The 70,664-nt window shown below is 45.3% G+C and overlaps 3 protein-coding genes and 1 pseudogene across 20 annotated transcripts in view; 3 read left to right on the top strand and 1 right to left on the bottom strand.

The window, feature by feature from the left end:
* The window catches only part of SSX4 (SSX family member 4), a 10,296-nt gene extending 717 nt beyond the window's left edge, over window positions 1–9,579 (top strand). The window contains exons 2-8 of the mRNA XM_043896572.1: window positions 3,472–3,593; window positions 4,025–4,139; window positions 4,492–4,587; window positions 6,066–6,115; window positions 7,788–7,926; window positions 8,843–8,944; window positions 9,404–9,579. Coding sequence (XP_043752507.1) covers window positions 3,528–3,593; window positions 4,025–4,139; window positions 4,492–4,587; window positions 6,066–6,115; window positions 7,788–7,926; window positions 8,843–8,940 — 564 coding nt within the window. The 5' untranslated portion in view covers window positions 3,472–3,527 and the 3' untranslated portion in view covers window positions 8,941–8,944; window positions 9,404–9,579. The remainder of the gene's footprint in view (window positions 1–3,471; window positions 3,594–4,024; window positions 4,140–4,491; window positions 4,588–6,065; window positions 6,116–7,787; window positions 7,927–8,842; window positions 8,945–9,403) is intronic.
* Window positions 9,580–35,492: 25,913 nt separating this feature from the next.
* Window positions 35,493–44,696, bottom strand: SLC38A5 (solute carrier family 38 member 5). Of its 11 annotated transcripts, XM_043897143.1 has the most exons (17): window positions 43,525–43,634; window positions 43,128–43,181; window positions 42,971–43,040; window positions 42,495–42,613; window positions 42,329–42,402; window positions 41,613–41,705; window positions 41,408–41,486; window positions 39,516–39,598; window positions 39,160–39,218; window positions 38,921–39,058; window positions 38,632–38,711; window positions 37,880–37,980; window positions 37,514–37,629; window positions 36,571–36,715; window positions 36,374–36,477; window positions 35,766–35,900; window positions 35,493–35,692 (listed from the first exon to the last, which is right to left on the bottom strand). In XM_043897143.1, exons 1-16 carry the CDS (start codon window positions 43,545–43,547, stop codon window positions 35,799–35,801), a joined length of 1,440 nt encoding a protein of 479 aa, XP_043753078.1. In that variant the 5' UTR covers window positions 43,548–43,634; the 3' UTR covers window positions 35,493–35,692; window positions 35,766–35,798. The 11 variants fall into 11 exon arrangements, 9 of the variants coding, with proteins under 9 accessions (XP_043753078.1, XP_043753081.1, XP_043753082.1 ...); XR_006339989.1 differs by lacking the exon at window positions 36,571–36,715; XM_043897146.1 differs by lacking the exon at window positions 43,525–43,634 and adding an exon at window positions 44,591–44,696 and having other exon boundaries at window positions 35,493–35,900.
* A 6,301-nt stretch (window positions 44,697–50,997) lies between these two features.
* Window positions 50,998–64,369, top strand: FTSJ1 (FtsJ RNA 2'-O-methyltransferase 1). Of its 8 annotated transcripts, none has more exons than XR_006339907.1 (14): window positions 50,998–51,279; window positions 53,195–53,359; window positions 53,635–53,704; window positions 53,803–53,893; window positions 54,236–54,314; window positions 55,718–55,770; window positions 55,856–55,909; window positions 55,996–56,098; window positions 56,201–56,284; window positions 56,962–57,065; window positions 57,155–57,352; window positions 57,555–57,596; window positions 61,968–62,012; window positions 64,011–64,369. XR_006339907.1 is itself a non-coding variant. In XM_043896431.1 (13 exons), the coding sequence occupies exons 1-12, from the start codon at window positions 51,147–51,149 to the stop codon at window positions 57,585–57,587; spliced, it is 1,167 nt and encodes a 388-aa protein (XP_043752366.1). In that variant the 5' UTR covers window positions 50,998–51,146; the 3' UTR covers window positions 57,588–57,596; window positions 64,011–64,369. The 8 variants fall into 8 exon arrangements, 6 of the variants coding, with proteins under 6 accessions (XP_043752366.1, XP_043752364.1, XP_043752367.1 ...); XR_006339906.1 differs by having other exon boundaries at window positions 64,000–64,369; XM_043896431.1 differs by lacking the exon at window positions 61,968–62,012.
* LOC122690922 lies at window positions 58,700–58,791 on the top strand (annotated as a pseudogene).
* Window positions 64,370–70,664: the final 6,295 nt, after the last annotated feature.

Here is a 70,664-nt window from a genome sequence, read left to right as displayed (position 1 = left end):
TTTATAATATATTAATTTCACACATACAACAAATTGATTCAATGTATTTATAGATTATACTTCCTTTAATGTTACTACAAAATAATGATACTTTTTGTATTGTACAATATGTCCTTATTGCTTATTTGCATGCTTATTTCTTTGTTGGTTTCTTAAGTAATAACATACGGTGTTTGTCTTCTTCTGTCTGATTTATTTCACTAGCATAATATACTCCAAGTCCATTCATGTTACAAATGACAAAATTTTATTCTTTTTGTGACTGAGTAGTATTCCCTTGTGTGTCACTCACACACACACACATATGCATATATATATATATATATATATACATACAGACACACATACATACACCAAAGCTTCATCCGTTATCTGTTTATAGATACTTAAGTTGCTTTCTATATCTTGGCTAGTATAAATAATGCTGCTGTGCATATTAGGCTGTGTGTATCTTTTCAAATTAATTCTTTTGTTTTGTTTTGGTTATATACCCAGGAATGGAATTACTGGGTCTATTGTAGTTCTATTTTTAGTTTTTTGATGTACCTTCACACTGTTTTCCACAGTGGCTAAACCAATTTACATTCCCACCAACAATATATGAAAGTACCCTTTTTCCACATCCTCCCCCAATGTTTGTTGTTTGTGGTCTTTTTGATGATAGCCATTCTGGGAGGTGTGAGGTGATATCTCATAGTGTTGGGTTTTTTTAATATTTATTTATTTGGCTGCACTGGGTCTTAGTTGTGGTACATGGGATCTTCAGTCTTCAATGCTGCATGCAGAATATTTAGTTAAGGCATGCAAAATCTTTTTAGTTGCCATATGTGTACTCTTAGTTGTGGCATGTAAATTCTTAGTTGAGGCATGTGAACTCTTAGTTGCAGCATGGGGGTCTAGTTCCCTGACTAGGGACTAAACCCAGGGCCCCTGCATTGGGTGCATGGAGTCTTAGCTGCTGAACCACCAGGGAAGTCCCTCTCATTGTGGTTTTGATTTACATTTCTATGATGATTAGCAATATTGGGCATCTTTTCATTGACTTGGCTGTTTGCATGTCTTCTTCAGAAAAATGCCTATTCAGTTATTCTGCCCATTTTTAAATAGGGCTCTTTGGTTTTTTAATATTTTTATAAGCTATTTATATAATTTAGAAATTAACCCTTTATCAGTCATATCATTTGCAAATATTTCTCTCTTTCAGTAGGTTGTCTTTTTGTTTTGTCAGTGGTTTCCTTTGCTGTGCAAAAGATTTTAAGTTTAATTAGGTACCATTTTTTCTTTTTGTTTAGTTTGCTTTAAGAGACAGGTATAAAAAATATTGCTACAATATATGTCAAAGAGTGTTCTGTCTGTGTTTTCTTCTAGGAGTTTTATGGTCTTATATTTAGGTCTTTAATCCATTTTGAGTTTATTTTTTATATGGTGTAAGAAAATGTTCTAATTTCATTATTTACATGCAGCTGTCCAGTATTCCTAGCACCACTTATTAAAGAGAATTACCTTTTCTCCCTTGTATATTTTTTTCTCCTTTGTCACAGATTAATTGACCATATGCGCATGGGTTTGTTTCTGGACTTTATAATCTTTTTCATCTACCTATGTGTCTGGTTTTGTGCCATTTGTTTTGATATTGTTTTTTTTTCATTTATTTTTATTAGTTGGAGGCTAATTACTTTACAGTGTTGTAGTGGTTTTGCCATACATTAACATAAATCAGCCATGGGTTTACATATATGCAAGACAGAAAAAGAGACACAGATGTGTAGAACAGACTTTTGGGCTCTATGGGAGAAGGCGAGGGTGGGATGATCTGAGAGAATAGCATCGAAACATGTATATTATCAAGTGTGATATTGTTTTGATTACTGTAGCTTTGTAGTATAGTCTGAAGACACCTTCAGCTACTAGTTTGTGAGTGTGATACCTCCAGCTCTGTTCTTGTTTCTCAAGATTATTTTGGCTATCTGGAGTCTTTTGGGTTTCCACACAAAATTTATTTATTTCTTTTCCCAATTATTTTTATTAGTTGGAGGCTAATTACTTTACAATATTGTAGTGGTTTTTGCCATACATTGACATGAATCAGCCATGGAGTTACATGTATTCCCCATCCCGATCCCCCCTCCCACCTCCCTCCCCATCCCATCCCTCTGGGTCATCCCAGTGCACCAGCCCCGAGCGCTTGTCTGATGCATCCAACCTGGACTGGCCATCTGTTTCACACTTGATAATATACACGTTTCGATGCTGTTCTCTCAGATCATCCCACCCTCGCCTTCTCCCACAGAGTCCAAAAGTCTGTTCTGTACATCTGTGTCTCTTTTTCTGTCTTGCATATAGGGTTATCGTTACCATCTTTCTAAATTCCATATATATGTGTTAGTATACTGTATTGGTGTTTTTCTTTCTGGCTTACTTCACTCTGTATAATGGGTTCCAGTTTCATCCATCTCATTAGAACTGATTCAAATGAATTCTTTTTAATGGCTGAGTAATATTCCATGGTGTATATGTACCCCAGCTTCCTTATCCATTCGTCTGCTGATGGGCATCTAGGTTGCTTCCATGTCCTGGCTATTATAAACAGTGCTGTGATGAACATTGGGGTGCACGTGTCTCTTTCAGATCTGGTTTCCTCGGTGTGTATGCCCAGAAGTGGTACTGCTGGGTCATATGGCAGTTCTATTTCCAGTTTTTTAAGGAATCTCCACACTGTTCTCCATAGTGGCTGTACTAGTTTGCATTCCCACCAACAGTGTAAGAAGGTTCCCTTTTCTCCACATCCTCTCCAGCATTTATTGCTTGTAGACTTTTGGATAGCAGCCATTCTGACTGGCGGGGTTTCCACACAAAATTTAAAATTATTTTTTCTAGTTCTGTGAAAAATGCCATCTCTAGGTAATCTTTTATGATCCTTTGTATTTATGTGGTGTTGGTTGTAACTTCTCCGTCTTCATTTCTGATTTTATTTATTTGGGCCTAGTAATACACTTTAAATTCACTCATATTAGTGATCTTCATTTCTTTTCAACAGAGCGAAATCCCACATCCCTCTCCCTGAAAACTGAAACCTTTCAATCAGAGACACCATATGATCTCTGGAACTTACCTCCCCTGTCCTCCTTTGCCTCAAAACAGCCCCCCTCAATAATACTATACATTGACTTCACTACTTCCCCAACAAGTTTCTTATATCTTTCCTTCAAAATAAGCCAAACCAGGCAAGCTACTAACAACAGTAACCAACCTCCCTCAAAGACTCAGTGCTGCTTTGATCATGCACACAGAAAACATGTCATCCTTAATCACTACTTCTCTCAGAGACCTCCAGCTCCCTGTTCTCATCTGATTTCCCCACCCTCATGTCCTTCCTCAGGGACAGATAAGCCAAGGATGGAGAAAAGTAGAACCTTAATTACAGGTGACTAACTGAGTGTGCAGTTCCTTCAACACTTTCTCCCCCGATAGAACCTTTGGCCTTGTGGCTGGAGAGACCCAGGCTGTGTTCCTTCTAGATAAGCGCCATGAACAGAGGCAGCTTCTCCGAAAACTCCAGGGAAGATAGGCAGAAATTAGAGAAGGAATCCAAGGTGAGTTGATCTGGAGAGGGCAGAGGAGTGGCCCAGGGGACAATGTATGGTGACTAGATTTCTGGGCATTGGGGGTTGGGAGAGGGTCAGAGGCACTGGGAACAAGGAGCAGCATGTCAGGAGGAGATCCTGAGCTTCTGACCCTCACTCTGTCCTTGCCTGGTATCCTTGGGGCACTGGATTGGATGGCTCTCAGTCTATTCTGGAAGGTGAGAGAAGAGCATGTCACCAGCATTAAGCACCTACTACATGCCAGACAAGAGCCTAGGCAATGTTACCCATTTTCTCTGTTAGCCATGACTAGAGAGGGATTATTAGCTCCATTTTATAGATCTAACATGGAGGCCCTGCAGCCAAGGAAGAGCTCCTGGCTGAAAGTCAGACATGTTTAGCTGAGTCATTGCTGGGATTTATTTTTCTTTCTATTTTAGAATTTCAAGATTATTTCCAAATACTTCTCTAAGGAAGAGTGGGCACGTCTGGGATACTCGGAGAAAATCAGCTATGTGTATATGAAGAGAAACTATGAAACCATGACTCGTCTAGGTAATAGGATGTTCTGGGTCCAGACAAGGCTGGGAATAAATGACAATTCCTCTTTACAAGCCATGGTTTATTCTTCTTAGGCTATGCCAAGTGTCCCACATTTGTTCTTTTCTGTGGGAAGAAATCCCAGGGCAGTTTTCAAGCCTTCTGCACTTTCAAATCCTGTGCAGGGCTGTGGGCTGAGAGTGGCCACAGAGATGCTCAGACCTGAATTCCATGCATTTCTCTCTCACTGGCCGTGGTTCAGATTCCCCCTGCCCAGCTGATGAACTTTACTGTTGGTGCTGTGAGCCAGCATTTCCCCCTCCTCTCAGGTTGTCTGTTAAGAAACAAATATTTTGCATTATTCTAGGTCTCAAGGGTACTCTACCAGCTTTCATGCATCCTAAAAAGGGAGCCACAGAATCCAAGCATTGTGATTCTAAAATTAAGAACCCCAAGGAAAAGGGTAAGTGACAGGAAAGAGTCTCCTGAAGCCCATTTATGCTGGGTTCCAGATGGGGAAAGATTCTCAGGACTTTGTTCCCTCAAAAGCATCATGGTTGAGTGAAAAAAAAATTGAATGCAGAAGGTTAAGCACAGTCAGAGGCCATTCATATATAACCCTAAAACATGCAAAACAAGAATATATATATTTTTTTATGGATAGAAAGTATTTGGTAAATGTATAAAAACGAGAATGATAATAAAACCCATCAAACTCTGGAATGAAGAAGTGGAAAAGGAAGGAGGGTAGGGATCAGTGAGGGCCACACAGATGGCTTTAGCTGTGACTTGTTTATAGTGTTTTGTTATATTTTGAATAAAGAGCTCAGAGCAATCTGAAGTAGTTGTGAGATAATATTGAAATCCAGCTAGACCCAATGGTAGATGCGTGTTTCAAATAGTATTGTCCATAATTTTATGCATGTTTGAAACATTTCTTTTTAAAAGAGTTAGTTCTTGCTAAGCACCATTAATGAATCACAGGATGATTAAGAAAAATTTAAAGTGTAAATCCACTCAAAACTTCCAAAATAATAGTGCATAGGTACTGGATAACTATCTTAAGAAAATGATTAACATATTATGTAATGACATATGGCTGTTTGCTTGTGTTTTATCAAAACCAAATAGTTGTCTCACTCCTAATCAAACCTGGTTCTATGTGGTGAGTTTGGAAGAGAGTTTAAGAGAGTAATCTTCCACACATTGACCTTTTCTACTGGTCAATGAGCAGAGGCAATGTAAGGTTTAAAAAGTGACAGATTCTAGAAATCTTTGTACATCTGAGCAGTGTATGTACTCACTTAAAAAGGGGATGGGATGTGTTCATTTGCTCTTTTGCTCTGACAGCACAGTTGTGAGAAGACAGGGTAAAAATGTTCAAAATGTCTCCAGCAGTCCTTTGTTTGAATCTAGTTTAACAGACCAGATTCCACAAGCTCCCAGAATTACTGTAAGAGGGCTAAAAAGCCAGTGCTTGAGTATCTACAAAGTTTTTGATATTAAAGAGGTATCTTTATACTGGAAACATTCCATAACCACTGGACTAAGTCATCCATGGTTCATTTCACATTTAACAGTTTCATTAAGGTGTAATTGATGCACTATGAAATTCACCATTTTAAGTATAGAGTGATTTTTGGCTAAAGACCAATCAATTTACTTCTTTGGGGAAAAAAGTAAGAAATGTATAATATGATAGGATAAGGCAATGATGGGGTTTAGTTTGCATTTTATAAACCATCAGAAGAAAAATTCTGAATTGATGCTACAAATAAATACCAAAACCGTTGTTATTCAAAGGCTAGTCTCAGAGTAACTCCTTGATGAGTGGACTCGTCACCCTCTGCTGCAGAAATCCCTGATACCACAGGAGTCTCTGCAACTTGAGAATGTTTACCAACAACAAAAACAAATTTCTGACTTGTCACCTCCTTTTAGATGAATCTCCTCAAGGGACTTCCAACATGCAATTGAGAAAACGCCAGAAGGTGAGTGCCTCCCAGATCCAAAGAACCAGAGACTGTTTATCTCTCTGTAGATGTGAATATTGGGATAAAATTGGGAAAATAGCCTGGCCCTCACTGCCTCCCTTTCCTGACCTCTTTATCACAATTCCTGATGTAGTACCAAGAGCTAAATAATAATTAACAACAATTGTGATAGCTGTTACTTCTTTTGATTTCATAGTGATGACATACTATTTTAGGCAGTTCACATGGATTAGTGTATTTAGCCCTTAAAACTTCTATAATGTTACTGCTATTATTATCCCCAAATAATAATGAGGGTATTATTAGTATTATTAAATACTGATGCTCATAATAATGCAGATACTGTGGTATAGAGATGTTAAATAATCTGCTTGAGACCACAGTGGCCGTTCCCTTCTCCAGAGGATCTTACTAACCCAGGGATCAAACCTGGGTCTCCTGCATTGCAGGCAGATTCTTTACCATCTAAGCCACCAGGGGAGCCCAACAGTGGCAGTGGTAGTAGTCTAATCCAAAGCCCCAAACCATTTCCAAATTCATAAGCTTTTTCACATGTTTCTGAAGCTCAGGCATTTCCCCTAAACTTTGCAGATGCTGCTGACACTTCTGTTTAGACACCCACTCTCACAACAGGGCCCCTTTCGTGTTGCTTGGGAATCACTTGAGCTGTCAGCCCCTCTCCTGTGAGCTCCTTAGGGACCTTGTCTGCCCCTGAGGCATCTCTGAAGCCCCAGTTCCAGCCCAGGAAGACCCCTAGAGGTTTACTGCATAAGTTCTTCCACAATTGCAGATTAAACTATAGTTTAGAGGGTAAAGAGATCTGGTGGTTGGGTTACCAGTACCAGTGTGGACACGGTTGAAGAGAGAATTCAAAGAGGGATCATAAAAGTGTTTGTTTTTATTATTGTCACATTTAAACAGCATTTATAGCCTTAGAAGTTTCTTTCACTTAGCTTGTTTTACAGTTGTTCACTGATACATAAATAAGGGAGCTGATTATATAGTTATCGTTCACAGTTTTATAAACAAGAGCTGAATGAAGGTTAGCTTTAAGATCATTGGTCAGTGACACACCCTGACACAAGTAGAATTGGTACAGGAACCACCTCACCTAATTCCACGTGAAATGTTCTTGCCAAGGTAGGACAGGATGTCACATCTGGCATCACTTTCTTGGCTGTCTGCGTGAATTTATGTGAACCATTCTCTCTTCTCCTTTCCCTATATTCATCTCTCCCACACCATTTGCCAGCAGTGTTTTGTCCCCTCTGTACATTGTTCCCGCAGCTGTCAACTAGCTTATCTTCAATCCCTTAGATTTTATAGAAGCCCCTCCTCATTTTCACAGACCTCATGGACTGTTAGAATGCTCTACTTTCCCATACCTTTCATGTACCACACTCCTGCTCACATGGAGATTTCTTTTGGTGAGGGTGTCAGTCTGGAAAAAGCGTGAAAACAAGCATTCTAATCCTGGAAACACCTTTCATTTAGACCATTCCATTTCCTTCTAACTTCCTAGATTATTTGTAATTTAGGTACAGGTAATATAATGATCCCCCAGACTTGTTGAGAACGTTAATTAAGGTACTGCACAAGAAAACAGTTTGTAAGCTCTAAAGCACTTGAGAAATGGATACTGATTGTATGCGACTTTCACATTAAAAAGGTGGAGTCCAAGAAGCCTGTAAAGGAAAAAAAACGTTCGGAGTTAGAACCAGGAACATCAGGCCCAGAGCAGGCTCAGAGACAGATGTGCCCCTGGGACAAAGCAAGTACCTCTTCTCAGCAGAGTGAGAAAACATCAGGTAAGAGAAACAACTTTTCTTACTTGTTTGGGAACAACTCCTCTGTCTTCCCTGGTCATGTTCAAGTGAATGGGTTAGTCATGGGAGATGGATCCTGGACAGGCCTAGGGCCAGGCTGGGCTGAGAGCTTGCTCAGCTCCAGCTGAAACTTTTGAGCTGACTTCCAGGGTCATCACTGCTGGGGCCTGGATTTGATCCCTGATCAAGGAACTAAGATCCCACAAACCACTTGGCATGGCCAAATTTTTTTTTAAAAGCTAACTTACAGAATCACAGATCTGAGTTGTTGTCAATATGAAAGCCATGTAACTGGAAGAAGCCTTTCAAATTCTCTGAGCTCCAGATTCCTAGTCCATAAAATGGAAATAAAGAATCAGAGTTTGCAGGCTCTTCAAAGGTGTTCAATTCAAGGGACTTTGCTGGCAGTCCAGTGGTTAAGACTGCGCTTACTCTGCAGGGAGCATGGGTTCAATCCCTGGTGGGGGAACTCAGGTCATTCCATCTGTGATAACTTGGGAACACATCTTACTCAGAGTTTTATCCCCACCCTCAGCTCAATGCCTGACACACAGTATGCCCTTAACATATCTGCTGAGTGAAAGAAGGTCGGAATAAATGTGGTAAGTAATCTAAACTTTTGGACACTAAACTAATCTAAAGTAATCTAAACTATTGGGACACTAAACCTGACGATGAAAGGAGCCAGAAGCTAAAACTCTTAACTGCCGTTTGGTGTGTATTTGGTGTGTTTTGGTGTGGATTTAACCTCTCAGCCTCTTCGAGCCAGAAAGTGTGCAAAACAGACTATGTAGAAGTCCTGTGGCCACTTGGGAGGGAGAAGGCATCTCCTTATCTGACAAGACAGGACCCGACACTCCCTAACCCACCCAACCCCCATTTACCAACTCTTCTCCAGGATCCAAGAGAAAGAAGGTTAATGTTTGGGCCCACAGACTGCGAGAAAGAAAACCAGTGGCCTATGAAGAGATCAGTGATCCCGAGGAAGATGACTAACTCTGTAAGTGACCTTTCTCTCCATCCCCACATCCCTGCAAAAGGCACTGTTCTCATATGGTAGTTGTATCCCATCTTGTCAGTTTTTGCTTTCTCCCAGTCCCTTGGGGGTGCAGCTCTGAGGCTAAATGAGAAGGATTCCCATGCTTTTTCTACTTCCTGCTCTGTATATCCAGAGATCTTCCCTCCCCAGGATGCTGTGGGCTCCCAAACCCCAGGTCAGCTTCTAGCATGTAGGCCACACCTTCCTCTAGCCAAAAAACTCACTGGACAGTTGACAGAGTCACTGCAGCCAGAACAGAAGGTTGGTCTTAAGGAGCAGTAAGAGGTGCACATAGACCACAAGGCAGGATGGAATCGGAGTGCACAGGGGCCATGCAGTTCAAAATGAGGAGCTGAATAGTAATTTATCAGTCAGTGGGAACTCGTTGTCACTTATTTTCCTTCTCTTTCCTTGCCTCAGCCTCAGAGATGTGACAAGTGCCCATGATAAGAAGCAGAACTTGGTGGCTATTCGTGAACATGGGCATGGCTTTGAATTCCTAGCATGTGAAAGAAGGAGTTCACAACAGTTAAACAGGATTTTTCTTACTGTGTGCCAACCGTTGTTAGTTATTAAAGTTGTGTTAATGAGCAAGACATATACCTAATGTGTGTTTCTGTCTATGTATCCATGCCTCTAGGGCTTCCCAGGTGGTGCTAGTGGTAAAGAACCTGCCTGCCAAATGAGACGCAGGTTTGATCCCTTGGTCAGGGCAATCCCCTGGAGGAGGGCATTGGCGACCCACTCCAGTATTCTTGCCTAGAGAATCTTATGGACAGAGGAGTCTGGCAGGCTACAGTTCATAGGATCACACAAAGTTGGACACGACTGAAGTGACTTAGCATGCACACACATCCACGCCTCTACCTTAAAAATAAACAAATATTGTCATATATCCTTTGTACAGAACAGCACTAACCTCCCCCTCTCCAGATGTAACTACTGAGGGCAGTTCTGTGTGTTTTATTGCAGACATTTTTTTCTGTATTTACACACACACATAGGGTACCAATATGAGCATCTCTCACCTGCTTTTCCCCATTAGCAGCATGTCCTGAACAAGTCTGTCTCACTCTGTTTCCTGTTCAGCAGGTGCTCCAAACCCCCATTATTCATTCACTCAGCATCAGTCACTGACAATAAATGTTTACAAGTTTTTCCCAGTTGTTTGCTCTTCCCACTCTTGTGCACACAGCACTGTGCACCTGTATCAGTGTTTCTTTAGCACATGTTCCTAGAAATGGAATTGTTGTGTCATAGTGTTCATTCATCCAACACCTAATGAGTCTGTACTGTGTACTGAGCGCCATACTAGGTCCTGGAGAGACATCAGGGAACAAGATAAACAACAGTTCCTGCCCACGTGAAGGTGCCAGTCTAGCGGGGGTTGTTGCTAGTTTTTATTTTGATGAATGCTGTACCTGCTCTGTACTGGAGCGGGATTCTGCAGGTGGTTGGACACCTTGGCTGTTGCTCTCTCTAAGATCTTCAGGCTCATGGGGCTGGGACAGTTCATTTGAAAGTGTGTGGGAGGAGACAGAGATGAAACTGTCAATTGGGGAACGTGGAGGAATAGGGAAGAAGAGGTCCAGTGTCAGGCCCATGGTGAATAGTAATGGAAGAGTTCACTTAGTCATGATTCAAGGGAGCAAAAGATGGAAAAGTCCACTGGACAGAGGCAGGAAATTGCCCAACTCAGGTCCAAGGGCTTGGGAGCTGGGATGGGGGTCAAGTGTTAAGAATGGGACAGTCCTCTCCAAGATGGACCATTGCAGGCCACAGAGCTGGAACAGTCAGTTCTGGGGAAGGGAAGAGAAGAGTCTATTTTAGAACAAATCATTATGTGTGTTGGGGGACATTAAAGCTACCAACAGAAATCCAAGGTGACTTGCATGGGACATCAAACACCAGCCCCAGATGGCGGCAGTGTTGCACCATTTTGACCATCCACTGCCCATCACCTTGGCCTCCTGGCTCTCATCCAGCCTTGGAAGGTCTCCACTCTTCTGCTGAAGCTGCCATCTCCCCTACCCCTGCCTTCATCCCACCTCTGGACTCGTCCCTCTCACCCCAACAGATTTGGATCAAAGATGGGAGAAACCATAAATCAGCAGAGGATGGGCTCCTGGACTCTGACTGGTCCCTGTAACTCCAGGTTGGAGCCATGGTTTCTGGGCCAGAATTGGGTCTACCCTCTCCTACAAAACTGTATGACAGCTGCAGGGTCACAGGATTGCTGTCCACACAGCAGCCCTGGGGCTAGGCCTGGGTCTGGTCTCCTAAAGACCTTGGGGGTGGGGGTCCCTGCCTAAAAGGAGCTTGTCCTAGGAGACTGAGGAGCTCTAGACCTGAGAGGTGGCATAGACCATGACAGACAGGTAGGAAAGGAAGCATAGCTGGGGGTATGGACAGACGTGGACACCCACATAAACCCTCTCTGACCAGCATGTTCTGAGACACACTCTTCCTCACAGGGGTGACCCTCCTAGCAGTGGCTGCATGGCTAGGGCCTCCAGGTTTACCTGAGTCCCCACTTACTCCTCCAGGAATAATAATGTCTTGTCATTCAAGGTCATACCTTTGTGTGAGAGAAGTCCCAGGCCCAGGAGTCTGCATCCCAGGCCAGGAACAATGTCTGCAAGAAGGAAAGAGGTGTGATCCCTTGGGGTCTTCCCCTCTCAGCTCACCTTCCATAATAACCATCAGAAGTGCAATTAACATTCATCTTAGGCTTGCGAAGTGCCTTGGGTGATACTAAGCATCTTGTATGGATTTTCCCACAATCAACCTCCACAATCAATCTCCACAATCAACCTCTGTGCACAGACAGACATTATCATCATTATGATATTGTAGATGTTACATATAGCTAGAGAGAGAGGTAGTGAGAGACAGAAACACCAACAGACCTCCAGCTTCATGCCAGAGTTCCTCCAGCTGGCACGTGCAGGGAGAGCTGAGCTTGTAACTCACTGTGACTTCAGAGACACTAAGGAAGATAGGTACATATTTGGGGGATGGAGAGACTTGAATGAGCTCTGAGTTCTGCCTCAAATCTAGGGTAGAGGATGTGGAGTCGTTTTTCCAAGACAAGGAACCCTAGAGACAGAGCATGCCTAGAGGGAGAGGCAGACCTGGTGCTAGTAGGGGCAGGGAAGGACAGAGATACACAGGTGGGTGGGAGAGGGTCTGGCAGAGAGGCAAGGGAGACCCAGGGCAAAGTGTGGGTTATCACAGCCTTGAGGGGTCAGGTGGTTAGGGGCAGAGGTCCCCTAGAACTGTCAGCACACCCTTCCTGATGCTGCAGGGAAACGTGGGTGCTGCCCAGGTCAGTGAGGTCACTCTACCTGTGCCTCAGGTAAACTTGCTAGCGTCTAATTTGATGAATGCTGTACCCCAGCCCCCAGTCCTGGAGCAGGATTCTGCAGGTGATTGGATACCTTGGCCTTTGCTGTAAGAAGAAATAAATTCTATTTTACCCTAGTTTCATTCTTCATTACTCAAATTTAATAATCTGCTAATGAACATCATGTACCTTATTGTCCATGCAAATACAGAAGAGGACATCCAAAAGAGATACAGAAAGATTTGATTTTCCTTTCTCCTGAAGAAGATTGGATGAACCAGCTGAATTTCCCAGCAGAGGAGACAGGTGCAGGGAAGTGTGGCTTGAAAGTACTCTGGAGTCATGATGAGCATTTTCCCTTAGGTTCCCTGGGTAGATATAGCTCCTTCCCTCCCTCCTTTTCCTCCTTCTCTTCCTCCTCCCCCCTCCTCCTCCTTTTGACAGATCCAATTTTTGAGATGCAGGGAGACTATGGTTTTGCCTGATGCCAGAGGTCAGCCTGTATGTGGCCCCAAGTGCACCCCAAATCAAGCCTGGGGTCCAATGTGGGTGCATGTGCTCTTCTGATGAGCATCCAAAATGACTTTCTGTTGTTTTTTTTTTTTTTTACTTCCAGTCTTTCTTGTTTCTCTTTCAATAATTTTTAAGATTCTTTATAAAGCAAAATTCTGGGAATTCCCTGGCAGTCCAGTGGTTAGGACTCTGCTTTCACTGCCACGGTCCTGAGTTCAGTCCCTAGTCAGGGAACTAAGATCCCACAAGTCACAGAGTGGGCAAAAACAATGAATCCTATTCTTAGTAAAGAATTGGGAAAACACAAGGACATGTGAAAGAGAACAGTACATCCATCACAAGAAAACAGTTCTGAGCTTTATTCACCAAGACCCACAGTAAAGAACACATTTTACAAGTGACTTTAAAGCAAATGCTTCACAGAACAACACTGACCCTTATATGTGTGATATTCAACAATATTTTCTATTCTGTTTGTGATGTGCTATGTTATTTCATTCTAATTCACTTAAAATGTGCAATTCTTTTCAGAATTCTTAAAATAGTCTATTGGCCATGAATCACAACCTGCAGTTTGGAAAGTCCTTCTCCAGGGTCCCAGTGTGTGTCCAACAGGTGACTTGCTGCTTTGAGTCCTGCAGGGAAGGTTCAAGGAAACCTCATGATGCCCCTCTGAGCCAGGGTCCCCTGGAAGGTGTAACCTAGAGGCTTCCTGCTCCCAGGCTTGGCCCAGGCTTGACCTGGGTAGGGGTGGGCCATCCCAGATGTCTGGGGAAAACACTCATGTTTCTTTTTCACTCTCACGCTACTACCACACTCACAACACTTCTGGGATGTGTGGGTTTTTTCCCTCACACCAAAGAAATTCTCAGCGTCATCAGCTGGGTGTCCTACAATTCCATTCAATCTTTTTTTTTTTCTCCATTCAATCTTGACACTAACGGGAGTCTGTGCAGACAAGTTAAGAGCTCAGTCCCACAATATTGTCCCTTCCACCTCAGATGCCAGTTCATAGTCCCAAGTTGTCACCTGTACTTCTGACCAACCAGCTGTAAATCAGAGGTTCCCATGACCCCCTTCTCAAATTCGGTCATTTGCTATAATAGGTCACAGAACTCAGGGAAGCACTTACCTACATTTACTGGTTTATTATATAATAAAGGACATGATAAAGGATACAGATGAACAGCCAGATGTAGAGAAACCTGGGGTAAGTTTTGGAAGAATTCGAGGCACAACAGCTTGTGTCTCTGTGGCATTGGGGTGCCCACTCTCTCAGGATGGATGTGTTCACCCACATGGAAGCTCCCGGAACTCCACGCTATTGGAATTTTATGGAGGCTTCCTCATGTAGGCATGATCAAATATTAACTCCATTTCCAGCCCTCTCCCTTCTCTGGAGGATGGGGGTTGGGGCTGAAAATTCCAAGCTTGTAATCATAGCTTGGTCTTTCTGGTGACAAGGACCCTATTCAGAGTTGCCTCATTAGAACAAAAGATGCTGTTAGTGCTCTTATCACGTAGGGAGTTACACTGGTTTTGGAGCTCTGTTCCAGGAACCAAGGGAAGAGGCCAATATAAATTTTTTCTATTTCACAACAGGTGGAGAGAGATGCCAGCTCAGGCTCTCTCCTTTTGGTGGAGAGAGATGCCAGCTCAGGGTAGATTGGGTTATAAAGAAATGACAATCAGAGTTTATTTCTCACTGATGCTGCATGCCCACTGCAGATAGACTGGGGCTCTTCTGCACATTATCAACACCTTCATGCTAGATCTCAAGGACACAGAGTAGCCCCATGGGTGGCCCAGCAGAGAGAAAAGAATGACTAAGCATGAACCAGTTCATCAAATGGCCAACTCTGACCCTCAAAGGGGTGAAAGTGTGCAGTCCCATGGAAGCAGAGGATATTTGTGAACATTCTAAAGTCAACCACAAGGAGGGTATGACATCATAAAAGAGAGTATGGTGCGGGAGAACTGCCTAACCCAGTGGTTCTCAATGGGAGAGGGCAGGTGTGGATCTTGTTCCCCTAGGGGACACTCAGCAATGTCTGGAAACATTTTTGGCTGTCATGACTTGATAGGGAGATAGGCTACTGGCATCTAGTGGATAGAGATCAAGGATGCTGCTAAACAACTTACAATGCAGAGAACAGTGCCCCCCCCAAGAAAAATAATCCAACCCCCCGCCCCAGGTGCCAAGGTTGAAACCCCTAGCTAAAGGAATGTTGTTTAAATGGAGAGATTTCAGGCATTAGACAAAGGCAATCTCTCAGCGAGGGTAGGCAAATAGTACAATTTTTCTCACTCAATTTATCATGAGGCACCTATTAAGCCTTGACTGTGTACAAAACTCTATAAGAAAGGCTGACAAGGTGACAGATGGGTGCCTGTCATCCTCTTAAGGGAGAAAGTTGATGATGAATGAGTCCTCTTGTTCCCACTGCTCTGAGGGCCACCTCAGCTTAATGTCAAGGGTATTTGTGTGTGGTTCTGTTTCTCAGCTTTCTTTTCTCTCCCAGGATCAATCTGCTAATCCCTGTGCCAGCACCATCCCATGTCAGGGACCATAGCTCCACAGTAGGATTGACTGTTCAGAAGGCAAGTCCTTCCTTTTTGTACTTCTTTAGGTCCTTTGAACTCCTGGGTACATTTTAGAATCTACTGGTCAAGTTCCATGATTGAAAAAAAAGGGTCCCTGTTGGGATTCTGACCGGAATTTCAATTAATTCATAGATCAATTTGGGGGTTAATGACATCTTTATGCAGTTGAGTCTTCCTATCTGAGAACCTGGGCTTTGTCTCCATTTTTAAGGTCTTTCTTTAGTCTTCTATAAAGTTTTATAATTTATTGTATCCACATTTTGCCCATTTTTGTTAGCTTTATTTCCTATTATAGTATCTCTCAAAAGAGCCTACATGGTTGGTAGGGGGCCTGAGACTCAGGGGAGTGGCCAGACCCTGCTGTCCAGTTCACATCTAAAGGAACTGCTAAAGGGGACAGATTTACTCTTCCATTAGAGACAGAGGGCTTGGGGTGCACTGGTAGGGGTAGACACCATTTACATTGAAAATCAGCCAACCAACTACACTGTAGAAGAAATTATATAGGAACCATGGTAAACATATTTCTACTTTCGATGGAAGGTACTGGGTGGGGGACAAAGGCAGAAAGGAGACTGGGAGACAATGAGAAAAATATACTGTCTTCATAATATTGCTTTGGATTGAGTCCAGTTCACTTTATTCTCTTGGTTTAGTAAATTGATTAATTCTCCTTTAGGGAGACACATGTTCTTGTAGGAACGGTTTTTGAACCCTTGGCATAGGACAATGTTGCTTTGAACAACGTTTTATGTGTTTTACAGTTTTATCTGCACGTGGTATTTACAAAATGCATGGATTGAGGTATCACCCATTCAGACTGTCCATAAGTGGGTAGGACACCTGAGGATCCTGTTCACTTTGGGGTGATTGGCCATGGAGCACACAGACTGGAAGTGATCCCCTCTCTACAAATGTGTTTCTCTCTTTCATTATTACTGTGGAGTCTGAAGGTGCCTCAGTCTCTAATTTGCTTTCTTCTCAGAATTCCCCACACCTAACCTCAGGCCCTTCTCAGGTAGCAAGTAAGGAGTTCACCATCATTAGAAGTCAGTAGAGTGCTGTCCACCCATGTAAGGGTGTTGATGACCCAACTAGACCTGTAGTTCTGGGGAGAGTTCTTGCTCTTTCTATGTATTTACCCTCCACCTGGGGTTTCTCTGGATATACTCTTACTTTCTTAGTTGTTTCCACCTGCTCCTTTGGGCTTCTGGTTCTTTTCACACTTGTAAACCTTATCTGCACTGCTTTCTTTTTTAAGAAAGCCTTCACAATTCCCAGTTCCTGGATGGCACCCTTTCTTCTTTTCCAGGAATTAATGAAACCTTTCCATCATTTCAGTGGTGCAGTGGGGAGGTAGACAAGTTTGTTCAAACAGCCATCTTCAGATAGTCTTTAAGGGTGTTTTTAAAGTTCCTAGAGAAAAAGTTGTTTTCATTTTATTATATTATGTTCAGAGAAAGTCCCTTGGATTCTACATTTTTCCAGGGGTGATGGCAGTGGTGGTGGAATGTATCAAGATTGTATTTGTGGCCTGTTATGAGTATTATGGGCTTCCCAAGTGGCACTAGTGGTAAAGAACCCCCCTGCCAATGCAGGAGACATAAGAGACTCGGGTTCGATCCCTGAGTTGGGAAGATCCCCTGGAGGAGGGCATGGCAACCCACTCCAGTATTCTTGCCTGGAGACTCCCATGGACAGAGGAGCCTGGTGGGCTACAGTCCATAGGGTCACAAAGAGTCGGACATGACTGAAGTGATTTGGCACACATAGATGCATGGGTATTATAAGAAAGTTGGGCAGATTTTTCACATTCTTTAAAAAGCAATTCTTAGAGTTTAACCTTAACGGCAAAAGTGATTGATACCAGTCAATATGTGAGGTGTTGGAGTGGAGTGTACAGTTCAGTTCAGTCGCTCAGTCATGTCCGACTCTTTGTGACCCCATGGACTGCAGCACGCCAGGCCTCCCTGTCCATCACCCACTCCCAGAGTTTACTCAGACTCATGTCCATTGAGTCAGTGATGCCATCCAACCATCTCATCCTCTGGTGTCCTCTTCTCTTCCTGCCTTCAATCTTTCCCAGCATCAGGGTCTTTTCCAAGGAGTCAGTTCTTCACATCAGGTGGCCAAAATATTGGAGTTTCAGCTTCAGCATCAGTCCTTCCAATGAACACTCAGGACTGATTTCCTTTAGGTTTGATCTCCTTGCAGTCCCAAGGACTTTCAAGAGTCTTCTCCAACACCACAGTTCAAAAACTGTGTACAAACGAACCTTTGAATTAACTTAACCTGATTATTCTAAGGCCGACTTCTGCTGTTTCTCCCTGTTGATTCTAAGTTTGGAGTTTTTCAAAGGCTTCATTACAAAGAATGGCTCTTGCCTCTGGTAATCAGAGTTGTGATCTCATCTCCTCGGATGTCTGTGTAAGTCTGATCCCACCTCTTTCTATCTCCCAGGAATGCCTCAGTATTTCTAGTGCCAACCAGCACTGTTTCTTATTTTCCTGGACTTGAGAAAGGAGCAGAGACTCCACAAGAGACTGACCCAGACTTGCCGTTACTGTACAGGAGTCTCCAGTGGAGGTGTGGGTCGGCGGTGGCCTGCTGCAGGGTTGGAGGCACTGAGTGTAGCAGTGCGTGCATGGGGCTTTTTGAAAGAGGTCACCATTATCGTCATTACCTCCACCATAGTTTAGCCCCAGGTAAGTAGCAGTGAGGAGATACCCCATGTCCAAGGTCAGATAAGCCCCAGAAAGATGGTATGCACAGGAGCGGCAGCTGTGCGGCAGCTGGAGCAGCTGTGAGGAGATATCCCACGTCCAAGGGCAAAGGAGAAGCCCCAGCAAGATGGTAAAAGGGGCGAATTCGCATTTAGAATCAAACCCCATACCTGCCAGAGATGCTCAGAGGGCTCAAACAAACCTTGTGCGCACCAGGACCCAGAGACCCCACAGAGACTGAGACAGAACTGTGTTTGAGCATCTCCTGTGGAGATATGGGTCAGCAGTGGACTGCTGCAGGGGCAGAGGCTCTGAGTGCAGCTGACTTGGGTATGGCATAAGCCCTCTTGGAGGAGGTCAGCATTAACCCCACCATAGAGCAGCCAGAAATTACACAAGACTGGGAAATAAACTCTTGGAGGGCACAAACAGAAACTTGTGTGTACCAGGACCCAGGTTAAAGGAGCTGTGACCCCACAAGAGACTGACCCAGACTTGCCTGGAAGTGTCCAGGAGTCTCCGGCGGAGGTGTGGGTCAGCGGTGGCTGGCGGTGGCCTGCTGCAGGGTTGGGGCACTGAGTGAAGGAGTGCGTGCATGGGACCTTTTGAAGGTGGTCGCCATTATCTTCATTACCTCCACTATAGTTTGGCCCCAGGTAAATAGCAGGGAGGGAACACAGCCCCACTCATCAACAGAAAATTGGATTAAAGATTTACTGAGCATGGCCCATCAGAACAAGACCCAGTTTCCTGCTCAGTCAGTCAGTCAGTCAGGAAGCTTCCATAAACCTTCTCCATCAGAGGGCGGACAGAATGAAAACCACAATCACAGAAAACTAACCAATCTGATCACATGGACCACAGCCTTGTCTAACTCAATGAAACTATGAGCCATGCCCTGTAGGGCCACCCAAGATGGACAGGTCATGGAGGAGAGTTCTGACAAAATGTAGTCCACTGGAGAAGGGAATGGCAAACCACTTCAGTATTCTTGCCTTGAGAACCCCATGAACAGTATGAAAAGGCAAAAAGATAGGACACTGAAAGATGAACTCACAAGGTCAGTAGGTGCCCAATATGCTACTGGAGATCAGTGGAGAAATAACTCTAGAAAGAATGAAGAGATGGAGCCAAAGCAAAAACAACACCCAGTAGTGGATGTGACTGGTAATGGAAGTAAAGTCTGATGCTATAAAAAGCAGTATTGCATAGGAACTGGTTCCAAATAGGAAACGGAGTACATCAAGGCTGTATATTGTCACCCTGCTTATTTAAATCATATGCAGAGTACATCATGAGAAATGCTGGGCTGGATGAAGCACAAGCTGGAATCAAGGTTGCCAGGAAAAATATCAATAACCTCAGATATGCAGATGACACCACCCTTATGACAGAAAGTGAAGAAGAACTAAAGAGCCTCTTGATGAAAGTGAAAGAGGAGAGTGAAAAATTTGGCTTTAAAGCTCAACACTCAGAAAACTAAGATCATGGCATCTGGTCCCATTACTTCATGGGAAATAGATGGGGAAACAGTGGGAACAGTGGCTGACTTTATTTTGGGGGGCTCCAAAATCACTGCAGATGGTGACTGCAGTCATGAAATTAAAAGATGCTTACTCCTTGGAAGGAAAGCTATGACCAACCTAGACAGCATATTAAAAAGCAGAGACATTACTTTGCCAACATAGGACCATCTAGTCAAAGCTATGGTTTTTCCAGTAGTCATGTATGGATGTGTAAGTTGGACTCTAAAGAAAGCTGAGCAAGGAGGAATCGATGCTTTTGAACTGTGGTGTTGGAGAAGACTCTTGAGAGTCCCTTGGACAGCAAGGAGATCAAACCAGTCCATCCTAAAGGAAATCAGTCCTGGATATCCATTGGAAGGACTGATGCTGAAGCTGAAACTCCAATACTTTAGCCACCTGATGCGAAGAACTGACTCATTTGAAAAGACCCTGATGCTGGGAAAGATTGAAAGCGGAGGAGAAGGGGACGACAGAGGATGAAATGGTTGGATGGCATCACCGACTCAATGGACATGAGTTTGAGTAAACTCTGGGAGTTGGTGATGGACAGGGAGGCCTGGTGTGCTGCAGTCCATGGGGCCACAAAGAGTCAGACACAACTGAGTAGCTGAACTGTTGAGAATTTATCCTTAAAAACATTTTTCCTCCCAAATCAATAGGATGTTGGGTGGGATGTGAGGTGGGCATATGGGCTGTATCTGCCACCTTGTTCCTACTGTCTTGTTTTAGATACATTGTGCATTTTTGACAGTATACAAATTTAATTTTTGTCCATTTTATTTTCTAAATGGTTATTACTATTATTATTACTTCTTATAGCAAAAAATATTGATTTGCTCAGGATTTTGTGGGTCAGCTATTTGGGCTGAGCCAGGCTTTTTTTCTGCTGGTTTTGCCTGGGATCATTAATATAACTACAGTCAGTTGGCAGGTGGATTGATGCTTCAGCTAGGATAAGTCCTTGCTTCATATGGTCTCATCCTCCAATAGGCCAGCCTGGGCTTCTTCATGTAGCAGGTTTAGACCCTCTGAGACCTGCTATTTCCCCAGGCTCTACTCTGAAGTTTCCCTTCACCAATTTTGGTGCAGGACTCAATCTGTTTTATTCTCCAAAGAAACTTCATTTCATAAGACAATGATTACAGAAGGATAATTTATTGAAGATTTCATAGGGGAGACTGGGAGAACCGAAGGAAGTATATATTTTACAGAGCTAAGCAGTTTGCTGCAAAAGCCACCTGAACTGCCTTTTTTGTCCAAAAATATCACCCTTAATTATTCTACTACTGGTTCTTCTATTGCTTTCCTCTATCCCTAATCCTCAAATTTTCCATTTTCTTACTGGGAAAATTTTACTCTCTCCAGACCTGGGTCCTCCACAATCAACACTTAACCCTGCCTTAAAGTGTTTGAATGCCCTTGTTTTTAGCACAGGTTCCCAAGGAAACAGCCTTTGGACCATATAGTACATCTCCAGACAGACTATGCAGAAAAACCCTGCTTGAAACAGTGCATGAGAGAAAAGAAGGAAGGATAATTTATCTGTCTGGCTCACTCCCAGTTTCTTTTCTCATAAATCAAAATGTATCCTATAGGCATTAACTCCCCCATATTTGCATCATCTGGCCATTTGAGCAAGCTGTTTGGGAAGCCAGATCTCACACTTTGAGATGTAGTGTTTCATACAAGCTAAAAGTGATGGGAGGAGCCAGAGGTGATGGGAGGAGCCAGAAGTGGTGGGAGGAGCCAGAAAGTCCTGGTATGCAGCTCATTTGCTGGCTTCACAGTGGCATTTAAGGGTGAGAGCTAAATACTCCCAGTTGTTTAGTGGTTCAGTCATGTCCGACTCTTTCGCGACCAAAACAAGTTGCAAAACTGTTTGCAACTTGGACTGTAGCCGGCCAAGCTCTTCAGTCCGTGGGATTTCCCAGGCAAGAATACTGGAGTGGGTTGCCGTTTCTTTCTCCAGGGGACCTTGGCAACCCAGGTATCAAACCTGCGTCTCCTGCATTGCAGGCAGAGTCTTTACCGCTGAGCCACCAGGGAAGCCCCAAATAGTCCCAGGCAAGTCCTAAATTCACCAGGCAGCTGTAGCAGCCATCTGTGCTAGCTAATTGCTGGATCCGGAGGAAAAATTCAACTCCTATCTCTATGACCAGCAGGTGCTTACAGTCTGGAGCCAGGGACCTAGGTTAACTCTCATGTGACAGGGAGCCAGGGTGCTTATCTTGCTTGACATCCACATTTCAAAGAGATGGCTCCAAGACTCAGGAAAAACATTACTGGCTTATGGGCTGGCAAGAGGCTTATTTAGCTTTAAAAAATATGTGCATATATACCAAAGAGGCAGAGGAAGGATTCACAAATGCTAGATTTCTCAAGGAAATACTTGAAATAAAATGGAGGGGAAGTCTTTCCCTTTTGACAACAGGGAAAGTTCAATTTTGTGTTTATATATCCTAACAATTTCCCCCTTTGGTTATTCTTTTATATTACCATTCTTAATAGTAATTATATCATCTCTTTAATTGTCTCCATTGCCATTTCTGCCTTTCTCTGGGAGTTTGTAGTTGCCTAAATATCAAATAAATCCATAGTAAGATGCCAAATAAAGCAATCATCAGAAATACAATAAAATGGGGCTTCCTTGGTGGTCTAGTGGTTAAGATGGGGACACAGGTTTGATCCCTGGTCCAGGAAGATTCCACATGCCATGGAGCAACTAAGCCCGTGTGTGTGTGTGTGTGTGTGTGTGTGTCTGCAGGCACACTATATGTCTGTTTGCTAAGTTGCTTCAGTCATGTCCAACTCTTTGCTACACTATGGACTTGTAGCCTGCCAGGCTCCTCTGTCCAATGGATTCTCAAGGCAAGAATACTGGACTAGGTTGCCATGCCCTCCTCCAAGGGATCTTCCTGACCCAGGGATCTCCTGAACCTGAATCTCTTAAGTCTCCTGCATTGGCAGGTGGGTTCTTTACTGCTAGCACACCTGGGAAGCCCTATGCACCACAACTACTGAACTGGTGCTCCACAACAAGAGAAGCCACTGCAATAAGAAGCTGGTGCACCACAACAATGAATAGCCCCCACTTGCCACAACCAGACAAAGCCCTCATGCACCAATGAAGACCCAATGCAGCCAAGAATAAATAAATAACTTTTTTTTACAAAAAGAAATACAATAGAATGAACTACAAATTTTAATATAATACTCACCTTGGGAGGAAAAAAAAGACTTCCCTAGTGGCTCAGATGGTAAAGAATCTGCCTGCAGTGCAGGACACCTGGATTTAATCCCTGGGTTGGGAAGATCCCCTGGAGGAGGGCATGGCAACGCACTCCAGTATTCTCCCCTGGAGAATCCCCATGGACAGAGGAAACTCACAGGCTACAGTTTACAGGGTTGGAAAGAGTTGGACACGACTGAGCGACTAAACATCTGGGGAGAAAAGAAAGTCTTAAATATGTCATAGCAATAATGAATGATTGAAGAAGAATCTTTACTGAGCAAATGCACAAAAATTCTCCTTCATCATATGTTCATTGTACTGCTGTACTGTCTTTAATGTTTGTGCTTTCTCTATCTTAAACCATCCAAGACCCTGCATGCCTGAGACTGTTTTTAGTCTGTTCTATCTAAAAGTTCCTTTCCTTCAACACACTGGAGTTTTGTTTTTTTTTTTTTTTCACACTGGAGTTTTATAGCACAGTCTCCTTGCCTCTGTGGTGGTGTTTGAGAGATCTGAAGTCAGTTTAATTATTCTTCCTTTTTTACTCAAAAAGCTACTATTTTTCTCTGCAAGTTTTAAAAACAATCTTTGCTTATTCTTCATAATCTTTTATTTCACTGTGTCTAAGGATATATAGGGGCTTCCCAGGTGGCTCAGACAGTAAAGAATCTGCCTGCAACCCAGGAGACCTGAGTTTGATCCCTGGGTTGGGAAGATCCCCTGGAGAATGAAATGACCACCTGCTCCAGTATTCTTGCCTGGAGAATTCCATGGACAGAGGAGTCTGGTGGGCTAGAGTCCATGGGGTCACAAAGAGTTGGACATGACTGAGCAACTAAGCACCTTAGCACAGGTGGTGCTAGTGGTAAAGAAGCTGCTTGCCAATACAAGAGATTTAAGAGACACAGGTTTGATCCATGGGTGAGGAAGATCCCCTGGAGCAGGGCACAGCAGCTCACTCTAGTACTTTTGTCAAGAGAATCCCATGGAGAAGGGAGCCTGGTGGGTTATAGTCCATAGGATCACAAAGAATTGGATATGACTGAAGTGACTTAGCACACAGGCACCCATAGGGATTTATAGGCACCCATAGAGACAGACTTCATTTTCTTGGACTCCAAAATCACTGCAGATGGTGACTTCAGCCATGAAAAAGACATTTGCTCCTTGGAAGAAAAGCTATGACCAACCTAGAGAGCATATTAAAAAGCAGAGACATTATTTTGCCGACAAAGTTCCATCTAGTCAAAGCTGTGGTTTTTCCAGTAGTCATGTTTGGATGTGAGAGCTGGACCATAAAGAAGGATGAGCACCAAAGAATTGATGTTTTTGAACTATGGCGTTGGAGAAGACTCTTGAGAGTCCCTTGGACTGCAAGGAGATCCAACCAGTCCATCCTAAAGAAAATTAGTCCTGAATATTCATTGGAAGGACTGATGCTGAAGCTGAAACTCCAATACTTTGGCTACCTGATGTGAAGAACTGACTCATTGGGAAAGACCCTGATGCTGGGGAAGATTGAAGGCAGGAGGAGAAGGGGGCAACAGAGGATGAGATGGTTGGATGGCCTCACCGACTTGATGGACATAAGTTTGAGCAAGCTCTGGGAGTTGGTGATGGACAGGGAAGCCTGGTGTGCTGCATCTTTTGATTTCATGACTGCAGTCACCATCTGCAGTGATTTTGCAACCCAAAAAAATAAAGTCAGCCTCTGATTCCCCATCTATTTCCCATGAAGTGATGGGACCAGATGCCATGATCTTAGTTTTCTGAGTGTTGAGCTTTAAGCCAACTTTTTCACTCTCCTCTTTCACTTTCATCAAGAGGCTCTTTAGTTCTTCTTCACTTTCTGCCATAAGGGTGGTGTCATCTGCATATCTGAGGTTATTGATATTTCCCCCAGCAATCTTGATTCCAGCTTGTGCTTCATCCAGCCCAACGTTTCTCATGATGTACTCTGCATACAAGTTAAATAAGCAGGACGACAATATACAGCCTTGACATACTCCTTTTCCTATTTGGAACCAGTCTGTTGTTCCATGCCCAGTTCTAACTGGTGCTTCCTGACCTGCATATAGGTTTCTCAAGAGGCAGATCAGGTGGTCTGGTATTCCCATCTCTTTCAGAATTTTCCACAGTTTATTGTGATCCACAAGGTCAAAGCTTTGGCATAGTCAATAAAATGCAGAAATAGATGTTTTTCTGGAATTCTCTTGCTTTTTCTATGCTCCAGTGGATGTTGGCAATTTGATCTCTGATTCCTCTGCCTTTTCTAAAACCAGCTTGAACATCTGGAAGTTCACAGTTCACGTATTGCTGAAGCCTGGTGTGGAGAATTTGGAGCATTACTTTACTAGTGTGTGAGATGAGTGCAATTGTGCAGTAGTTTGAGCATTCTTTGGCAATGCCTTTCTTTGGGATTGGAATGAAAACTGACCTTTTCCAGTCCCGTGGCCACTGCTGAGTTTCCCAAATTTGCTGGCATATTGAGTGCAGCACTTTCACAGCATCATCTTTCAGGATTTGAAATAGCTCAACTGGAATTCCATCACCTCCACTAGCTTTGTTCGTAGTGATGCTTCCTAAGGCCCGCTTGACTTCACATTCCAAGATATTTGGCTCTAGGTGAGTGATCACACCATTGTGATTATCTGGGTCATGAAAATCTTTTTTGTACAGTTCTGTGTATTCTTGCCACCTCTTCTTAATATCTTCTGCTTCTGTTAGGTCCATACCATTTCTATCCTTTATTGAGTCCATCTTTGCATGAAATGCTCCCTTGGTATCTCTAATTTTCTTGAAGAGACCTCTAGACTTTCCCATTCTATTGTTTTCCTCTATTTCTTTGCACTGATCGCTGAGGAAGGCTTTCTTATTTCTCTTTGCTATTCTTTGGAACTCTGCATTCAAATGGAAATATCTTTCCTTTTCTCCTTTACTTTTTGCTTCTCTTCTTTTCACAGCTATTTGTAAGGCCTCCTGAGACAGTCATTTTGCTTTTTTGCATTTTTTTTTCCTTGGGGATGGTCTTGGTTACTGTCTCCTGTACAATGTCATGAACCTCCATCCATAGTTTATCAGGCACTCTTGTCTATCAGATCTAGTCCCTTGAATCTATTTGTCACTTACACTGTATAATCGTTAAGGATTTGATTTAGGTCATACCTGAATGGTCTAGTGGTTTTCCCTACTTTCTTCAATTTAAATCTGAATTTGGCAGTAAGGATTTCTTGATCTGAACCACAGCCAGCTCCTGGTCTTGTTTTTGCTGACTGTATAGAGCTTCTCCATCTTTGGCTGCAAAAAATATAATCAGTCTGCTTTTGGTGTTGGCCATCTGGTGATGTCCATGTGTAGTCTTCTCTTGTGTTGTTGGAAGAAGATGTTTGCTATGACCAGTGTGTTCTCTTGACAAATTCTATTAGCCTTTGCCCTGCTTCATTCTGTACTCCAAGGCCAAATTTGCCTGTTACTCCAGGTGTTTCTTGACTTCCTACTTTTGCATTCCAGTCCCCTATAATGAAAAGGACATCTTTTTTGGGTATTAGTTCTAGAAGGTATTGTAGGTCTTCATAGAACCATTCAACTTCAGCTTGTTCAGCATTACTGGTCAGAGTATAGACTTGGATTACCGTGATATTGAATGGTTTGCCTTGGAAACGAACAGAGATCATTCTGTTGTTTTTGAGATTGCATCCAAGCACTGAATTTTGGAATCTTGTTGACTATGATGGCTACTCCATTTCTTCTAAGGGATTCCTGCCCACAGTAGTAGATATAATGGTCACCTGAGTTAAATTCACCCATTCCAGTCCATTTTAGTTTGCTGATTCCTAGAATGTTGACAGTTCCAAGGCACTGTTAAAAGACCAGGGAGTGGGCCGTGGCCCAAATCCTGGAAATCTCTGCCCCCCTTCCAAAATAGTTGGAATAATCCTCCCACTCTTTCACATATGAAATTACCCAGCCTATAAAAACTAACCTCGCCAAATTTCGGGGCCACACTCTCCCTCTGTGATGGCCTACACTTTGCCTGTGGAGTGTGCTTCTCTCTGTATCTGAATAAATCCACTTCTTACCTACCACTTTGTCTCTCACTGAATTCTTTCTGCGATGAGACATCAAGAACCTGAGCTACATTAGGTCCTGAAACCAGGTACCATGGATTTTGGCTGGGTTCAAGTCCCAAACAGGGTTTTGACTGGGTTTGAGTCCCAGCCACGTGGATTCAAGTCCCAATCTGAGGTAAATGGTTTCATACCCATCCCTTTAAACAACACAAGAACTTCTATCTTCTCTCCTGTCCCTCCTCTCATCTTACATGTTGATATTTGCTGAATTGTATTTCAAGACTGTAATTTTTTTAATTTACAATCAAACTTATTTTAGATTTTTTAAATAAATTTTACTGTTTCCCCCAAACCCCCTTCTTCCTCTTAAATCCATTTTTTTTTCCTTCTTGCTGAATCACATACCCAAATCATCCTTTCAGAAAGGGTGTCTGATGAACTTTCTGAAATGTTTTTGCTCTCATCTGGATTATTTTGGCTGGATCTAGAAATCTAAGTTCAAAGTTATTTCTCATCAGCTCTTTGAAAAACTCCATTATATTCTATTTTCTCTCTGGAAACTTTCAGAATTTTCCCCTTATCTTTTGGGACTTTATTTTTAACTTATAATTTTTATTTCATATATGTGTGTGTGCACACATGTGCGTGTGTGTGTTTGATTCATTCTCAGAACTTAATGTTTCTTTTCAGTTTGAAGTTTCATATCTCTCCTCAGCTCAGAAAATTCTAGAATATTATTTCTTCATGTACTGCCTGCCTTCTTTCCAGCCTTTCTATTCTCTATGTTTGGAACTCCTATTAGATGAATGTTGAAACTTTCAGCATCTATTCTCCATTAGCTTTATCTTTTTTCCTTTCATACTTTCTACTTCTTAATCCCTTTGTGCTATACTGTGAAGTAATGTCATTGCCCAAACACATTTTTTCCATTAGTTTGCTCCAGCCTCTCTTATTGATTTGCTAAAGCTTTGTTATCTATTAAGGATAGTTACTTTTAATTTGTTGCATTTTATAGGAGAATAGAATATGCCACCCCAAAATATGCCTCTTTGGCATAAAATTACTTTAAGTTGATCATTTTGAGAAACAACAGACACTAGGGAAGTGAGAGAGAGAGAAAGAGAGAGAGAGAGAGTAGAAGTTACCCTTTTGTATGGGAAATTTACATTTATAAAGGAAATCTCCATTCGTAAGAGTGTCACCCTCTCTCTGAGCTAAGAAGAGAAGGATGACTAAATCATTAGAAATTCTTATCCACAATATATAAACCTGCATAACAAACTTCATCCTTATTTACCATACTTGCCCTTGTCACTTTCCAATACCTTTCCTCTCATCCAGTAGCCCCAAACTCCTCTTTCCTTTGTTTTAGGCCAAGTCCCCATGTAAATCCAAGCTCTAACCATCCCTTTGAGTTACTCATCCCTGAGTTTCTCCCATCTGTATATGATTTACACATATTAATAAAATTGCACTTGTTTTTCTCTTATTAATCTGTCTTGTTACAGAGCCCCAGCCAAGAACATAGAGTGGTAGAAGGAAAATATATTTTTTTTCCCTCTCCTCCAACATGTTTCAGGCTTCCCTGGTGGCTCAGTTGGTAAAGAATCTGCCTTCAATGCAGGAGAATGCCTGCAGTGCAGAACACCTGCAGTGCAGGAGACCCAGGCTCGATTCCTGGTTTGGGAAGACCCCCCGGAGAAGGAAATGGCAACCCACTCCAGTATTCTTGCCTGGGAAATCTCATGAACAGAGGAGCCTGGTGGGCTACAGTCCATGGGGTCGCAAGAGTCAAACACGACTTAATGACTAAATCACTACCCACCACCTAAAATATGTTTCAACATTTCCCCTCAAATTTGCTTTTCAAATTGTTGTCTATGGTGTCTTTTGACTTAGGTAGCACTTTAATTTTACATCTTAAATATGTCAGATTTATTCCTCTTAGCATTGGTGTAATGACAAGAAATGCCATGTCACCTGAAGATTTATCATAATATTTTCCTAAATTTTCTTCTAGTTTTTTACAACTTTAAATTTTCACATTTAAACCTCTAATTTTTTAAAATGTATACAATCTATCTTTTGCCCACGTTTGGAAATGCTTGCAAAAGTTTTGTATATAGATCAGCTTGTTTTATCATCTATCTTGTTTCACTAATTGTTTCTCTGGATATTAGTTTTCTCTTGCTGTAATAACAAATTACCACATACTTAGTGACTTAAAACAACACAGATTTATTCTCTTATACCTCTATCCATCAGAAATCCAAAATGACTCTCACTGGGCTAAAATCAAGCTGTTCCCGGGGCTGTTTTCCTTTCTTGGGGCTCCAGAAGAAAAACCACTGTCTTGTCTTTTCCAGCTTCTAGAGGTTGCTCTCATTCCTTGGCTCACAGTCCCCTTTCCATCATCCACAAAGCCGACATATAATATCTCTCTGACCCTGGTTCTGTCACCATATTGCTTTCTCTGACTCCTGGTTCCACCTTCCACTTGTAAAGGCCCTTGTGATTACCTTGGACCCACCCAGATAATCCAGGATAATCTATTTTAAAGTTTAGCAACCCTAATTCCACCTGCAATTTTAATTCCCAGGCTCTGGGGATAAAGATATGGACACCCTTGCAGGTGGGGCACTTATTCTGCCTACCACACTGTTCCAGACTCCTTACTGATTTTAAAGTACATCTCAACATTTGTTAAGACAAGAACACTCTACTATTCTTTAGTTTTTAAAAAAATCTTAGTTATAAAATAAATAAATCCTGATGATGTGACATATAGTTAATAATACATATTGTATATCTGAAAGTTGCTAAGAGAATTGATCTTAAAAGTTCTCATCACAAGAAAAAAATTGTAACTATGTGTGGTAATGAATGTTGACTTATTGTGGTAATAATTTCACAACATATACAAACATTAAATCATTATGCTGTACACCTGAAATTAATATAATGCTATATGTCAATTATATTCCAATTTAAAAGAGAATTCAGGCCTGCACATCTGAGTATTTTCTTAAAAGAACAAATAAAAATGTTTCAAACTTGTCTAAATTTCAAATAATTCATAAAAACTAAAAATAATTCTTGGCTATTCTCATAAATTTATTCTGCTGCCACCTGGTTTTCCACCGGCAAACTTTAGAATCAGTATGACATAATCCAAAAAGAAAGTCATAATCCAAAGAAAATCTCACATGGATTTTGTTTAGAAATTGCATTAAGTAGAAAATTGCAGTACATAGAAAGTGTATAAAATAGATATCAGAAATGACATCTGTACAATACAGAATCTTCTCATTCAGAAATAGAATATTTCCCATTTTCTTTTCTATCCTTGAGTTCAGTTTTATAGTGCTGTTACTACAGTCATGAATATTTCTGATACAGTTTATTCTTAGTGAGGGTTTTTTTTACCATTTTGTTGTTGTTGTAAGGGGAATATTTTCCCCCATTGTAATTTCTATCTGATTATTTCTGAGAGGTAGGAATACAAATTGATTTTTGGATATTTATTTTGTGTCCATGACAACTTACTGAATTCTTTTTCTAATTCTAATATTTTGTTGATTTTCTTGGTTCTCCTAAGTAGATAATCTCATCATCTGAAAAATAACATGATTACCATCAATTTAAAATACTTACCCCTCTTATATCAATAGGCATGATGTCTAGTTCAATATTGACTAATATTGATATTAATACTGGGAATGGTGGGCAATGAACAAGTGAAGACTTAAATTTAAAACATAATTTGTTCTTTAGTCACTAAGCTGTGTCCAACATTTGCGACCCCATGAACTGCCAGGCTCCTCTGTCCATGGTATTTCTCAGGCAAGAATACTGGAGTGGGTAGCCATGCCCTTCTCCAGGGGATCTTCCCAAGTCAGGAATTGAACCCGAGTCTCATGTGTTGCAGGTGAATTCTTTACTACTGTGCCACAAGGGAAGCCCCAAAAACATAATACCATTTACAATTGCTGCCAAGAAAATGAAACAATTAGGTATAAATTTAATAATGCATGTATAGAACTTATATACTGAGCACTACAAAACATTGAGGAAAAGAACCAGAGAAGACTCAACATAGTAAAGGTTTGATATACAGATATCAAACACTTGATATCCACAAAAGTATATACAAAAGTATATCCACACTTTGATGTACAGATTGATGCAATTCTTATAAAAATTCCAGCAATATTATAGATATAGACAAGATTATTCTAAAATTTATGTGGAAAAGCAAAAGAACTAGAATAGCTAAAAACAACTTTGAAAATGGATGACATGGGAGGAATCACTTTACCAAATTTCAAGCAGTCAAAAATGTCATGTTGGGTAGAAAATAAACATGTAGATCAACAGAACGAAATAGAAAACCCAGAAATAGTTGCACACTTATTTTTTTTTTTTACAAAATTACAAAAGTAATTCAGTGGAAGAAGGATTGTCTTAAGAAATTTTGCTGAAGCACCTGGATATCCATAGGCTCCTCCAAAAGAACATCAAACTAAACCTCATGTAAGTGCTAAGTTGCTTCAGTCGTATCCGACTTTGTGCGACCCCATGGACTGTAGCCTACCAGGCTCCTCTGTCCGTGGGATTCTCCAGGCAAGAATACTGGAGTGGGTTGTCATGTCTTCCTCCTGGGGATCTTCCTGACCCAGGGATTGAACCCATGTCTCTTATGTCTCCTGCACTGTCAGGTAGGTTCTTTACCACCAGCCCTACCTGGGAAGCCCCCTAAACCTCATACCTAACACAAAAAGTAATTCAAATGGATCATAAATTTAAATGTAAAACATAAAAATTTTAAACTGGGCACGCTGAAGAGTATAAACATGACACCGAAAGCACAACCCACTAAAAAATAGATAAATTAGACTTCATCAAAATTTTTAAGTTTCACTCTGCAAGAGCGCTTACTGAGAGGATGATCTTAGGGTTCAATATGAAGATTAACATTTTTAGGGCCAGGCACTAACTTTAGGGCCAGTAAACTAACTTTAGTTTACTACTAAAAAGCAAGCTTGTTGAGCTTAACTTTAGTGGCAGGAAGGAAGGAACAGTGAGACAAGGAGTATACAGAAGTAATCAACTCTAGTCAATGGCCCCATTTCCAAACATGGAGAGGAGAGAAGAGATTATAAAACTGTAGTGGCTTATAGATGTATAAAAATTATCTGAGAAGACAAATGAATGTCCCTTAAACATCTGAAAACTTCTTTCATAAATAAACACATAAAGTGAAAGGCAAAGGAGAAAAGGAAAGATATACTCATTTGAATGCAGAGTTCCAAAGAATAGTAAGGAGGGATAAGAAAGCCTTCCTCAGTGATCAATGCAAAGAAATAAGGAAAACAATAGAATGGGAAAGATTAGAGATCTCTTCAAGAAAATTAGAGATACCAAGGGAACATTTCATGCAAAGATGGGCACAATAAAAGACAGAAATGGTATGGACCTAACAGAAGCAGAAGATATTAAGAGGTGGCAATACAGTATACTAATGCATATATATGGAATTTAGAAATATGGTAATGGTAACTCTGTATGCGAGACAGCAAGAGAGACACAAATGTATTGAACAGTCTTTTGGACTCTGTGGGAGAGGGCGAGGGTGGGATGATATGGGAGAATGGCATTGAAACATGTAAATTATCATATGTGAAATGAATCACCAGTCCAGGTTTGATGCATGATACAGGATGCTCGGGGCTGGTGCACTGGGATGACCCAGAGGGATGGGATGGGGAGGGAGATGGGAGGCGGGTTCAGGATGGGGAACACATGTACACCCATGGCAGATTCAAGTCAATGTATGGCAAAACCAATACAATGTTGTAAAGTAAAATAAATAAATAATTATAAATAATAATAATAATAATAAAAAGAAGAGGTGGCAAGAATACACAGAAGAACTATACAAAAAAGATCTTCATGACACACATAACCATGATGGTGTGATCACTCACCTAGAGCCAGACACCCTGAAATGCAAAGTCAAGTGGGCCTTAGGAAGCATCACTACGAACAAAGCTAGTGGAGGTGATGGGATTCCAGTTGAGCTATTTCAAATCCTGAAAGATGATGCTGTGAAAGTGCTGCACTCAATATGCCAGCAAATTTGGGAAACTCAGCAGTGGCCACGGGACTGGAAAAGGTCAGTTTTCATTCCAATCCCAAAGAAAGGCAATGCCAAACAATGCTCAAACTACCGCACAATTGTACTCATCTCACACACTAGTAAAGTAATGCTCCAAATTCTCCACGCCAGGCTTCAGCAATACGTGAACTGTGAACTTCCAGATGTTCAAGCTGGTTTTAGAAAAGGCAGAGGAATCAGAGATCAAATTGCCAACATCCATTGGATCATTGAAAAAGCAAGAAAATTCCAGAAAAAAAAAATCTACTTCTGCTTTGTTACTATGCCAAAGCCTTTGACTGTGTGGATCACAATAAACTGTGGGTAATTCTTCAAAAGATGCGAATACAAGACCACCTTACCTGCCTCCTGAGAAATCTGTATGCAGGTCAGGAAGCAACAGTTAGAACTGTACATGGAAGAACAGACTGGTTCCAAATGGGGAAAGGAGTACGTCAAGGCTATATATTGTCACCTTGCTTATTGAACTTATATGCAGAGTACAGAATGCGAAATGCTGGGCTGGATGAAGCACAAGCTGGAATCAAGATTGCTGGGAGAAATATCAATAACCTTAGATATGTAGATGACACCACCCTTATGGCAGAAAGTGAAGAAGAACTAAAGAGCCTCTTGATGAAAGTGAAAGAGGAAGGTGAAAAAGTTGGCTTAAAACTCAACTTTCAAAAAACTAAGATCATGGCATCTGATCCCATCACTTCATGGCAAATAGATGGGGAAACAATGGAAACAGTGACAGACTTTATTTATTTGGGCTCCAAAATCACTGCATATGGTGACTGCAGCCATGAAATTAAAAGACACTTGCTCCTTGGAAGGAAAGCTATGACCAACCTAGACAGCATGTTAAAAAGCAGACATTACTTTGCTGACAAAGGTCTGGTTTTCCAGCAGTCATGTATGGATGTGAGTTGGACCATAAAGAAAACTGAGCGCCTAAGAATTGATGCTTTTAAACTGGTGTTGGAAGACTCTTGAGTGTCACTTGGACTCCAAGGAGATTCAATCAGTCAATCCTAAAGGAAATCAGTCCTGAATATTCATTGGAAGGACTGATGCTGAAGCTGAAATTCCAATACTTTGGCCTCTTGGTGCAAAGAGCTGACTCATTGGAAAAGACCAATGCTGGGAATGATTGAAGGCTGGAGGAGAAGGGGATGACAGAGGACAAGATGGTTGGATGGCATCACCGACTTGATGCACATGAGTTTGAGCAAGCTCTGTGAGCTGGTGATAGACAGGGAAACCTGGTATGCTGCAGTCTAATGGGGTTGCAAAGAGTCAGACATGATTGAGTGACTGAACTTAACTGAAAGAAACACACATTAATTTTAAGAGCAATACCTTTTTCACTTATTAGTGGGGCAAATTTCCATGTTTCCTAACAGTCTGCTGGCAAGACTGTGGTGTCATTGGCTGATGGAAGAGCAAAATGGCCACCCTGGTTCCTCCTTGGACCTGCCATACTTGCTCCTACCTCAGGGACTCTGCACTGGCTGCTTCCTCTACTTGAAACTTGACTTGCTCCTTCTAGTCAATCAAGGACCCAGCTCCTTTTCCTTTCCTCAGTGAGGTCTCCCTGATTGCCCGCCACCCCCTGCCACCAACCCCAGCATTATTCTCATTTTCCTCATAGTGCTCATCTTTATCTGTTTTCCTCTCTTCAGCTCAATCAGAGATTAGCAATTTTTTCCTGAAAAGGGCCAGAATAGCTTAGGCTTTGTGAGCCCTATGGTCTCCCTTGCAGCTCCTCATCTCTGCTGTTGTAACACTAAAGAGCCATCATCAATGTGTAAATGAACAAGTGTGACTGTTTTGTTTGTTTGTTTGTTTTGGTGGCCTGTACAAGGAGTGTGACAGTTTCAATGAAGCTTTATTTGCAGACACTGAGGTTTGAATTTCATGTTAATTTTCAACAGTCACAAATTCTTCTTTTGATTTTTTTCCAATCACTTAGAAATGTGTAAACCATTCTTAGCTTGGGGGACAAACAAAAAGGCACTGGACTGAATTTGGCCAGCAGGTCATATTTTGCCCTTTCTTGTGCTAGGACATCAACTTCAGGGATTATTGTCTGCTTGATCGGCTGCTATATCCCCAGCACCTAGAACAGCGCCTGGTTGCCAGTAGCCTCTGGGAGATGTTTCCTGAGTGAGCCAGTGAAGGGATCTATGTGAGTTTTGTAGCCAGCTACTGAAGGGCAGAGAAGTGGGTGAACAGATAAGAGCTAGTACAGTCCTCCTGTCCATTTACCCGTTTGAACCTGGGGAGGCTCCCCTAAGAGGTCCCAGAAAGAAATGAAATACTGATGCCAGAGTTGCAATTTAGCATCTTTATTCTTCCCCTTTAGCTCGACAGTGACCCTGAAAAACAGCTTCTACAAGGAGGAAGCAGAAAAGACTGGACTGGGCAGGGGTTCCCCAAGGACCTAGCCTCCTCCTCATCCTCCTGTAGGGTTGGGGTTGGGGTTAGAGTCATGATCTGAGCTTGGCATCCCCTGAGGAAGAAGGGAGTGGACCACTCTTCAGCCAGTGACCATATTGATGGGAACTGGGAGAGCAGTCCATCTCCCTCCACGTGCACGGGTGGATGCACACTGGGGCCCAGGTGAAGCAAGGCTTGGTCAGTGTCCAGATACATGGCTCTGGCCTGTGGCCCAGTTGGCAAACATGAAACCTAGGCTGATCGCCATGAAGAGGACCCCCAAGACACCAAAACACAGAGCCTGTGGGTGAGAGGGAGAAAAGATGGGGCTGGGTGTGTACCTACCCAAGCTCCCCCATCCCCTCCAGAGAATGCCGCATTCATTCCTGATCCTCCTTTTCTGCTCTCTCTCCTTCTTTTAAACCAACCCCTTCCTGTGACTCCTCCTTCCGTCTTCCTAGAATTCTTCAGGGAGTACTCTCCCCCATCTTTCTTGAAAATGTTCCAACCTTCTCCTAACAGTGCTCCTTCCATCTGTCTGAATAATGCTTCCTCCACACCAGCCCCTTCTTGAGTGCTTGCTGTCTTCTCAAACCCTTCTTGTGCTCTGTCTGCTCAGCCTCTTCCTATGACAATCTCCTTCATTCTTCTAGACCGTCTGCCCTCTCTCCTCCAAGCCCCCTCTTGAAAATGTTCCTTCAACCCTTAGCTATCCTTGAATGTTCCCTCCTCAGAATGCTCCCTCTTTCCCCAACCCTCCCCTGGAATGCTCACCTGGATCTTGGGCCAAGAGTAGAGGGGCTCCACCTCAGAGGGCACAATGCGGAGGTAGAAGATGCTGGGAAGGATGAAAATGAGGCTGGGGGCTGAGGTAGACCCTGAAGGACAAGCAGGAAGGAAAGAAGCAATGTAAGACTGGGATACAAGGCCCATATTAGGTGGGGTCTGGGACTAGGGCTGGGGATACAGACCAATAACCCCAAAGATATCCCGGATGGTTGGCACACAAATGACGAGGACATTGACCAAGACAAGCAGGATCAGTGCTATGGCCACATGGCGTGGCCAGCTGAAGGCCTTGCTTGGATAAAGTAGCTGCTGCAGAGCCCGGCGGATCTGTGACCAGACTACAGTAGGATGAGGGTCAGGGTTCAAGCACTGCCTCCCCTTCTATGTATTTATCTGTCTCTAACACCACCCATAGTCTGAGACCCCTGATTTCTCCTCCATCTGACTCTATCTCCACTCTGTCTGACCATCCATCTGTGCCTCTACCTTCCAAATGAGCATCCTGCATCCCTTCTGCTTGACAGTCCATGACCATTCTGGATGATCATCCATCTATGCCTCCACTCACTGTCTGAAATCTTGTCCTCCTCTGTCCAACTATGTCTGCCTCCTCCTTCCTGACCACCCACATGTCCTTCCACCCTGAGGTCCCTGCCCCTCTCTCCTCATCTGCTGACTTCCATCTCCCTCCTCTGTCTGCTCAGCCAACCTCTCCATCAGGGAGCCTTGTCCCTCCTATACCTCACTACTTCTGTCTCCATCCTTTATCTGTCCATCCCTATTTCTTCATCTTGAATATCCATCTACCTATGTCTCTGCCCTCTGTCTATTCCTGCCTCTCCTGTCTAGTCAGACATCTGTGCCTCCTCCCTCGAAATGACCAATCCTGTTCTTCTGATTCTTTATATTCTGCCATCGATGTGCCCCTTGTGTCTGACCATCTATTTTATGGACCTCTCTGTCCATCTGACAACTCTATTTTCCCTGTCTGTCCATCCCAGCCTCTTCTATCCATCCATCTATCCACTCCTACCTCCACCCTCCATCCAAACATTCCTGCCTACACCCTCTACCCATCCATCCATGCCCCTCCACCCTGTAGGCCCACCCTCACCCCCAACATACAGGGAACAGCACGACTGGCACCGTGAGAGTCACAGCAAGCAGCACCGCTAGACGTACACAGAGGATGAGCAGGTCATGCTGGCTGTACATGTGTAGCATCTCCGCCTCCACGCTGCCTGGAACATGGGACACAGGAGATGGGATGTGATTGGAGCACCAGGACCAGTGTCCCAGAAACATATATGTGTGCACATACATACACACGCACACACAGACAGTGACAGGATCTCCATGCAGGGTGTGTATAGTCCCTTTGGAAACCAGTGGGTCTGAAAGCATGCAAGGAAAGTGCTGAGGCTCCTGCCTAGTAATCTACCCAGACCCCACCCTAGCTCTCTACCCAACCCTGGCCCCAGCCCCACTCACTGTAGAAGGTGAGGTATCCAAAGGTCGCCGTGAGCCCATACATGCAGAACATGGCCCCAATGGACACATTGGCCACAGCCTGCATTCTGCGCTTGGAGGGCCTGAGGTATAGAGGTCATAGAACTGTCATGTCCAGACCGTGGGCTTGGTCCAGGCCCCTCCGAACCAGCCCTCACCCTCTAGAGTCTTCCCAGAGCTGATGTTCAGCTAGTACACACTGGGATGCCCATCTCTGCCTCCCCTGTATTAGCCATGCCTCCTTTCTCTATCCATCCCTCTCACCCCATATGACCAACTCTGCATATCTCTCTGCCCATCTCTCTCTATTTTTCATTTGACTGTCACAGCCTCTGCCTCCATTCTGATTATCCACACAGTCCCCCCGATTGATCATTCACACATTCCTCCCATCATCACATCATCCCTGCCCTTCCTTCGCACATCCATTTCCCTCTCCATCTGACCTTCCCCATCTCCCCATCCCATCCACATATGCCACCCCTTCATCTGATCTCAGCCTCTCCATTTGCCCATTCACACCTGTATTGGATGTTAAAAGGGTAGAATACTTAAGCCCCAATCAGTAAACAGTCATTGAGTTGCATCTCCCAAGGCCTCCCGGCCACCTCAAACCCCTCCCTTGGCACAATCTGGCCACAATCGAGCTGTATAGTACCAGGACTATGATAGACATTATGACTATCACCCCACCTGCTGCCCTATCACCCGTGCCCACTTGCCTGCCCACTCACCGGCAGAGTTCTGTATAGATGGGCAGCACTTCAGGGTGGCAGACAAAGGCAAAAGCCATAATGGGCACTGTGTAGAACATCTGGGGGAATGGTCCAAGTACAAAGATTAGAGTCTAAGGGTTCCATCTTCTCCTCCCCACTCCCACAGCCCCACCATTGCCTTCCACATCAGACACATGGAAGCTCCCGATGTCCAATACCTGGCTCCACTCTGAGCAGAGTGCAGTGTGGGACAAAACCAGAGGACTTGCGCACAGTGCAAGGCATAGACATATGCCAGCACACCAACCTGTGAGTCAGCTGTGAACATCTGGGCTTCACAGCTTGTGTTGAGCCCCTGGATGGGAAGGCTTGGGGAGCTCTTGCTGTCCACTGCTGTTTCATTGTGACCTACAGTGCAGCCAAGCTGGAACTTCTTATAGATGACCTGGAGGAGGGAGGGTGGGGAAGTGAGGTTATGGGGAAGGCTATGTCCCAATGCCCCAAACCTTTTCTGTACTTTTGCATGTCCTTCTCCCTCAGACTCACCGAAATGAGGAAAAACAGCATACAGGTCAGAGAGAGACCACTGGTATACCCCAGGTAGCCTGCAAGGGGCAATATACAGAGTCTCAGAAATCAAGGGAACTGCCCCCCGGGCAAATATCAATCCCTAGTCTGATCTTCAATTCAAGGACCCCCTCACCCCAATTTTGCTACACTTTGCACAAACTTCTACCTGGACCAGCCCCCCAACACTTGACAAACTCCTATTCATCTGTTAAAACCCACACGAAACAAGCTCTCCCCTGGTATTCCACAGCCCTTAAAAATTGAGATTCTTTGAATCTGGCTCCCCTTCTCTAATTCCATCATCCAAATGACCAAGGCAGGAAGCCGCTTACCCAAGTGTCTCATGAGGGCCAGTGGCAGGATGATTAAAACACTGACAATGATGATAAGGAGGTTTCCCTTCAAGAACCAGTCCCTAAGGAGACAGGCAAACATAGTGACTAACTGCCTACCAAAGAAAACTGTCAAGCAGACACTCATAGAATACAGCCAGACAGGTTTCTGCACACAGTCAAGAGAGATGAGCTGACCCCTCCAGGTGGTTACAGAGACAAATGGCACAACAGGAATGACAGAAACAGTCAGACAGATTATCAGACTATCAGCCACACACTGTCAGAGGGATATAGCTGGGAACACACACATAGCTGGACAAACTGTGTCATCAGACCTCAAGTGGACATACAGTCAGATGGGCAAACAACAGCCCACAACAGCCAGATTCACATTGTCCAACACAAGGTACCAGACACAGAATGAGTCATGACCCTGGTATGTCTAACAGGTAGAACAACAGTCTGATGATCTCTTGATGATCTGCAGAGTCGACAAAAAGTCAGAAACACATATGTGTGATTGTTTGAACAACTCAAGGTTTGTTGAGCACTTGAAAGTAGTTGAGCCAATTTGGCCACAGAGTCAAAGATGGAAATTGAGCCAGAATTAGCCAGCTGGCCATGCTGTTGGAACCAAGCTCAAAGAAAGAGAGGGATCTATACAGATATTGGAGGGAGGTGTCCAGGCAGGATAGTCTGTTAATACAGAATTGGCTGAACAATTGTTCATTTCTTCAAAGAATTTTATTAAATAGTGCTTACTGTGTTCCAGGCATTCACATATTCTCTTCCTACTAGACACACAGTTACAAACCAACAAAGCACCACTGGTCATATATGCAGTGGGAGCTAATTATAACAATTAGACACATCTAGTCACATAGACTGTCAGCTATCTGAATGGCTTCAGGATCAAACGAAAGATCTAAGAGGATACACAGAATCAGCTATCATATATAAACAACTGAAAAGATTCAGCCAACAGACGGATGCAGAATTAAACACACAATTGGCTGGATATATACTCGGAACAGGCAAACATACATGGTTGGAACCATAATACAGAAAACATATACAGTCACAGTTGAGGCTCACACACAAACAGCCAGAAAGAATTTGCCAGAACAATGGTAACCAAGTTAAACACAGAGAGTTAAACACAAATCATTTATACATTGGAGTAGGAAACAGCAACCCACTCCAGTATTCTTGCCTGGAAAATTCCACGAACAGAGGAGCCCTAATCAGCTACAGTCCACGAGGTCACAAAGAGTCCAACATGACTGAGTGACTGAGCACACACGCACATGTATACATAGCTGGCGCCACGGTACACTGCACAAACACGTGCACATACTCTGCTGGAGTCAGTGACCATACACTTATACCTAGACAAATTCAGCCAAGCCTAATGGACCCAGAATCAAACAGAATCCACCGGATAGAGAAAGTCAGAGTAAGCAAATGTCAAACACACATGATTGGAGTCACAGTATATAGGACACAGCTGTAGTCAGCTAGCATACAGATGGCCAGATAATCTGCCAGTACAAGAGTCACAGAATCAAACCCATGGAAAAAATTTAGGTCTACTGGATAGGTGTAGCCACAGGGTCAACATGAGAGTACACTGGACACATGGGGTCAGCCAGAACAGTCACAAAAATCAACATGTGGTGTTACTGGACTCCACTAGCCAGAGCAACAGTCACACATACGGCTAGCATCACAGTACACAGGGATCGCAGTCTGCCCAAACTGGCCTGCCCAACAGCCTCAAAAATAGAAGACCTGGGAGTTAGCTGGACATAGAGTTGAAGCTAGCAGCTGGACCCCACAGGCAGAATCAGTGGCCTGTGGGTCAGAGCCAAGGGGTGTTGCACACTCACCCCTCAGGGTCCATGTCCAGGAAAGTGGCGATAACCAGGGGAAGTTCGGATTTGATGATGAACAGGTAACTGGACATGGCTGGTGCAGGTGGGGGCAGGTGTAAGCAGAAGCATTCCCCTCATCTCCCTCCCACCCCAGCCTGGGGAAGCCCACCTCAGCCCACCCTCTTCCCCCAAGCTGACCCCCATGTCTCAGAGTCCTCACCCCCAACATTGTGCAGACAGATGACCGCCGCCACCACTACTTTCCCCGCAGGCCCCAGCGCCCTCTGTCCCAGCTGTTCATAGGCTCGGATGCCTGGAGGGGAGGGGACCAGACAGGGACAGGTTGTGGGTCCAGGAGGCCAAGCCAGGGGTGGGAGAGCCTCCCAGGGCCAGAGCCTGGGAGCTAGGGAGCTGGGGCTTGGGCTAATTGGGTCTCATTGCTCGAAGCTGGAGGTGAGGGTTAGGCAGTTAGGACTGGGCTTGGGACTGGAGTCTGGCAGGTAGGATCTGTGGCCAGGGAGAAAGTTGGGGGCCAGATGTGGGTAGTGGGGGTCTTGGGGGTCCTACCATGGCTTCATTCCACTGAAGCCATGGTAGGAATGAAGTCTGAGATCAGGGGCTATGGCAGCTTGGGAGCTGGGGGGCCAGGGTCTTGGGTTGTGGGGCTGGCTTCCTTGCTAAGTAAGCTGGAGACTGAGGGTGGAGTGGAATGGTCTGGGAGTAGGCAGGGTCTGAGCAACAGGCTTTGATGGTCAGACTGAGGGCTGAGGATTGGTCCTTGGGAATCTGGGAGCCCAGATAAGGTATGAGACCCAGGGTACAGTCTGGGGTCTGGAGTCCAGAGAGTTGAGTGTGGTGTCTGGGGTTCTGGATCCAAGTTCCGAGGGGCCGATCTTGGGTCTGGAGGCCAAGGTCTAGGTGAGCTCTGGGTCTCACCTACAACACCAGCACAGGTCAGCAGGAGATGGATGGAGTACGAAGACAGAAGAGCGATGCACAGCAACAAAGCCCTATGGCAGATGGCACTGCTCGGACTTGGCCTCCAAGCCTCCCAGCTGGCCCCACAACACCCAGCCCCCACTCCAGACTGCCTAGGACTCACAGAAAGAGGAGGATCCCCGTGTGGGCCATGGCATAGGCCAGCCCCAGGATGCCGCTGCCCATGATGGCGTTGCTGAGGTTGAACACTGACATTCCAAACGATGTCTTCCCCTCGAACTGTTGGTAAGGGGCAAGGCCCAGGGAACATGGGGAGGGGGACCAGGTAAGGAGACCAGGGACGGAGACCAGTGCTGGGGCCTTGGGAAAGGCTAGGGAAGAAGTGATGGGGGCAGGGAGAAACCCAGAAAGGGCCATCAGAAGAAGGAAAAGAATTTGAAGATGGGAAGAAGCTGGGAAAGGGAGAGCGGGGAAGGGAGATTCTAGAGGGGAGCAGCTGGAAGTAGAGAGGAACAGGGGAGGGTGGGGCAGAGACCAGAGGCTAAACAGCCAAAGGGAAGAGCCAGGGAAGAGGGACCAGTAGGGGAGGAGCTAAGTTGGGCAAGATACAACTGGGATGGGTCCTGTGGGGTCACTCACATCCATGAACTGGGCCGGTTTCCTCCCAGGAGAAGGACTACGGCTGGGCAGGAAGCCCTCATGCTCCTGCCTGCAGGTAGAATAGGCAGAGAAATTGAGGAGGTGATGAGAAGGTAATTCCAACCCCTAACCTTGACCCCTTGGGCTCCCGACTCACTCCACAGCACTCCCAGGGAGGGCTCTGTTCATCTTTGGATCCTGCAGTTCCATCCTGTGGGCAGAGAAATGGGTCGGGGGGTCAGTTATGGAGCAGGGCAGCTTACAAAGTGGGGTGACCTAGATGAAGGGGACTGGGGCTCTGATGGCGATGGACAGATACAGAAACAGAGACACAGATGAGGCGAGGGGAACGGGGACAGAGGGATGAGAGAGACAGGAAGGAAAGTGGAGAGGATTGGAGACAAGAGGGAGAGGCCGAGGGAAAAAGAGATGGGAGAGACAGAAGGGAATCAGAGAGGGAGAGACGCCAACACTTTACTCATTGAGACATGGAGAAAAAAGAAGGCAACCAGAGATAAAGGGGTAGGGACAGAGACAGAATGAGAGATACCGACCCCTCAGCAGACGAGATGGCCATCTGGAGTGGGGACAGCCTCTCCTCTCAGACCCCAGACTCACTCTCTCTTGCTCTCGGTTTCTCTCCTTCCCCGGTCCCCCGAGCACCTCCCCCTTCCCTCCACCCTCACCGTGTGGTTAGGCCTCTCACTCCTTACAGGGACACGTGTCAACCCGACTGCCGCACCCCTCCTAACGCCCCCTACCCCCCTCCTCCCCGCCTGGGCCGCCAGCCTGAGCAAGAGCTGATGCAACCTGTTGAAGGGGCTGGGGATGGGATGAGGGGCAGGCTCGGCGACCCCAGTCCTGCCGGGGACAGGACACGGCAAACTGCTCTCTGCCACAACTCTGAATATTCTCGCTAGAGGCCAAAGGCAATTCTCCAAACTGAACCCCCTTCCAGGGATAGAAGTGACCCGGGGACTCCCATTTAATTCCCCTCCTAGGGACTAGAGAGGTATTCTCCAGGACCGTTGTCAAGTCTTATACACCCTTATTTTAGTAGAAGTCACTTTAGAGACACTTCCAGGCTTGAGATTGTTTCTGAACTTGGGGTGTCTCAGGAACCTCGCCTGAGCCCTAATTTCCCCTCAGACAGTCATCAAAAGCCCACTCCGAGTGCCTGATGTGTTTCCTGGGGTGGGGTGTCTCTGCAATCCCCATGCAAACCTGGAGTCCCCCTCTTCTGGATGGGGTGTCTCTAAAGAACCCCCCCAGCCCTGAACTCACTTCCTGGGAATGCCGTATCTCAGAAAACCCTATTCAAGGTCACCATCATCACTAAAACTGCCTCCAGGAAACCCCCTACCCAAGCCCTGAATCCCCTCCGTGGGTCAGGGAAGGCTCTCAAGGAGCCCCATCATCAAGCGTGAGTACTCTTTCAAGACTCCCACCCACTCCTGGATTCATTTCCTGGGATCCGGGTACCAAAAGGACTCCCCCTCCCATTTAATTCCTCACTAGGACTAAAAAAATCTCCAGGGAACCCCTGAGCCCCCTCCCGGGACCCCTGTTCATGCCTTGGCATCTCAGGAGCCCCCTCGATGGCCAGCACCCCCTCCTCACCTCCCTGCTCCTCTCAGCTGTTGAAGCGGCAACTCAGAACTGGGGCTCTGGGACCCCGCCACCGGGCGGCAGGGCTCCCACTCAGCCAGACCCTGCCTTCGCCTGCCCTCTGACCAATCAACACCTCGGGTTTTGTCAGTGGCTAATCAGCACTGCCAGTGCTCCATCTGCCCTGCGGTTTTTTTTTTTTTTTTTTTTCCTCCCCTGTAAAGTTTTAACTTTTATTCAGTTTCCCTCTTCTGGTTCTGAGTGGGGGAAACAGAGGGGTTGCCTCCTTTCATCTGAACCCACGTTGAAGGAAACAGGTTTCCTGGGCAGGCGGTGGAGATGGACTGAAAGATCAAGGGAACAGACACACATCTAGAAAGGAAAAGACAGACAGAGGGAACTGACTCAGGTCAGACACACGGCAGAATGGGATGGATGGCAGGAGAGAGACAGAGATAGGAAGAGAAATGATCTCAAATAGAGACAAGCAGGCAGAAGAAATAGCACAAGGACAAAAAACAAGAAGGGGTAGAAAGACATGGGGAGTGTGAGGGAGTGATAGACAGGCAGCTGAGCAGTAAGAGGAGAAAGACTCAAACAGTGGACAGGGAGAGGCTCATGCAAGCTCCTGGACAAATGCAGATGGACAGGTGGACACAGCCAGGCGCATCCACAAACAGAGATTTGGAACAGACACACTGGCCCAAAGGGACAGAGCAAGTGGCTGAGGCTGAGAGACACATGGGGGGCAGGTGGCAACAGGGCAGAGAAAGTCAGATTCAGGCAGAAGAGCAGACAGATCTGAGGACAGCAGTGGGACAGGTGCAGAGAGAGACACAGCCAGGCCACCATAAGCTGACCTCAGACAGATAATCCAATGGAGAAAGCACCCTAGATCTTGGGGGTCCCCAGAGGGAGGCAGGGAGGGCATTTGTAGTTGGGTGGAGAGTGTGGATACACGCTGTCTGTAAATTAGGCACGCCCTGAATTCCTGGACCTCAGCCTAGGCATTGGGTGGAGCCTGTCCACGCCCTAACTGAGGAGTCCCACTGTCTGTCTATCTGTCTCTCTTAAATAGGGGTCTGTGTGTTGACTCCATTCGGGCATGCGACAGGCATGTCTGTTTCAGGCGAAGCATGTGTCTCCTGCAGGAAATCAGGCAGGTGGACATGGGGTCCAGGCCCCACTTGACTGGGCTGCTTTAGGCCCAGGTGGACAAGAAGCCTCGGTCCTGGCCCCTCCACCCACCTGCCTGCCCCCCACAGGGAGCAAAGAATTCCCGGAAACGCCAGGGGCTGGCTAGGGCTTCAAAGCTAGCCTCGAGGCTTCCACCCCACTGGCAGTGGGAGGAGGGTGAGGGATGGGGCGTTTCCTTCCCCACAGCAGGAGAAGAACTCTCAAACACTCAGGGATCACAGCCCCACTGGGGGCTTAGAGATAGAGGCAGACTCACCACCACCCACAGAGGTACACAAACTCCCGTGTAGACTCACAGCCACATACACAGAGTATGGGCTGACTGATTCGAACACACACAGACTGCACATGGAGAGCCAAGGCGATGGGACAGCCACGCAGAGGGACTTAGTCTTATAAGTATCGTCATCCACAGCCTCAGTGCTGCACATGGAGATAACAGACAGTTACAGGAATAGGCTCACACTGCTTTACTGCTACTGCAGACTCACAGATATCATCATCACCCACAGACTCACAGCCACTTTAAAGAGAACCAATGGGCAAATCACACACAGACTCACAGCCACACACAGAGCCAGAACACACAGACAAATACAATTCCACATAACCAACAACATTATACACAGTCCCAGAATCTCCCACACACATGGTTCCAGGTTCAGATGACCCTGGAGGCCAACATTCAGGTTCAGTCTCTATAGAGATACCTCTGTGCATGTGAACTTGTGTATGAACTTGTGACCACATACAGCTCTGGTCAGAGAGAGAGGCACCCACAGGCAGACACGATTGTAGAGACAGAGAAGCTACAGTCACAGATACATGCACAACTGCACTCAGAAAAACAGGGGCACACAGCTGTGTATACACAACTATTCACACAAATTAAGTCAGGGAAGATGTGCACAGAGAACACACATATAGGCACACAAACGGGAGAAACAGGGATGCAGAAAGTACACTTACTATCAATACAAAGAGGAAATCCATAAAATACACCTAAAACTGCTTGAAGAAGAAACAAAGGAGCATTTGTTTGCACCAGAGGAAATACCCGTAGGACACACATTCCAGTATTCTTGCCTGGAGAATACTCATGGACAGAGGAGCCTGATGATCTACAGCCCAGGGGGTTGCAAAGAGTTGGACATGACTGACTGACTGACTAAGCACACATAGGGCATACACACCTACAGCCACTCACAAGTAGAGACACAAACATGGTGACAGAGAAGAAAGACACACAGACATCAGAGACAGATGCACAGAGAAGAGGCAGACTTCTCACCCACAAGCATTACAAAGAAGACACAGAAGCACTCAGAGAACACACACACAGCCTCATAAAGATGAACTGCACAAGCAGATGGGACCAACACACAGTTGCCAAAAAGGAAACACAAGTTGGATAGGCAACTGTGGACACAAGACACAACCAGGCAAGTAACATACTAAGACACATGTGGAGCTCACACACATGTGTTTGTGGCTGGGACCACATATAGGCAGCTGAGATACCCTCAGGGTATTCACAACACATGCACGCATGCATGCGCGTGCACACACTACTCCCCTGTCTATCTGGGCCTACTGTGTCTCTAGTCTCGCTCCTCTTCCCCCCAAGAGCCATTACACACCTGTGCCCCAGGCCAGCCAGGGAAAGAGACACCTGTCAGCCGAGACCTTGGCCCAAATGACTAGGGGGCGGGGGGATGGGGACTGGCTAGGCCGGTGTCTAGATTTCAAGAAAAGTCTGAAGTATCCTGTCCAAAGAACTGGTGAAACTTGAACAAAAAACAGATGCCCTCACCCATTACCACCCAGCAGCACCTTCCTACTCTGATCATTGTCCTCCCCTTCCAGGGCCACCCCAGCCTTTAAACATTGCCCAGCACAGGGCCACTCGGGTACATGGCAGGAGGTTGATAAATGCTACTTATCAAGTGTCATATTATCATCATTATTATTTTCATTTCTGCCTAGTGAACTCTTCTAGGGGAGGAGCAAGCCTTCATCCAGCTCTACACCCCATCGCTCAGCTAAGTTTCAGGGGACTGCAAATAGCAGGTGTTCCACATATGCTGGTAGGAGGAAAAACAAAGGGAAAGTGAAATCTGGCTGCAGAGGCAGCCTGCTTTAGAAGGAACAGATGTCTTTAAGCTTGACTGAGGCCTTGAGGCTGTGCCAGGGATAAGAACATGGTATTCGTTCATCAAAGTAGGGCCCTCTCTAGGGGTCATTTAAGGCTTTTGTTGGTTCAGTAAAGCAGACCCTCGTGTGACATTTGGGATTGCTATCAAATCTATTAAAAGTTGGTTTAAGTTCTTGTCAGTTCTTCTAAGCAGACCCCTGCTTTTCATTAAATCACTGCACAGCAGCCTTCAGGGGAGGGAACCATGGAGCAAAGCTGCTAATAGCTTGAGTTTTCCCAGCTCTGCCACTTAGGAGCTGAGTGGCCAGAAGCAAGTCTCAAAACCTTACTGTCAAGCTTCCCACGGGGCTAACTACTGCCTAACTCAGGACCATGGGGAAGATTCAAGGAATTAGTACAGGTAAAGCGCTAAGAACTATGCTTGACATACAGTAATTGCTCAATAACATCTTTGTGAAAGGAATTAATAAACTCTTCTCCACCAGTGAAAGCAGTCCCCCACTGAGCTGGATTTAGGATTCTAATCTCTCCTTTCAGGCAGGCTCCCCATGAACAACTTTTCTGTCCCTCAAAGCAGCCCCTGGACGGCAAGACTTCTTGTCAGCGTCTGGTCCCCTGCGCCTGGACACCCACCCCCCGCCCCCACGTTTCCCTCACGTGGTAAGATGCCCTCCAGCACAGGGCCGGCCTGGCAGCTCCCCTCTCTTTGACCTTTTCTGGAGGCTGAGGGGAGGACAACTTTACACTCAGTGGGGTGCTGGGTGGGAGTTGCAGGCGGACACCTCTCTTCGGGAAGAGCCTGGAGAGTTCAGAGCTTGGCTCCTGTTCCCCAATCCCCCCAGCCCTGCTGGAGGAAGCAAGTTTCTTTGCAAAAAGTTAAACATCCTCTTTGTGAGAGGCAAGAAAACAGGACGTGGGAAGCGTCCCACAGGGTGAACCTGGACCCCCAATGCCTGGCACCTCCTCCTTTCTGTGGAGCAGCGCCTGGTGGCTTGAACCCTTGCTTTCTCACACATGCTAACCTCTGAAGGGGGGCCATGTTCCCACTGCCCCCCACAATGCCCTTGAACTCCAGTGACAAACTCTGGCTTCCTCCTTGGCTCTCCAGGGTTTGTGACTGGCTGTCTACACCTCCTCCCAGGGCCCCACATAAATGCAGAGCATACCACTAAGGAAAGAGTGAAGGAACAAAGCAATAAAAGGGTGAATTCAGCAAACATCTATTGAATACAAATGTGAGCCCTATTCTAGGCGCCAGGGAGGCAACAGTAAACAAAACAAAAGAAACCCCTGCCTAGCAAAGCTCACATTTCTGAGGAATGATGAATTGGTTGTTCAGTTCTTTGGATACTCGCCAAGCTCATTCCCACCTCAGGGTCTTTGCTCTTGGCGGTCCCTCTGCCTGGAATGCTCTTCCTCCAAATATTCATAGCATGTGCTCCCCTTCAGGCTCAGCTCAAATTTCACCTCTCCTCTGAAAGCCTTACCTGACCACACTAAAATAGCAATTCAACCCCTGTTACTCTCCATTCCTTTCATCTTTTATTATTCTTCATAGCTTGTATCACCACCTGACATAACATTATTTATTTATATTTAGTGCAGTTACTTTAGTAAGGCGATATATATATAGCAGATTTATATATATATATAAGCATATACATTTATATAAGATGATATATATAGTACATATACTATACAAAATGCAAAAATATATTCTATATTTCCATATAATGGCATACATATATTGTATTGTTTAGTGAAAGTGAAGTCGCTCAGTCCTGTCCGACTCTTTGCGACCCCGTGGACTGTAGCCTACCAGGCTCCTCCGTCCATGGGATTCTCCAGGTAGGAATACTGGAGTGGGTTGCCATTTCCTTCTCCAGGGGATCTTCCCGACCCAGGGATCGAACCCAGGTCTCCCGCATTGCAGGCAGACGCTTTAACCTCTGAGCCACCACGGAAGCCCATTGTATTGTTTACTAATATATAATTTATATACCAGTAAAAATTAGACATCACTATATATTTCTATGTCACCATATACATAGTAAATGGCATGTGTTTACATATCTAATAATATATGCATGTATACATATCCTCCTTTTCCTCATCTGTAAATGGGGGAAACATAGCTATTATTAAACATGAAATTGTATAAACTTACAACTAAATTAAATTCTGAAAGGTGATACTCAAAATTCATCACTTATTATTTTACTATATTTCATTATTTCTATGCTCCTGAGAGATCATTTATCCCTATTTTATTTGTACAATAGAGATAATACACATGGTGCACTACTGCATCTCTTCTAGACTCCGTGTTCCATGACTACACCTTGGTAAGCTGAAATCTGACAAGATAATAGTATGTAAACCATGGAAACTGGCAAATGTTAGAAATCAGGGCTTCCTTTCCCTCTCCACCCAAATAAATGCTTGTTAACCATTTACCAGCACATCACTGAGAGCACTCAGAAGAGTGCCTGGCACATGGTAAATGCTATAATGTATCCATTACTATATTTGCTTGTGCACTGAGTCCAGACGGAGTCTTTTTTTCTAGGTCCGAGTTAAAAGTGTTTGAAGAACACAGAATCACAAAGAATTAGTGTGCTCAACTGCACCTATTTAATCTTCCCAGTAACTCTAGGTGGAGTCTGTACTATTTGTTATCCCCTTTCTACAGATAGAGAAACCGAAGTTCTGAGAAGGTAACAATCAGAATGAGCTATCATTTGGCGGAAGTGAGATTTGAAACCGCAGACCAGTAGCTTTCGCGCGCCCGCGCACTTAACTAACGCACTCTCCTTCCTCTCAAGTTCACCACCCCAAAGGTAACTGCACTTCGCGAAAACTAAGTAGGTGCCGGCGTACGCGTAGTGTCTTGGGAAATGTAGTTCACAGGCTCAAGACATACAGTTGTCCAAGAAGGGAGGGGCGGAGAAAAAAGGCGATTTTTCGCCTTGTAACAAAAGAGCACAGTCAGTTCTCATGCCTCGCGACATTTCGGCCTCGCCGTGCGAGACTTCGGTGGCTTTACTCGGCCCGTTGCATGCTGGGAACGGCAAATCGCCAGACCGGCTACGTCGGCAGGAGTTGCCGGAACTCACGTGGTAAGTTCAGGTCCCGTCCCGGCTTCGCGCGAGCCACCGCGTTCCACGATGACAGGCGTGGCACAGTCTGGTGGCCGTTAGGCATGTGCTGTTAGGCATGCGCGACAGACTTTTGGAGCAACTAAGAACCCAAACTGAAAACCTACGACTTCTCACCGGTTTGCGCTCTCGCCGAGGCTTGTGCTGCTCACGGACCTTCGTTCCTTTTCTCCCCACTCCGAAAGTTGGAGGTAGGCCCTGGGGCGCGGAGGACTTGGTCCCGACTGAAACAGTTAAGGCATGCCTGCACTGTCCCGCGAGTGAGGGAAGGAGGGAAGTTCGCCCTTGGTGCTGCAACTGTTTGGCAGCTGGCATTGGGTAGGCTCCAGACCCAAGGTTTGTTTGGAGAATAGGACCGCTCCTGCGGGATGGGCTAGGGGTGGGGGACGGGGCCGCAGGGGTCCAGATACCGGCGGAGCTACCTTGAAGGGGGTCTTGTGGTCCCAGTGGGGACTTGGGCTTTGAGGTAATGATGAGGAGGGACCGGCGGTGTAGCCAGAGGGTAGGTGTGGAGGTTTGGTGGGCTGCGTGGGTGTAATAGAGGTCTGATGGGAGTATTATTGGGGAATCAGTGGGGGCTAATAGGTGTGTTTTAGTCGATGTGTTCATGGGGGCCGGTGGGGATGTGTTCGTTAATTAATGAGGGAATGGTAGACTGGGCAACTGGAAGATAATGGGAGGCAAGTAGCAGTGTGATCCCTGGGGGACAGATGGAGTTATGACATTCAAGGGGTTAATAAAGAGTGATGGAGCATAGTGATTCAAAGGATAATGGTGAGGCTCTGGAGGGAATAATAGAGGTGAGGGTCATGATCAAGGAACTAATGGAATAGTGATCAAAGAAGAGAGAATGGGAACCTCACGGGGTATTGTGATCAAAGGATTTTAGTTTGTGATGATGGCATGATCATTGAAGAAGTAATGAGAACAGAGTGAGCAAAGAGAGGGTAATAGTAAGCTGTTGGGTATGATCATAAAGTGATTTGATTACTGGGCGAGGCGACAGGTGGGCAGTGAGGGGAGACTGGAGAACTGATGTATGATTATCAGGGATTAAGGTGAGTGTGGTAAGAAGAGTTACGAGGGTCTAGTGATCTGTGAAGGAGCCATTGGAGGGCTGAACTAATGGCTGAGCTAATGGGGGCTGATAAATCATAGTAACTGAGAGTTTAATGGGGAACTTATAGACCATGATCCTCCAGGTATTAATGGGGGATGATAAAAGAATTATCGGGCTTCCCAAGTGGCTCAGTAGTAAAGAATCTGCCTGCAATGCAGGAGATGTGGGTTCAATCCCTGGGTCAGGAAGATCCCCTGGAGAAGGGATTGGTTACCCACTCCAGTATTCTTGCCTGGAAAATCCCATGGACAGAGGAGCCTGGCAGGCTACAGTCCATGGGGGTCACAAAAGAGTCGGACACGACTTAACAACTAAACAACAACAAAAGGAATAATTGGGGGCCTAATCATTTCAGGGGAGAGAGATTAAGGAGGTGGGGAATGCAGTGAGGTAGTGTGAGGGTAATGGAGTGAAAGCAGGGGATTAATGGGGCCTGGTAGGGCTTGGACATGAGTTTGAGTAAACTCCAGGAGTTGGTGATGGACAGGGAGGCCTGGCGTGCTGCGATTCACGGGGTCGCAAAGAGTCGGACATGACTGAGCAACTGAACTGAACTGAGTAGGGCTTTATGACTGGGGTAGCGAGGAGAGCTGGGGGTGGTGGTGAGATGTTATTGGGGATAAGGTGGGCAGAGAAGGGTTGATGGTGAGACTTGCAGGGTTTAATATGTGGAGTGTAAATGACAGCAGTGGGAGGTGGACAGGGTCAGTAACATCATCTATGTGATAAGTGTTGGGTTTGTGGGACTTTGGGGGGGTCTGTTGGTTTAGTGATGGAATCTGTAGGGTGAGCAGTGGAGCCTGAGACCTCAGTGATGGGATCCTTCAGGCTCGGTGAGCTCAGTGGGTTAGTGACTGGGCTCCAACCTCGCCACCTGTTGAGAGAGCTGTCACATTGATCAGATGAGCCTGGTTTAGTTCATGTGGTTCTCACAGCCCTGCAGAGATAGGTAATGGCCCACTCACCCACTTACTGATATGGGACAGCATCAGCTTACTGTTGGCAGGTCCCTGGGCAAACAGTGTGGGAGATGGGACGGACGTCAAAGGACAAGCGAGATGTCTACTACCGCCTAGCCAAGGAGAATGGCTGGCGTGCCCGCAGTGCCTTCAAGCTGCTACAACTTGACGAGGAATTCCAACTCTTCCAAGGTCTCCATTTGGCGGGCGATTCACTGGGGGATGGGGTGGGCGAAGGGAATAGACAAGTGGGCTAGGTCTACAGAGCTCCGTGTGGTAGGTGGGCTGACTTGGAGGGTCCACGGGGCAGTTAGGAAGATGGCAGGTACTCAAAAGGAGCTGGGCATCTGGGCAGCAGGTAGATACAGGTGCCTAGGTGCTTCCTGGGGGAAAGGGGTAAACTTTGCAGGGTCCCAGGTTGGAGAGGTGGGTGCAGCTGACCAGTGCACCCTCCTGTGTGCGCGCAGGTGTGACGCGGGCAGTTGACCTGTGTGCGGCCCCAGGCAGCTGGAGCCAGGTGCTGAGCCAGAAGATTGGGTGAGTGTGGAGTCCCAGATGGGAGGCTGGGAGGGAAGACTAGGTGGAGGGTGGACCCGGAGTAAAAACTGGGCTGACATGGACTGTGTTGTCCACAGGGGCCAAGGGTCTGGCCACGTGGTGGCTGTGGACCTTCAGGCTATGGCTCCACTACCAGGTGTGTTACAGATCCAGGGGGATATCACCCAGGTGAGAGCATGGCTGGGGTGTTGGGGTGTATCCTGGACAAAGGCCCCCCAAATCTGGGGTTTGCAGCAAGTAGAAGAAAGAAAAAGACAAAGAGACCAAGAAAGACAGACAGAGGTATAGTAACTGAGAGAAACCAAGAGAGGATAACAGCAGAGGAACAGAGCCAGTGAGTTGTCATCACAGAGAGACAGCAAAAAAATATTCCCAGAGATGGAGCCCAGTCTCAGGCAAAGCCTGAGAATTTGGCTGACCTAATGCTGTGGGCCAGGGCCAACGACAGGTGGGCTTAGAGGGCTGTGGTGGGGGTGCTGTGGGGCCACTCATCGTCCCTCTCTTCCATAGCTGTCCACTGCCAAGGAGATCATCCAGCACTTTGAAGGCTGCCCCGCGGACCTAGTGGTGTGTGACGGGGCTCCTGATGGTAAACAGCAGGGATTGGGAGGCCAGGCAGGGGGTCCTTTGCATGTTCCTCTCTGTATGTCCCACCTCTATTGGCTTCTTTTATTGCTTCTTCCCTGCACTGTCAGCTGTTCCCACATCTGGCAACTTCTCCCTACCTCTGTTTCCTGTTCTCTGCCTCTGTCTTCTTCTGTTTGGGTTTTGTCCATCCTTTTGTCATCTCTCTGCAACTGTTCCATTACTGTTCACTTCTTTTTTTTTTTTTTAAGTCAGCCATCTATCCATCCATTCAGCACATTTACTGAGCATCTGTCTTGTGTCAGGCCCTGTTATACATGTTGGGAGGATAACGTGAATAAAATTCTACTAATCTCTGACCTTGTAGATCTGGTGTTCTAGTGGGAGCAGACAGAAAAGAAACAAATGATTGAACTATATAGCATGTCAAAAGGTGATAGGCACCATGGGGAAATAATGAAAATGAGAGGGAGGGAGGAAATACCTGGAGGAATTTTAAGTAAAGTGGAGAAGGCCTCACTGCCTTTAGCATAAAGACCTAAAGCAGGCAAGGGAGTGGGCTAGGGCACATCTGGAGAAAGAGCAATCCAGGTAAAGTGATTGGCACATACAAAGGACTTGAGATAGGCGGGTGAAGAGTGAGATCACTGTGGCTGGATCAGAGTAAGCAAGTGTGAGAGTGGTAGGAGATAAGGTCAGTGAGGTGGTGGGAATCAGATCCTCAGGTGGATCTTTCTGGGCCATAGTGGTGACTGGATCCTTCACTAAGACAAGAGCATGGAGAAAGCCATGGGATGGTTGTGAGCAGAGGAAGGCCATGCCTGACGTGTGTCATGACAGGATCCCTCTGGCTGCTGTGAGCAGTGTGAGGGCAGATACCTGGGGAGGGGAGGCCACTGTAGTCATCCAGGTGAGTGGCGATGGTGGTGGAGATGAGTAGAGGAGATCTTTTGAAAGTAGAGTTGAGAAAGTTTGCCAATGGCTTAAATGTGGGTGTGAGAAGAGAGTGGAGGGGGTGTGTGTGTATCAAAGGTAACTACCTTGAAGGTTTTGGCTTGAACAACTGGAAGGATCAGATGAGATGGGGAAAATGATGGGAGGAGCAAGTTCCAGCAAGAAAGTCACGAGTTTTGTTTTTGGATGTGTTGCATCTGAGATGTTCGTTCTGATCTGGATCTGGACTGGAGATAGAAGAAACAATACTCATGCCTAAGATTGTTTTGAGATTGAAAATGAGTGCCTTAGGCTTAGGAGATCAGAATATGCATCCAGTTGGCAGATGTAGTCATTTGCATGCAGAACCTTAGCAGTAAGAGAGCTTGGTAAATGTTTTGAGCACTCTAACCTCTCTGGGACAGGAAGATAGCTAGACTGTATGGCCCCCTAATGCTGTTCCTCTTGCCACAGTAACCGGCCTCCACGATGTTGATGAGTATATGCAGGCCCAGCTCCTCCTAGCTGTGAGTAACCCTGGCTGTCCCTACCTCAGTTTGGCCCCCTCCTGGCTGTCTCTACCTCAGCCTTAGCCATCTGTCCTGCCCATAGGCTCTGAACATTGCTACACACGTCTTGAAGCCAGGGGGCTGCTTTGTAGCTAAGGTAAGTCTCAGGGAACCTGGTAGGGGGTAGAGAGGAGTCCCCAAAGGTCATCCTCATGCCTCCATCTCTGCCTCCCCACCCTGCAGATCTTCCGAGGCCGGGATGTGACGCTGATCTATAGCCAGCTGCGTGTCTTCTTCTCCAGCGTGCTCTGTGCCAAGCCCAGAAGCAGCCGGAACTCCAGCATTGGTCAGTGGGGTGGAGGGGCCGGGCAGGGGTTTCGAATCTCAGGGACCCATCCCACATGGAGTGAAGGCAGCAGTTGCCCCTCACTCCACCTTCTCCCCATAGAGGCCTTTGCTGTCTGTAAGGGTTACGACCCCCCTGAGGGCTTCCTGCCGGACCTGACCAAACCCCTGCTGGACCACTCTTACGGTGAGAGCCCTGGGCCCCATCCCTGGGGAGAGTCTGTCTACCAGTGAAATTTTATGTCCCAGGAGGGCCCTTAGCCCCACGCCCTGGTAAAACCCTGCCCCTCAAGGGAATGCTGTCCCAAAAGGATCCTCAGCCCCACCCTCTGGAAATTCCACTCCATAGGAATATTTTGGTCTAGGAGGATCTTTGGCTTAGTTCCCTAGTGATGACTCTTAGACCTGGTGAAAGTTCTGAGTCCTACCCCAAGGGACACTCCACCTGTCTAAGGAGTTTCTAGCCTAGGAAGACTCAGTCACACCCCCAGGTAGAAACCCCACCTCTGTGTGGGAATTTTGTCTTGTGAGGGCCTTCAGCCTGGCTCCTAGAGGGAAAAAGCACAAGGCTGCTCTTGTGTCAAGCATGCCTGAGTGAGAGAAAGTCCAGGCAGCGTATGGCAGGTGGCCATACGTGCAGTGGGAGAAAAGCAGATGGGGGAGGGCTGTTTTAGAATGGGTGATCATGGAGGGCCTCCCTGAGGAGGTGATCTGAACCAAATGAAGGATTTCTGGTGCAGGAGTGTAGAGAGTAGCTGGTGGACATGTGAGGGAGGCCTCCGTACCCATCTTGGGTGCAGCCTGAGTCACAGCTGACCCCAGACACCCTGGCCCTGTCTTGTCTCATCTCTCGCTGCTTGTCAGATCCAGATTTCAACCAGTTGGATGGCCCCACCCGCATCATTGTGCCATTTGTGACCTGTGGGGACCTGAGCGCCTATGATTCAGACCGCAGTTACCCACTGGACGTAAGTGCCCTGCCAACAGTGGGTTGAGTGGGAAATGCTATCCTCTGTTCCCAGGTCCTCACCATCCCTCCCAACGTGTGTCCCTACAGCTAGAGGATGGCTCAGAATACAAGTACACTCCACCCACGCAGCCCCCCATCTCACCACCCTACCAGGAGGCCTGCGCATTGAAGAAGAAGGGGCAGCTGGCCAAGGAGATCTGCCCCCAGGACTGCCCCATGAGCACAGTGGACATGTTGCCCCAGTCCCTGGCCACCCCACAGCGCTACACCCTGCAGACGTCTGAGGTCTGAAAACATGGACCCAGAGCCCTCAATGCCCACAGTGACCCCCTCCTCATGTGCTCCTTTCTGCCCCAAATCATGTGGTATCTGGGACAAACTTCTGTTTCCTACCTCCCAATAGCTATAAAAATCAATGGGTAAACCAAGTATAGTGAGCAGAAAAGCTTAACCAAATATCTGAGTCTCTCTTCTTTTTCTTGGGTAGGTGGAAGACAGTGGAGTGAATTGCTCGTCTTAACACGTTAAGGTAAATTTGCCTTTTTAATCTAAGAATTTGAGTAAACAGCACCTTTAAGAAAAAACTGAGTAAAATTCTACTTTTTTTTTTTTTTACATCAACTGGTAAGATTTCAGTCAGCAGACCTTTACTAAAACTCCTGATATTATGTGCCAGGAACTGCCTTAATGATTTTACACATTGAGGTACTCAGTAAACGTTTATTGGACACATGCTATGTGCTGGGCATTGTTTTAGATTTGAAGATGGAGCAGGGAACAAAACAGGCAGATTCCCTGACCCTTAGAGCTTCTAGTTTAGGAAAGAGATAATAATTCACAATCTGAATGCAGGAGTTTCCACCCACACATACACGTACTATTTATCTTGTTCTCTCTATGTCCACCCATATGTATATAATATGTAAAAGTAACCTGGGATATGAAAAAATTTTAAAGCAATGTAAAGAGATAAGGGCTTCACAGATGGTGCTAGAGGTAAAGAACCCACTTGCCAATACAGAAGACATAAGAGACACAGGTTTGATCCTTGGGTTAGGAAGATCCCCTGGAGAAGGGCGTGGCAACCCACTCCAGTATTCTTGCCTGGAGAATCCCATGGACAGAGGAGCCCAGTGGGCTGCAGTCCATAGGATCATAACAAATCAGACACAACTGAAGAGACTAAGCACGTAGCACACAAGAGATCAAGAATTCTAGGGTCTGGCAGTTTGCAGTTTTTAAGAAGGTTATCGTGGAAGGTCTCACTGAGGTGATGTTTGAGCAGAGACCTGAAGGAGATGAGGGAGGGAATCCATGTATTAATCTAGGGTAAGAACATTCTAGCAAGTGCAAAGGCCCTGAGGTGGAATGGTGGGGGAGCAGTGAGGAGCCAGTTTCCCTGGAACAGTCTGGGCTAAACCTATCAGTGCTAGAGGGCTTCTCATCCTCAGGACACCACGTTAGAGGACATCCCCGTCTGACAATGGCTTTGCAGTTTATTCAGACCAAGTCTACCATTAAAATAAGAAGTAAAAAAGACACCTTAAAAAAATGAAATGGCAGATCACAGTGGGAAAAATATTTATAATCCGTACATGTATAGTATCCATGATATTTAGAAAACTGCTATATAGCTTTGCGCAGTGGCAGTATCGTAGCCAATGAGGTTTATCCGAGGCGCGATTATTGCTAATTGAAAAAAAAAAACTGCTATAAATCAATAAGGAAAAGAAAATATGAGAATGCCCCGTAAGTACATGAAAAGCTGCTCTTCAGAGAAATACAAGCTAAAACTAAAGAGATTAACAATACTAAATATCTGAAAGGATGTGCAGCATTGGAACCCTTGTATAGACCAAGGGCAGCATATGTTGTAACTGCTAGATAATTGTTAGGAATTATCCGCTAAAACTGCATGTGTGTTTAGTTACACTAAGAAAAGTGTACTTGAATGTTCCTAACCAGCCTATTTGTAGTACCCCCAGACTAAATACAGCCCAAACACCCATTAGCTATAGGATGGATTGTTAAATCCTGGTTTATTCACAGTGGAGAACTACATATCAAAAAGAATGAACATTATATGTTTTATGCATTTTCTGTGTGTTATGGTTCACAAGGAAAGTAGAGGCAAAAACTGCACAAAAATGTAGCTGAGAAAACAATGATTATAGTAGAAGACAGTGGGAAACATATTTTAGTTTAAAACTTCTTTTACTTTGACCTTTTAGTTAGCTGGCAATCTGATAAGGACTCGGAAGCTGTTTGCTGTCAGGAAAACCAGAACTTAAGTTGATGAACTTGTTTTCAAATACCTCGTCAACCCATCCTAAACATACAGGCTCTGAGTAGGAACCTCCAGCAACCACCACGAACACAACAAGGAAAGAAACATCCCGCCGTGTCCGTCTGCACTGTAGGGGGTATTCTTGAGTAGAGTCTTGCCTTTCTCTAAACCTTTCCAGCCGTGTGTCCTGAATATGTCCAGAACTCACCCTGAAAGCAGGGCTTCTTAACCCTGGGTAGAAGTCAGGGGTATTTGTGAACTTAATGGAGGGAAATCAGTTCAGTTTTACTAACTGAAATTTTAGCTTTACTCCAGAATCTGAATGCTGGCAGCAAATCAGTATTGTAAAATTACTTTTACAATAGTAAAAGCAGTGCCTGCAATTTTCTCATCAATATATATCACAGTTACTTGTTTATGTCATGTTACAGTTGTCATGGGCATCTTAAAATACTGGTCACTACTTTGAATAAGATCTTTTTTAATTTATTTTTTTAATTGAAGGATAATTGCTTTACAGAATTTTGTGGTTTTCTGTCACAAATCAACAAGAATCAGCCATAGGAACACCCACATCCCCTCCCTCCCAACTCCCTTTTCATCCCACCCTTCTAGATTTTCACAGAGCCCCTGTTTGAGTTCTCTGAGTCATATAGCAATTTCCCATTGGCTATCTATTTTACATCTGGTATTGTAAGTTTCCATACATCTCACCCTCTCCCTCCTCTCCTCCCCAACCACGTTCCTCCATTGCTGCCCTGAAAATTAATTCATCAGTACCATCATTCTAGATTCCATATATATGCATCAGTACACAATATTTATATTTCTCTTTCCAATTTACTTCACTGTGTGTAATAGGCTCTAGGTTTGTCCACCTCATTAGAACTGACTCAAATGTGTTCCTTTTTATGGCTGAATAGTATTCCATTGTATATATGTACCACAACTTCTTTATCCATTCGTCTGTCAGTGGACATCTAGGTTGCTTCCGTGTTGTGGCTATTATAAATAGTGCTGCAATGAACATCGGGGGTACACGTGTCTTTTTCAGTTTTGGTTTCCTCAGGGTACATGCTTACGAGTAGGATTGCTGGGTCATATGGTGGTTTTATTCCTAGCTTTTTAAGGAATCTCAATACCATCTTCCATAGTGGCTATATCAGTTTATGTTCCCACAGGCAATGCGAGAGGGTTCCCTTTTCTCCAGCACTTATTGTTTGTAGACTTTTTGATCATGGCCATTCTGACTTGTGTGAGGTGGTATCTCGTTATAGTTTTGATTTGCATTTCTCTAATAATGAATGATGTTGAGCATCTTTTCATGTGTTTGTTATCTGTATGTCTTCTTTGGGAAAATGTCTGTTTAGGTCTTTTTCCCACTTTTTGATTGGGCTGTTTGTTTTTCTGGTTTTGAGTTGTATGAGCTGCTTGTATATTTTGGAAATTAATTATTTGTCAGGTGTATCATTTGCTATTATTTTCTCCCATTCTAAGGGTTGTCTTTTAACCTTGTTTGTAGTGAATAAGATCTTACAATTTGAGGTACTAATTAGAAAAGTTCATTTATTGTAGCACCCCAATGTTGTTTCATTTTAATATGATACTTTTTCTTTTATTGGAACTGTAATTGACATATTAATATAATATGTATAATTCGAAAGTATATAACATAATGACTTAATATACTTATATATTGCAAAATGACTACCATAAGTTTAGTTAACATCTATCACATCACATAGTTAGAGTTTTTTCCTTGTGATATGAGCTTTTAAGATTTGCTCTTGGACTTCCCTGGAGGTCCAGTGATTAAGAGTCTGCCTGCCAGTGCAGGGGACACGGGTTTGATCCCTGGTCCAGGAAGATTCTACATGCAGCGGAGCATCTAAGCCCGTGCACAACTGCTGAAGCCTGTGCTCCGTAACTACAGAGTAGCCCCCACTCGCCACAACTAGAGGAAGCCCATATACAGGAACAAAGACCCAGCACAGCCAAATGTAAATTAATTTTAAAAAGATTTGCTCTCTAAGAAACTTTCAAATATACAAAATAGTATTGAGAAGTATAGTCACTATGCACTATTACATCCCAGAACTTATAACTGGAAGCTCTACCTTTTCACCACCTTCCCCCATTTTTAGATTCCATATGCAGCATTTGTGTTTTCTGACTTCATTTAGCATAATGCCCTTGAGGTCTATCCATGTAGTCACAAATGGATTTCCCTCATAGCTCAGTTGGTAAAGAATCTGCCTGCAATGCAGGAGACCTGGGTTCGATTCCTGGGTTGGGAAGATCCCCTGGAAAAGGAAATGGTAATCCACTCCAGTATTCTTGCCTGGAAAATCCCATGTACAGAGGAGCCTGGCGGACTACAGTCCATGGGGTCGCAAGAGTCAGACACGACTTAGCAACTAAACCACCACTACCAGCTTTTTTTTATGGCTGAATAATACTCTGTCATATGCATATGCCAAATCTTCTTTGTCCATTTGTATATTGACAAGACACCTGGGTTGTTTCCATATTTTTGCTGTTGTGAGTAATACTGCAGGGACATGGGGTTACAGATATCTCTTTGAGTAGTGACTTCATCTCCTTTGGATACAGACCCAAAAGTATATATTTGGGATCCAGGGATTGCTGGATTATATGGTAAGTTTTGTTTAAATTTTTGAGGAACCACCATACTGTTTCACTTGGTATCCATAATAATCCTGTGTATTTGAGAGAGTGTGTGTGTGTATATGCACACACATGCTTTTAAAAACATTCTATGAAGGAGTTCACAGACTTGGTCAGATCAGATGCCATGGGATTCCCTAGAATAAAGTGTTTTTGGGGGGGGGGCGGAGGGGGGGGCTGTGTCACATGGTTTATGGGGATCTCAGCTCCTCAATCAGGGATTGAACCTGCACCATAGCAGTGAAAGCCCAGAATCCTAACCACTAGGCCACCAGGGAACTCCCCAGAACAAATTTTCCTTTTTTATGTTAAGAACCCCTTTCTTAAAGGAATGTCATAAAGTTTGTCATGAGTGCAGTCCTGAATTTACATTTTAGCAAACAGGAGCTGATAGCTACGTCGGCAGGTCTGGTTTCTGCAGCTCACTCACATATCTTTAGAAAATCACCATTCTCTGTCCACACCCCCATCCACTGAGCTCAGGACTACTGACATCCCAGTCTGTAACCCCAGATGTTTGTACATGACTTTGTGAACCTGGGAGTGTCCATACCACTTCTAACCCCAGGGAGCCCACACCACAGCTTGTTAATGCAGGAGTCTTCTCATTCACGTCAGTATGACCACAGGAATGTCCACACCCAAGTCTGTGTGACTTCAGGGATGTAAAACAGAAGTATCCACACAAAAGGTGGTGTGACATAAGAGTATCCACCCCTATCACCATGTATATTCAGGCAGCATCCACATACAAATCAGCAAGGGCCGGGGAGTATGGACAGTCCCATTTGTATAATCCCAGGAGTGTCCATGTCTCCATTTCAAGGAGCAAAAACACAACAGCCTTTGGGAACTTGTGAACATACTCACCTCAGGCTGTGTCCCTAGTTATGTCCATCCCATCTATATTACATCAGAAGTATACACCAAAAGTCTCTCTGATGGGAGCAGGGTCTAATCCCCAGTCTGTGCAAGCCAGCAGTGTCCACACCCCCAAGTGTACAGCCTAGAAGGGGCCCATCTGGCCTAGGCCTGGTCTCTGACATCTCCAGAGTGCCCACTCTCCACCTGTCTGGCCCTAGTCTTGTGACTTCAGGAGTGCCCACACCCCTCTGTGTGACCCCAGAATTTTCCACACTAAAGTCAGTTTGTCCGCAGAGGTACATACACCCCAGACTGTGTCCCCAGTGGAGTACTTAACATTAGTCTGAGTGACTCCTAGAGTGTTTCCACCCCAGTCTGTGATGACAGAAATGTTTATTCTCCAGTCTTTGTGATCCCAGGCTTTCCACAACACAACCTGTGTTACCACCAAAGTGTACACATTCTGGTCAGTTTGATCTCAGATTTGTCAACTGCCTAGACTGTGTAACAACAATGGGTGCCCATTCCCCTGTTACTGTAACCCCAGGGGTTACCACACCTCGGTCATTGTCATCCCCAAAAGTGTCTACAGTGTAGTCCATGTCACCACAGGAGGGTATACACTTCAGTCCGTGTGTCACCTGGAGTATTCAAAACACAGTCTGTGTCCCCAGAAGTGTGCATATCCTAAAGCTTCTGACCACAGAATTGTGAAAACTCTATAGTGTTTTACAACAGGGGTGTCCACTGCCAAGTATGTCAGCAGCAGTGCCCATGTTTCAATCTGATGACTTTACCAATGGCTATATTTCTGCCTTTGTCACCCCCTGTGTGTGATGCCAGGACTCTCCAGACCCCAATAAAATGGAGCAGGACCATATGTCCCTTGCCACCGCCCCCCTCCAGTCACCAAGTCCTCTGCCTGCTTTTTGCCTGTGGAAAACTACAGTCAAAAAATTTAATCAGAGAAGTGAGAAATACTGAAACAAAGGAAAACAGGAGACTAAAGAATAATAATGTAGTCATTAAGCATAGTCAAGGACCTTTAGTTCTTTCTCAAGGGCTATAGATAATATTCGCCATATCCTGTGAGCTGTCTTATAGATACCAAAACCCCAGATGGAGAAGTTAACTACGTGATGACCAGACTGACTATACCCAGAACATGAGCTGCCACAATTCTGAGAATTGACTGCAAAGAAATGGGAACAATTTCACCCTGAAAGTATAGATTAACTATACCTGAAACAACCAAGGTGATGCTAGTCAGGACACTGATGACCAATTGAAGATGACTACTGTTTCTACTTGTAACTGCCTCCCACTCTGTCTATAAAAGCTCTCCCTTTTATCTTCCATCCCCTGCTTGTCAGGGGGTGGAAGTCTGCCTTTGGACAGATGTCTGCTACCCTCCCCCCCCACCTCATTTGTTGGCATCTGAAATAAAACATACTTTCCACCAACCTGTCCTGTTCACTGACTATTGAGCGGCGAGCAGCCAGATCCCCGCACACACACTCTCAGTAACACCAATGTGTGTCCTGAGGGAAGCACACCCCTAGTCTGCATTACAGCAATGTTCACACCCCAGGTCTGTCACTGTTGACTTTTCACCTGCCAGTCAGTATCCCCTTGCTGGTGTTCAGTCAGTTGCGTCCGACTCTGCGACCCCATGGATTGCAGCATGCCAAGCCTCCCTGTCCTTCACTATGTCCTGGAGTTTGCTCAGATTCATATCCATCAAGTCAGTGATGCTATCTATAACCATCTCATCCTCTGTTGTCCCCTTCTGCCTTCAATCTTTCCCAGCATCAGGGTCTTTTCCAAGGAGTCAGCTCTTCCCATCAGGTGGCCAAAATATTGGTGCTTCAGCTTCAGTATCAGTCCTTCCAATGAATGGTCAGGACTGATTTCCTTTAGGGTTGACTGGTTTGATCTCCTTGCTATCCAAGGGACTCCCAGGAATCTTCTCCAGCACCAGAGCTCAAAGGCATCAATTCTTCAGCACTAAGCCTTCTTTATGGTCCAACTCTCACATCCATACATGACTACTTCAAAAACCATATTTCTGACTAGAAGGACCTTTGTCAGCAAAGTGATGTCTCTGCTTTTTAATACACTGTCTAGGTTTGTCGTAGCTTTTCTTCCAAGGAGCAAGCTGTCGTTTAATTACAGGACTGCAGTCACTGTCTGCAGTGATTTCGGAGCCCAAGAAAATAAAATCTGTCACTGCTGCTACTTTTTCCCCTTCTGTTTGCCATGAAATGATGGGACCAGGTGCCATGGTCTTAGCTTTTTTGAATGTTGAGTTTTAAGCCAGCTTTTTCATTCCTCTTTCAACTTCTTCAAGAGGCTCTTTAGTTTCTCTTTGCTTTCTGCCATAAGGGTGGTGTCATCTGCATATCTGAGGTTATTGGTATTTCTCCCAGCAATCTTGATTCCAGCTTGAACTTCATCCAGCCTGGCATTTCATATAGTGTGCTCTGAATATAAATTAGATTAAAAGGGTGGCAATATACAACATTGTCTTACCCTTTTCCCAATTTTGAACCAGTCAGCTGTTCCATGTATGGTTCTAACTGTTGAAAACCCCATGAGCAGTATGAAAAAGCACTGTTCCCTAGGAGTGATGACACCACCCTTATGGCAGAAAGTGAAGAAGAACTAAAGAGCCTCTTGATGAAAGTGAAAGAGGAGAGTGAAAAAGTTGGCTTAAAGCTCAACATTCAGAAAACTAACATCATGGCAACCGGTCCCATCACTTCATGGCAGACAGATGGGGAAACAGTGGAAACAGGGGCTGACTTTATTTTTCTGGGCTCCAAAATCACTGCAGATGGTGATTGTAGCAATGAAATTTAAAGACACTTACTCCTTGGAAGGAAAGTTATGACCAACCTAGACAGCATATTTTAAAAAGTAGAGACATTACTTTGCCTACAAAGGTCCGTCTAATCAAGGCTATGGTTTTTCCAGTGGTCATGTATGGATGTGAGAGTTGGACTATAAAGAAAGCTGAGCACCAAATAACTGATGCTTTTGAACTGTGGTGTTGGAGAAGACTCTTGAGAGTCCCTTGGACTGCAAGGAGATCCAACCAGTCCATCCTAAAGATCAGTCCTGGGTGTTCATTAGAAGGACTGATGTTGAAGCTGCAACTCCAATACTTTGGCCACCTGATGCAAAGAGCTGACTCATTTGAAAAGACCCTGATTCTGGGAAAGATTGAGGGCAGGAGGAGAAGGGGACGACAGAGGATGAGATGGTTGGATGGCATCGCCGACTCAAAGGACATGGCTTTGGGTGGACCCCGGGAGTTGGTGATGGACAGGGAGGCCTGGCGTGCTGCGGTTCATGGGGTCGCAAAGAGTCGGACACGACTGAGCGACTAAACTGAACTAGGAGTGATCATTCCTCAGACTGAAATGCCAGGAGTATCTACACCCCAGGGTATGTAACCCCAGGAGGACCCACAGTCAGCCTGTGTTTCTCCAAAATTGTACACATAATAATATGCATGACCCCAAGATGATCAACTTTGTGTGACCACAAGAGTGGCCACCACCCAGTCTGCATGTCTCCAGGATGGTACGCACTTGACTGTGTGATCAACAGTCTCCGTGCCCCAGGATCTGTGACCACTGCGGTGTCATTCCAAAGCCTGCAATTCCAGAACTTTCCACCCAATGTGGGAACAAGGAGTGTCTCCACCTCAATTTCTCTTGCCCCAAGCTCATTCACTACATCGTCCATGTCACCCTAGGAGTAGCTGAACTCCAGTCTGCATGATGCCATGTGTGCCCACATCCCAAACAATGTGAGCAAAGGGGTGTCCACATGCTAGTCTGTGTGACCACAAAAACATCCTCCCATTGTCTGTGGCCCTACATGGAGCCAGTGGGTTTTACCATGGCTGTGTCATCATCCCAATGTTTGACTACAGAAACATCCACAGCCAAGCCTTTGTGACCTCCAGCAGTGTTCACCCCACAGTCAAGAGTCCAGAAGTGGCAATAGCTTAGTCTGTGTGATCTTGGAAGTTTTTGCAGTGCAGTCTGAGTGGCACCATAAGTGTGCTCATCTCAAACTCTGTGATCACAGAGGTGTCCACACTCCAGCCTCCATGGCCCAGGAGTGTCCACACCTGGTTTTGTGGCAGAGGCAGCCAGTCTTGAGTGTATGTGACCCTAGTGTTGTTCAAACCCCCCAGTCTCTCTGTCTGTGGCCTCAATAGAATTTGCTCCTGTCAGTGTAACTACAGGAGTATGAACCTCTCGTGCCTGTGACTGCTGGCCGGTCTCCACTCGGGTCTGGGTGACCCAGGGGGAGATAACCCCCCATCTGTGTGACAAAGGTGTCTACATGCTCCAGTGTCTGTGACTACAGGGGCACTGGTCCCCCATTCAGTGTGATTAGAGGAATGTGTGTTTGTGCTGTGCTTAGTCACTCAGTTGTGTCCGACTCTCTGTGACCCCATGGACTGTAGCTTGCCAGGCTCCTCTGGCCATGGGGATTCTCTGGGCAAAAACACTGGAGTGAGTTGTCATGCCCTCCTCCAGGGGATCTTCCCAACCCAGGGATTGAACCCAGGTCTCCCACATTGCAGGCAGATTCTTTACCAGAATGAGCCACCAGGGAAGCCCAATTAGAGGAATGACCACACCAAAATTGGTGTGACCACACCTGTGTCCACCCCTGTCTGTCTGTCCTGAGAGGCATCCCTGCTTTAGTTGCTGTGATCCCAGCACAGGCTACACTGCAAGCAGCGTGACTACAGAGGTGTTGCCAGCAGAGTAAATGATATTCCAGTAGTGCCCATACCACAAGCATTTGACCACAGTGCCCCCCCCCAGTGAATGTGTCCTCACTCAAGTCCTTGTCCCAGTCTGTGTGACCCCAGTAGTGTCCAGATCCCGGAGGGTGACTCCGAGGGTGTCCAAAGTTGAGCCTGGGTGAAACCAGGAGGTACCTGATCATAGTCCATGTGATTCCAGAAGTGTCCACACACCAATCTTGAAAGACTCTAGGAGAACATATCCCAGCCCAGGAACTTCAGAAGTGGTCACGCCCCATCCTGCATGACCTCAATCATGTTCACATTGCAGGCAGTGTGACCACCTAGAGCCCTCACACCCAAGTATGTGACCCCAGGAGGTCCACATCCCAATCAGTGTGACCCCAGGATTGCTGGCACCCAAATCTAGCGACCACATGAATGTGTCTATATCCTCATCTGTTTGATCCCAAGAGCATCCACACTCCAGGCTATGCAATCCTGGGAGGGTCCATACACAAGTCAGTGTGACCCCAGGAAGGGTTACACGTACAGGAAAAGTGAACCAGACAAAAGGGGAAAGCCTGTGCAAAGGCCCTGAGGCAGGAGCATACCTGGCATATTTGATATACAGTGAGGAGACCAGTAGAGCCGGAGTAGAGTGAGCAAGGGGGTGAGTGACAGGAGGTGAGGTCCAAGAGGTGATGGAGCCTGGTCCTGTAGGGCCTCCTTGACTACAGGGAGGACTTTGGCTTTTTCTCTGAGAGAAGTGGAGCAGAGGTCTGAGCAGAGGAGGGCCGTGGGCTGCCTTTGGTTGTAATAGAATCCTCTGGCTACTGTGAGGACAGGCTGAAGTCCTTAAGTCAGATCAGAGATCAGGCTGGGCCATGGAAGGTGGGGGCCCAAGGGGCCAGGACCATGGCCACTTGACAGGCCTCCCCAGGAGGCTCTACATTCTCTCTGGGGCATATGGCAGCCCTCCTCCTGTGCACCAGAAACACAGGATATACTGAGGAGAAGCAATGGGGATTGAGTGGAAATGACCTCACTGTGAGACCTCAGGCCAGCCCCTCCCCTTTCCCTGGGCCCTGGGTTCCCACCTTTGGCAGATGAGTATAATAATTCTTGTCCTGCCAATCTCTCCAGCGTCCCTACTCACCTCTTCTCTCCATCAACATCAGCCTCCTTGATAGTTCCTCAAACACACCAAAGCATTATTCCCACTTCAGGGCCTTTGGTGCCTGCTGTTTCCCCTCTGCTTGAACTCTCTTCCCAAGACATGTGCATCGCTCACAGTTATATGGCTGCCCCTTCGCTTTCTTCTTATCTCTGCTTAAAGATCTCCTCAGGAAACCTTCCCTGGCTATCCAAAATAGTGCCCCTGTATCCGTGCATCCTTCTTAGTTTTTCTTCATAGAACTTCCTAGTACATTACATATTTACTTGTTGAGTCAGCCAGAGCCCTGCAGTGTGGGTGAGGACAAACAAAGCATGCACAGGTGGAATTTTGAAGAGACCTAAATGAGAAGACCATTACAGAGGTGCAGAGAGGGTTCAGTAAACCCATAAGGTTGCCAGCTTATCCAAGGACTGGCATCAGAGGGGTTCCGCCACCATTCCTAGGCCTGAATGGGCAGGAAAGGGAACCCCGAAACCCAGAAAGGAAGAGCTGGAACTCAGCCCCAGCCAATGAACACCCAGCTTTCTCTGTCCTTGCATTCTCCAGTCACCTATCAGGGTCTCTCATTGGCCAACCCAACTAGAAGCCAGAAGGGGCAGGGCATGGCTGATGAAGTCACAGGGACACAGGGAAGGTAGGAGAATGGATTGGGGGCAGGGGACAAATAGAATACCAAACATGTTAATATAGTATTTTTCATTACCTATTTAATAATACTGAGCATGGGAGGTTGCTAAAGACAGGTGTTTATGCTTGCTGGGTTTCCTGTGTTTTTGGTATCTAGAGCAGTGTGTGGCACATTTAATAAATATTTGTTGAAAGTATAAATGAAAGAACGGACTGATGCTGAAGCTGAAGTTCCAATACTTTGACCACTTGATGTGAAGAGCTGACTCAGAAAAGACCCTGTGCTGGGAAAGATTGAGGGCAGGAGGAGAAGGGGGCAGTAGAGGATGAGATGGTTAGATAGCATCACTGACTCAGTCGACATGGGTTTGAGCAAACTCCAGGAGATAGTGAAAGACAGGGAAACCTGGCATGCTGCTGTCCATGGGGTCACAAATAGACACAACTTAGTGATTGAACAACAACAACAAATAAATGAAACAAAGTAATAGGTATAAAATAATGCAAAAGTGAAAGCATGACTTCAATAAGTGGTGCTGGGAAAACTGGGCAGCTACATGTAAAAGAATGAAATTATAACACTCCCTAATAGCATACACAAGGAAAACCTCAAAATGAGTTAGAGACCTAAATATAAGACTGGACATTATATGATAACCCTATATGCAAAACAGAAAAAGAGACACAGATGTACAGAACAGACTTCTGGACTCTGTGGGAGAAGGCGAGGGTGGGATGTTTTGAGAGAACAGCATCAAAACATGTATATTATCTAGGGTGAAACAGATCACCAGCCCAGGTTGGATGCATGAGACAAGTGCTCGGGCCTGGTGCACTGGGAAGACCCAGAGGGATCGGGTAGAGAGGGAGGTGGGAGAGGGGATCGGGATGGGGAATACATGTAAATCCATGGCTAATTCATGTCAATGTATGACAAAAACCACTACAATATTGTAAAGTAATTAGCCTCCAACTAATAAAAATAAATGGAAAAAAAGATAAAAAAAAAAGACTGGACATTATAAAACTCTTGGAGTAAAACATACACAGAACACTCTTTGACATAAATCATAGCAAGATCTTTTTTGATCCACGTCATAGAGTAATGAAAATAGAAACAAAATAAACAAGTGGGATCTAATTAAACTTAAAAGCTTTTACACAGCAAAGGAAACTA

The sequence above is a fragment of the Cervus elaphus genome, chromosome X (genome assembly GCF_910594005.1).
Source record: "Cervus elaphus chromosome X, mCerEla1.1, whole genome shotgun sequence".
Taxonomy (NCBI): Eukaryota; Metazoa; Chordata; class Mammalia; order Artiodactyla; family Cervidae; genus Cervus; species Cervus elaphus.
Note: the sequence above shows the minus strand (reverse complement) of the source record. Positions and strands in the feature narration are given on the sequence as shown.

Bases quoted from the DNA above. Each gene is read 5' to 3' on its own strand.
- SLC38A5 (XM_043897142.1), bottom strand. From the start codon at position 43,547: ATGGCCATCTCGTCTGCTGAGGG. The intron at 41,487-41,612 runs GTGAGGACTCTG...CACCTGCACCAG, and splicing joins CTGTCTGCACAATGTTGGGG to CCATGTCCAGTTACCTGTTC. The intron at 39,059-39,159 runs GTGAGTCTGAGG...TCCCTCCTCCAG, and splicing joins TGCTGTTTTTCCTCATTTCG to GTCATCTATAAGAAGTTCCA.
- FTSJ1 (XM_043896431.1), top strand. From the start codon at position 51,147: ATGCGCGACAGACTTTTGGAGCAACTAAGAACCCAAACTGAAAACCTA. The intron at 53,894-54,235 runs GTGAGAGCATGG...TCTCTTCCATAG, and splicing joins TCCAGGGGGATATCACCCAG to CTGTCCACTGCCAAGGAGAT. The intron at 55,771-55,855 runs GTGAGTAACCCT...TCCTGCCCATAG, and splicing joins AGGCCCAGCTCCTCCTAGCT to GCTCTGAACATTGCTACACA.